This window comes from Morone saxatilis, unplaced genomic scaffold (genome assembly GCF_004916995.1).
Source record: "Morone saxatilis isolate NCDOM2014 unplaced genomic scaffold, NCSU_SB_2.0 Contig11, whole genome shotgun sequence".
Classification (NCBI taxonomy): domain Eukaryota; kingdom Metazoa; phylum Chordata; class Actinopteri; family Moronidae; genus Morone; species Morone saxatilis.
The window spans coordinates 23082158-23154246 of NW_023339663.1; the positions used below are offsets into that span (position 1 = coordinate 23082158).

Here is a 72089-nt window from a genome sequence, read left to right on the forward strand (position 1 = left end):
GTGCATGCAGTTTTAATTGTTTCTTAACTACAAGGAGTTCCTGGTTTCACTGGTTGTGAAACAATCTAAATTTAATACCGATGTCTCTATATGACCTATATTAGCAAACAAGACCAACAGTGAGAAGATTGGCTATTTCTATGTAGTTATTAATGCCTGCCACAGGCTCAGATTCAATCATATTCCCATTAAAATCAACAAAACGAGGCTGTGGAAACAGTACCACTTTTGTTGCTACTGAAACTTAATTTTACTTTTGCTTTATTCTAGGGATACGTTGGCTACGGAAGATAAAATACTACACAATAACCCACGGTTCATACTAATCTGTACCTATATGTTTGTTGTTGTTTTTTGTTCATATCAGGCTACTTACTGATAAGTAAATGCATGTCACTGTCTCATTAAGTGTCTGCCCGTTAATTAAACACCACATTTAGCTGTAGCATGCATATTTTCTCCATGGGTGATGGTGATAGTAATCTTAATAGCTCTGAGCATAACAAGTACCTGAGCATCAAATGATCAAACATGATTTAAAATGACAAGAGTGAGATGGCAAATGTTCCACTTACAACACCTGTACAAAATCGTCTTCAGTGGCACTTCAGTGACAAATATCAGACTGCAGTTATTTGTGAGGGTATTGCACATTGACAGTATCAGACACTTAGTATGAAGGGGATTGTACAGTAAATAAAGATTATTAGGTTAATTAATTATTTTGCATTTATTACTCCTTTGTACCTCCATATAATTACTCTGCACTGCTTTTATTGAATCTGAGCAGGAGCCAGCAGAAGATAATTTGTTTTCACGTTACCAAATGGTTCCAGTGTTGCCAGGCTGAGAAGAAATGACATATGGTAGAAAAGCATAATTCATCTGGCTGAGACACTGATACCCAACCATCAGAAAAGAAATTAATTCCGTTCCTTGGCTGCACAGCCAAACAACATTAAAAACAGGAATAAATAACAACAGCAACCGATGTACACACACCACACTTGTGTCATATTGAAAACCAAACATCCAATAACCAGGCTGAATTGGGAATATAGAGGAGCTTGCCTATCTGATATATGTGGTGTGTGGGAGACTGTGTGGGGTTTTTATGTGTCTGTATGTGCAAGAGTGAAGGAGATTTGATTGGGTGGGCGTATCAGTGTGCATAGTATGTAAAGGCATTGCTTCGTTATGCATGCAAGAGCCACTATCAAACAGGAACATGACGAAAAATGGCTTGCATATGCATCAGTGTGTCTATAATTACAAAGTAGATTTCTTGGCGACTATCATGGATTGTTGACCATCTCTAAGCAAGCGCTGGAGAGCGTTCAAATGAGGATTATCTCCTCCAGCACAGCACAGCAGAGTTTAGCACTGTATGTCATTGATTAGGCTTGCGTATATTACATGCCAACACACATCCCACTTGCGCAGTGTTTTCTTCTGTCTCATCTCAAGTGCTTAAATGCATCCTCATCTTGGAGAGACAAACATTCAATGTAGTAAGTACTTTACGTTATTTTTTAGAGTGAAACAACAATTAACTAGTGAATGTGAACTTCATAAGAAGTAGAGTCGTGTCTGTATTTGATGAAGGACAAAGTACTCTTAATTGAACATACTTTAGCTGCAGGTATTGTATTTTTAATACCAGTCACATTAAAAAAAGCACATCAGGATACAAACAGAATTTTGAAACAGGTCCATTCAATCCATCTGATCCTACACTAAAATTGGCACCCAACAGGCCAAGCCTATTTACACATAAATACATCAAATCGTTCAGGTGGGTGACGGTCACCAATATTGTTTAACACATTCAACTCAGGCTTAAAATCAATAATTGTTAATGCAAAAAGTCTTTGAGACATTTATGAGGTACGTTAAATATACTTAAAAAGAAAACAGACTGAAGACAAGTGGACATCAACATACTTGAAAAGGTTTAACAACATACTTGAAAAAGTTTAACAACCTTAACATTTAACATAAACAATATTTTTATGATGTTCTATTATTGCACATTTAAACTTTCATAGAACAGTGTAATTCTATTACAGTGCAGGGGGTACAATTTAAATAATATCAAAAGCAGTGTGATTGCCCCCAACTGTATCCAATTAAAAATAACTTGTTATTTTACCCTGGTACTCCCTGCTGACAATAAATAGGAGATCACACTGAAGCTGTAACATCACAGATTATTGAATGGGAGAGGTTATGAGTAAACAGTAACGGATGTTCACTTAATAGATATAACAGGAAATAAAGAAAATATGACATTTGCAAACAAACAGGACATCACAGCAGAGCTATGCTTATGTATCGACCGACAGCATCGATTTTCATGTTTATTCTGACCTGATCTTTTCACTCTGGAGAGCTGAATGTGACATACTTTTTTTGTGTGCTTACCACCCAACCATGAGTAAAGTTAGCATTATTTATTCAGCTCTTTATTTGTGAAGGTCTGGTTTCTGACCATTTTTGAATTGATGTGACAATTTGTGTTAGAAATTCATAGTGTACATGGTAATAATAATAGGTCTTTTTCAGTACACCCATTTTGACATGTCGTAGCAAGAAAAGCACAGGTGTAATTAATAGCAATAATTATGGCTGTGTTCCATTCAGGTGTGCATGTTCCAAGACACTGGTACTGTGCTGCTGTCTCACTGACATGGCTTACTGGGACACTTTAATGTAACACAGCCATCATTAATGTTATTAATTATACCTGTGCTTTTCCTGCTATGTCAAGTCAAAATGTCTGCAGTGAAAAGGGCTATGCTATATATAGAATTTGAGTGGATTATCACTTTAATATTCAACTAATGAACTATTCATCTTGTCTAATAATATAGCAAATGTCTTAGTTACATTACAATACAAACAGGTGTATTATTAAATTTCAATACAATTTCCAGTGATGGCCAACTTCCTGTTTCTTGGTTCTGTTCCTTAAAACTCTACAGTAAGCAGTAACATCTTTAACATATCACTATGTTTTACTGAACCCGGTTTTACTTACAGGGCTTTGCTTTCTATTTCTTTCTACGCAAACCTTTCAACGGTTTCAGCAGTAAACAATAAACTTTTTTATTCTATTTTTATTTTTCTTTCCACACATACAGTGCAGCTATGTATAAACCTGATCAGACAGTCTTACAGGTGGGCTTCTATGGATCCCTGGTGTACAACTATTTTCTCCCAATGTGGTGAAATACTACTACTCAAAAAATAATATATCTGATCTGGTTGTCTGGAAATAACAGTTTCCAGCAGCCACCTAAAGGTAACACAATCTTTTCTTGTTTCTGACTCAGAAACTGAGAAGACCACTGAGACAAGTGTTAGGAAAATTGTACACAAACTGCATGTACACAGAAAGCATTTATAGAAATCAATGACTAGTTTATTTTTGTTCAACAAGGTGACATTGTAAGGATGGCATCCCTTATTTAATCCAATTGGGACTGCCTATGTTGTAGATGGCAGTTAAGTTAAGCTATAGTATATATATAGCTCTAGTCAAAAGCCTCCACCGATACATGATGTCTCTTTAAAAAGGTGGATAATAAAAAACTTTATATTGGCACTGTATGTTTCCCATATGTCCAAGTAAATTTGTTAACCTAAACTTCATAATACATTAATAATAAGGCTGTCAGATCAGAAAACTCATACATGTCCATTTTGGAAATATATTAGGTTATTTTGAAAGACACTGTCAACCTGACATTGTGTCATTTTGTTATGTGGAAAACACGTATTCATCTCATGAACGCTCAAAAAGTTTTAAATACTACAGTTAGGATAAAAACAGGGTGTATTGTTTTCTCAGTAGCCACCACAACCTCCACCCATTCTCATTAGCCGAGGTACTTTCTCATATTTTTCTTTTTTCTTCATTTTTTTATAATTACTAAATGGGCTGTTTTTATTGCGTCTGACCATTATTTTTATATGGGGTCTGGAACAGTGCTGTAGCAAGGGCAAATTTCTGGTTTGCAGTCAGTGAGGAGTCTCTACAATCTGTACAAGCTCTCCATAACTTGAAGAGATTAATCATGTGAATCTGAATGATTACGTTGCGCACTGTAGAAGCAATTATTTAACAATATTAGCAAGCCAAATGATAAAAACACAGACGACTCATAGTAATGATTACTAGTGTTACTTGGCAACAGAGATATATGAAGCCAGAGGCAGCAGAAAGCAGTCATTGTTTGATCTTGTAGATCTAAACCCAGTTTGTTTCCCCTCACAGTTTACAAATTGATAGTATTTTTGGAGTTGGTTGCCATGAAATTGCTAGGCTATGTAGACCTGGACATAAAGAAATATAGTGATATATAGTGGCTGCTGAAGTTACAGATGCCTTGACTTTGAGAACCTCATCTATGGTGGTGGTGTGAAACTAAAGGCGAGTTCAGACAGAACATGAAATGAATTTTAGATATGGTGCAAAAGTCAAGACAAAGATGTTTGAAAAATGTTTCAACTTGAGTGAAAATATTTGCCCTTATCTAGGGATTTATGACTCCAATTCATGAATGTACGGCAACAGGAGACTGGAGGAAAACTATAGAAATAACTGGAGTCTGTGGTCAATTCTGGGTCAGAGTCTGTCCCTTAAACACAACTGGACTGTACACTGCTGGTTAGTTACAGCTAACTAGCTAGCTATATGTGAAATAAATGTGAAAATTCCAAAATTCTACAGCTGGCAGGCATTCTCCCAGTTAGCATGGGAGGATGCAAGTGAAAATGGGATGAAATGTAAAGTAACCTGGCTAGAATCTGCCACTGAATATATAATAATGCAAAGGACAGAAGAGAATCCACTGCATGAGCCTTTTAAAGGCTCGCTGCCATTCCCCATTGACACAGACAAACACTGTTGGTGCTCAGACAAAACAGAAAAGAAGGATGTGGCAATAAACATGGAAGGGGGGGAAAAAAGCCTCCTGTAATTGTAATTAATTATCATATGCCAACATGTCACATGGACTTAAATGCAGTGTTTTCATGGGAGTGGCTTAGCGTGTTTGGGGAGTGGCTGGCTTGTTCACACATTTTGCCTTGTTCATCACCACGACAGGCAGAGCCGAAGGCTGGACTCGTATACCCAGTGTACTACATCACATTCACTAATTGCACCATCTGTGGAGAGTGTAGTTCCGCTGCTTTTACAAACCCTCCAATCGCTGCGGCCAGCTAGCTTACTCCTTACTCAAACTGCTCCACCAACTAGTTTCCTACAAACAAAAAAAGTTGGGAGAAATTAAAACTTCCGAGAGCCGCAGCGGAGGATACGGACACATTTCTGAGTACGCTTGCTGTTGTGGCGTGCGGACTTACTTCGCGGTTATCAGTAGCACTTTGTTACAGTCTCGCTGGTCGTTTTGCTGCGTCTGAAGGGGGAGGAAGAGGAGGTGGACCCACGCTCAGTCGCCGGTCTCGTGGCTTCTTTGTATACAGCAGCAGCTGTGTGTAAATGCATGGGCACACCGCGTCTACCGCTCCTTGAGGGACTCGGCTCAGTCCAACCTTCATGTGGGCTTCCTCAGAAATGAAGCGGCTCCACCAGGTGTAGAAGAGGAATATCAAAAGTTTATCCGAACCTTTTCCCACCCCACTCCCCCCCCCCTCCCCACCGCAGTATCTCACTCAACCCAACAAAGCTTGGGTCACTTTCACCGCCTCTGTGTCTCCGTCTCTCTCTGTGTGTGTGCGCGCTGCTTGGATTGTAAACGGCAGAAACAAATTGATCTCCGTGCAGAGTAGGCTACAGCTACAGCTGCGCGGCTCCCTCACGCACCATGGATGTAAGGTTTTATCCGTCTGCTGGTGGGAATTCTATTCCAGGAGATCCACCAAACCTGGATTTTGCCCACTGTTTGGGCTACTACAACTTCAATAAGGTAAAGAGAAGCCCCTCTGTTTTGTGTTGTAGCCTAGTTTTTGTGTTGTGTGACCACGCTGGTGCTGAAACCGTGAGTGCGCCGTAACTCCGGGCTGATCCAGCTTTTAATGACTGAAAATCTGCCCAAAATGAATTTGAGTTCAATCTAATTGCATGCCCATGTTCGTAGTTGCCTCCACTTGTTTGCCCCTGGCTTAAGCCAATACTGTCTTTCTAGAGTTGCTTAATTAATACTTCCTTCTCCTGTCACAAACTTTGTTGTTGTGTATTAGTAATGGGAATTAGAGCACAAGACAGGTGTCGTGGCACAGTTACTTTAGTCCAGCTCAGCCCAGCCACACTGCACTGCTAAACTCTCACCAGAGTGATGTGATCCACAGTCATGGGCGCTGTTGGGTATACAGTTACATATTCCTAAACATCAGGGATGGATCATTGCATCAGCACCCTACATTACAGTATGTGCATTAGAATGTGATGATAGTTAGATACAGCGTATCAAGTGTCTAATAAACCGCTCTGCTGGACTATGATCCTGTTTCATGACCCTCCACATGATGCAGTTAAACATCATGTTGCTTACATTTAGTAGATTTGTTGCTTTAATCTAAATTGTATTACTCATTACAGCTTCATTTAGAGTATTTAACTACGTTCAGCACGTTGGGGTTGCTGTTGATATGCTGAAAATGACTTTTCTGATTGTCAAAAATTTAACTTCACACGTACACAGAAAGAGCACACTTTTTATGTGTTCAGTATGAATGCATTCATTGTCAGCATTGCGCTGTGTTGTGCATTTATCATAAACATGGCATCAGTAAACCCTCACACTGTCACACTAATAGAAGCGGCCGCATAATGCACAACAGTTTTATCTGCTCTCTCCCGGGAAAGATAGTCTATTTCTGCATTGTTTACAAGTTGTTTTGTTCACTTCCCTACATCTGTGTACTGTTTCTGAGTTGTGAATAAGAACATTGCTAAGGTATGACAAGTTTATTAACTCTCAAACAAGAGGCAGAGGTTATGTAAAACACAGATGATAGTTTATGATATTTTGTCAGTGATGTAACACTGGAACTATTCAGCCCGTTATCCATCAGGAGCTCGACTCGCTTGTACCCCAGCAAGAGGGAACATCACTGTGACAGACTAATGACACAACTGCAGTGTGCTGTTTTTATAAAGTTTAAACAATGGTGCCCCTCACATCCCCCACACACACAGACAGACAGACAGACACACACCACCCCCTCCCACATTATTCAGCCCTATAGTGCAGCTCTGTTTGCCCTTGCAATCTGATGCTGCTCAAAACAGTTACCAGGTTTGTCTCACTGTTTCATCAGCTCTTTGTCATGTGGCCAAGTTGTCATATGTGCCCAGTTTCATCATGTCTTCATCAGCCTTGAGAATTTTTAACTGCATTGCTTTGAATTGGTGTAAGAGTTTGAGTGCGATTTTATTCCTGCTCATAAATTCCCCAGGTCAAGTGAAATTTTCCATCTGTAACAGTAATTGGCCACAATGCAAAAGGAGGCAGAGAGCGAGAGGGAGGGTGGTGAGAAGGTGCTTATCCAGTATCTCCACCAGTTACATTGGAGAGAGAGAGATAGAGAGAGAGAGAGAGAGAGTGAGAGAAGGGGAGAGTACAAAGCTTGCGTTTCATGCTAATTACAATGCCTTTCCTTGGTGAACAAATAGGCTCTTTTGCATGCTTCTTTCAAATAATCCTCCAATTTATTTGAATCAGCTCGCTGAAAGGTAGCACAATGCGGAGTGGTTTGTCATCCAAAAGATGTGGCATGCTCACAAGTCACACGGAACTGAAGCATCACTTCTTTAATCTATTTATAAGCTGTCACAGCACCTTTTGCAAACAGCAAAACTTTCACTAGATTCACAGTTTTGATTTGAAAACAGGCAATACCCTCTCAAATGCTCTCGCCGGCACAGAAAATGTTCAATTTTAATGACAACAGAGACAGAATGGCCCAGAGGCACTTTGACACATCAGAGATTCTTTTAAATTTACAGAAAAATCCAAACGAATGGCACAAACTTAATTAGGTGCTGCAGTCATGACTAATGAAGCTGCCTGTTTTTTGGCACTGAGATGAAGGAGAAACAGAGGTGCTGAGGAGAAACTTGTCACAACTTCAAACAGCCGAATAATGCACATAAAATACATTTAGCAAGAAAGATCACTTACTGTTATCTGGTAGAACACAGATCCTTTTATTAAAACTGTACTTAAAGCAAATGTGGTTTATCTCTGAGTTTTAAACATTAAATGCAGAGTGTTCAGGTGGGTGACGGAGCTGTCACAGCAGGGTCCATTTCTCTTAAACTACCTTGACTTAGGGTTGAACACGGATCAGCTATGCTCAAGGGCCTACCCGCCAAGGCCCTACTTTTACTGATTGGTTGTTACTTCAAGTTGCATTGTTTTCAATTTATCTTTGATAATGGCTTAGTTTTACTGGGTCTTTGGCTTATGTTAAGAACACCTGGTTGTAGTCAGTAAAATTTATAAGAGCTCTCTTTTAAAGTTTGGAAACTTTAAATGAATTGGGTTTATATATATATTTAAGCATCTAGTTCTCATTTGTCCAGTTTCTTATTTTGGTGATGCCAGTGATGCAAGACAGTTAAAGTTCTGTGGTTTTTCTGGGCAAGCTCTTCAGTCATGCACAGCATCAACCAAAGACAAGGAGCAGTTTGGATTTGACTGGTTTTGGTATTTGTAAAAGTCAAATGTGATAGACTTTAATGGTTTCATGAAAGGGACCCAGTGTTATTCCCATATTTATGGCCATCTGGTCTATTTTTTCTTAAGGTTTAATAATGTTTCAGATACAGTATCCATTTAGTGTGGGCTTTCATTACCTCCAGGCGCAGAGACTGAAATTACAAACAGATGTTCATACAAACTCTTCACCTGCACTGGTGCTAACACTTGAGGTTTATTTGCAAGACTAATCCCAGCACCACTGAGACATCATAACTCTTTGTAGTTAGGAATTAACCATACATCAGAGTATTTTAACGGCAGTGTTGCAAAAGCATAGACAAACATATGACAAATTGCAATCCTAGCACATTGTGGATTGAAATGTGCAAACTAAAATCACCCTGTGTGACATGCTGTATTGTTGTTGGTGTTGATTGCTGTCAAGGGAGATACATCCTTCGTGCTTAGTAAAACATTTCAACCGGCAAGAATGAGATATCATCACATTCTTAATCTAATAATAATAAGTGAAAGCTTCTAAGTTAGAATCCCTCTGATTTTCATTAAATCAAACCCCATTTTTTGTTACTATTTGTAGTCAGCATTTTTTTCTACAGTTGCCATTCAGCGTATTTTGTTTTTATTGGAAGTGGTGGAGTCCGCCATTCCTGAACTGGATTCAAAATTTGTATATCAAAAATGCATCTACAAGAAAATCCAGAAAGCAAACAGTGAGCAAGCTGCAGGCGACAGGCTGCACACCACAAACTCCTCAGCGAGGTAACCAACATTGCTGTGCCGTGCTGTTGTGGAAAACTACTTCCACCATTCGCAGCATGAAATCAGATTGCAGTTGTAATTATTATTGACTGACTTCTGTATTAAAACAACATTTAATAGTTTGATTGATTGTGTTGCATGCATACATACATACACACATACATACATACACCAGTTACGTTACTGTTGTATTTCTGATAAGGTGTCTGCTCAAAGTGTGTTTGGTGTAGTATAAAACCGCACTTGCTGTTGTCACATTAACCACAGTGGCCACCAAATCAACCAGATCTAAGTATTCTAAGTGAACTGAATGTAGATGAAGAAACTTATTAACCATTTACTTTGTATTTTATCATCCATGATATGAAAGACTAACAATAATTGGGAAGTTATTCAGACTGTAAGACTTGACATGATGATGTTGGGCTGCAATTATCAGAGGATTTTATTGATCCTGTAAAATGTCGCATACGTGAAACAGAAGCCTGCTCATGGCTCATCTGGGCCCTACTGAGCCATGCATATGTAACTAAAAACAACAAAGATTTAAAGAACCGAGGGAAGGATCTTAGTGAAACACTGTACTTCTACAGCAACAAACCCCTGGGCAATAACCTCTTACTGTGTCCAAACCATAGTGGGCCAGACCTCTTTTGTCTTTGCTGTCCTTTCTGCTTCATCAGGAGGGAAGGGGTTAACACTCTGCTCAACCAGGGGGCCTTGTGCATCTCTCCAGTGTACACAGCTGGTGCCATTTCATCACACACATTCTAAACATATCCAAACACAGCTTTAAATGTGTGTGTGTGTGTTGGGGCGGGAGACCGCAGAGGTTGTCTGCTTTGTCAAACTCGGCAGTTGATGGATATGACTTCAAGGTGCATGTTAAATGTTTAAATGTCCAAGAAGTGAATAGCTGATGTGTTTTGCTGAGTCTTTTAATTGTAGCTTGTCAGGAGATGTAGTTCAACAGATTTATTAAACACCTAATTTTCCCACTGAGATTAGAGAGTGTTATTTTTAGTCTGCCTGCTTGAAGACACACTGTACTTGGAGTTCCTGCCTCTAAGAATGACTGCTCTGTCTGACAGGATGCACTACACATAATGTCTGCACAGGGCAGATGTTAACATTTTGTTAATGCACATCTCTCCACTTCCTGCATGATGTCTTAGCACTTATTTTTGCCAAACAAAACTGATGACAGTTGCTATGATTCTAGAACGATGCTGTAGCAATAGAGACATATTGGTAGAAACTATAAATGTTTATGAAAACTGACTTTTAATGGGTTCAGTGATTGCCTCTGAAGAAACTTGAGCTGTAACAGCCTTGCATTAAACTATGTGCCTGATAGGTCTTGATTTCTGTGGCACCAAATTATCACAGCTGTCACTCTCTTGATTTTGTTGATCACGTTGAGATGTTGACATATGGCATGTATGCGTGCGCACACACACTAACTAGGTCCTGTTGAATTTGTTTCTGTTCAATTTCAACTTGTTTTAGCAGTATAATCTTATGATCTGAACCAACAGTCTGACCCTGTGAGAAACATAAGACCAGGATGTGTGCTTTGTTTATGAGGTGGGTATGACAAAGGCTCTGAAATCGTAGACAGACATAGACCATTACCCAGATCAGCACTCGTAAAGACCTTCTGTAATGCTGCCATCACTGATCATAAATCCACTTCATTACATCTCGGCGTACATTACTCAGCATGGTTCATTTAAGCAGACCTTACAATCTAAAGTTCCTAGTGGGGTGTGGACCCACCGGGCATCAGGGGTCCTTCACGGCTATAGACAAAGAACATGTCGCTGCTCTGAGTTGGCCTTAGGTTGAGATCTCATAACCAGGGACATATTGTAACTCCAATGTAAAACCTGTCTACAGTCCATGCTTACATGTTGAAAGTCTTTACACAGTAGGCAGTGTTAGTCCCCACTGATGTAAAACAACCGTCTCAACATGGCTCTTTCAGAAACATCTCTTTTAGTGATACAAAAAGGATGAATCCGCAAGAGAGTCACATTTGTTATTGGATTTTGATCGTCTACACAACATCACTACACCATCAACCACGGATGTGCCTGAGGAAAAATAATTGTTTTGACATCCAGAGTCTTGACAGAGGAGCGTTTTTTCCTATTATAGTGCTTAACGTTTTAGTCAAATGTTATGTAAATGAACTTGAGTTCTCTTTTTGATTGCTTTAATATCAATTTATGATCATCAGATACAGTGCAATCTGTTACTGAAATGAAAATTGCTCCTCGCCTTGTCATTACTTTTCTAAAATATGTAATTATTTGATGCATCATTGCAGTGCAAATGGAACATGACACATTGATAATTCCAATGTTTAATTTATCTTGATGGTGATTAAACCATATAGCGTAAAAGAGAAATCCATACTACCTTCAGTTGCAAAAGTGTGACACAACGCAAACCTTTTCAAACTGAAGTGTTTATTTGTAAGTAGATGCACAAAGCTACAAAAGCTGAGCCCACTCCAAAAACATCCACAAGTCATAGTCTGAACTCCTCTTTGAGAAAGTTGTTAACCTTATCTGCGGCGGCCTGTAAAGGAGGAGTAGATGACACTGTCAAGGTCAGTAAGGGGGTTGAGTTTTAGTTTTAGGATTTGATGATCTTAAGATAAGACTGAGATACAACTTGAGTCAAGTACCAAAAACACTTCAGTTACTAGAGTCTTGCTAAGTTGTGTATATATATCACTGACACAAACAATAGTTAGTCTACAGTTTGGGTTAGTTTATCTTGTATGGTCAAAGGTAAAATTAACCTCCTGTGGATGTTTGAAGGAGTATTTTTGTGCCCCAAGCAGGGCCCCACAAGAGATATTTTTCCACCATGATAAACTGTTTTAATCTGGTTTTGGCTCACTACATCTTTGACAGCCTCAACCTTGCTGACTTATTAAAAGGAAGGGAAAAACTCCCTGTGCCCCAGAAAACTGCTTTTACCATGAATTAAGCAGTTTTCAAAAGGACCAGTCAATCATTTCTGGTTGGCTGATTCAATAAGTGTTGTGTCCCTTTAGTGGTTAGCCTCGCTGTTAAGACACATTCATTTTTAAAGCTTTCCAGAGAGGCAGCCATTCCATGTTTCATAGATCTAATGTCCAATTCTCTTAATGGGCTCACAGACTGTATCAAAACATTCAGCTGTTTTCCTTTTAACTTGACTTGCTTGACTTAAACCCTTCTCCTAAGCTCTTTTCAAGGAGTATAGGCCACTGACGAATTTTCTCCGTCTCACAGAGTTATGGGTAATATTTTCTAGGCTGGACTAGTCATTGCTGCTATCTCTATATTAGACTTCTTTCCTCCAGCTGTCCCTGGTATTTACTTTTAAGTCAGCTTCCAATTGGGTATATGCAGATTATCACATTTGAAAAAATTATATATTATTCCTGTAACACATGAATTGGCCCTGTCAACCAAACAAGAATCATTGTCTCGGCATAGGATTTCTTTCTATACTACAATTTACCTGTGACCATTCTAAGTAAAGTAGCTTACTCATAGAAATATTAGTCACTGTTCCACATTGTTCATGTATCAGGTTGAATGTGGATTTATTTCTCATTAGAGGTCCATGGGCTGCAGGTGTGTGTAGTATTACATGTTACGCAGTGTTATTAATCCACCCCTTTTCAACCCCCCCCCCCTTCTACATCACACATTCCCATAATGCAGCATGTTACCAGGTTGCACTAAAAGGCTTGACAATAGTAGCAGGTGTGCAAATATCCCTCAGACCCGTTGGGCAAAGAGCTTAAACAATGCGGGTAAATAAAAGTTTTATTTGAATGGTCTAATATCTATGGCATGTTGGAGCAAACCGATGCAAAGTTCAAGAAGAACTAACTTTAAATATAACTTGTTTGTTGTACAACAAAGAATGTTACGTCACTTAAAAATATATTTTTTTTAATAGACTGATGTAATTGCTGCTTGAAGGTAAAATAACCATCAGTCAAAATCAGTCACGGTTTTGTCCCCTTTTTTGTGTGATTCTGTTCATGCTGGTAGATACTTGGTGACTATATATTTCAAATAAATGTGATTGTCAAACACTGCTCAAACATAAAGGCTGTTTGTGGCATTTGGATAATACTAATGTCTTATCTGAGCGGTTACTGCCATAGCAATAATACCACAGACTATAGTCTAAAGTAGGTTTACTTTACCCCCTAAATGAGCTTTAATAGCCTCATAGAATTCACCCTCCCGCAGTCTGATTGGATCTTTTATATACATGCATTAGACTGATAAGAATATTCTCTGGCATGAATACTTTGTTTTTGCCATAATTCATGTTCAGTTTGAATGATATCAAAATCTCAATACAGTGCACTGATGGAGGTTTGTCTCTCTGTAATAATAATGAATGAAACAGCTGTTCTTAGAAGAATATGTTCCCTGTTTATGTGTTCCCTATACTTGGTTTGCCAGTGATGTCTTTGTATCCATTTTAGAGTAACAGTTCATGTAAAAAAGGCCTTCTGCACAGCAATTAAACAACAATCACTCTATTAATTTATGTTTTTCTTTATATTTCTGCCCTCACTCTTATTTACAACTTTTACAATTTGACAATTTCTCACCATAAAGAACCTTTCAATTTATGTGGACTTCACAAACCTGACTTGAAGAATGAGACAGGATACACTGACCTTTTTCAATATTGATCTAAGATCATAATCTTTACCTAACCCTCAACCAAGAGCTTTAAGTTGCCTAAACATAACCATCAAAATGTTATTTGTGCTTTAGTTGCCAGGACTGTCTGACACTACTGTAGGGAAGGCAAATCAAACATGTTCTGCAGAGAACACATTTTATGGAAAAGACTGTTGACTCATTACATCACTGTTACATCATTCTTTTGACTATAATTGCCCAGCAGTGTCTTCATTTGAATGAGCAAAGCTCTGAACATGTTACTGAAATATCACTGCTTTGAGGATTCTTTATTCCACTTAGATGAAAATCATGCAGTATTCATGAATCTGTCTAGTTTATTCAGTTACATGATCAAAAGGAACAATGGACATGGCCTCAGTAAAAGCTCCAGCCACATAATAAAGGTCCAGTCCCTGAAACCTCAACTGGGATCATGAATGGGGTCCGTGAAATTCTTGAGCCGACTTCTGATATTTTCGGGAGTTGAAGTCGAGGCTCATTCACAGCATGTTCTTGTTTATTGTGATGTGTGTGTTTCTGCTGGCTCGTGGACTCACATGCGGTCATAGTATGGTATGGCAGAAGTAGAAACAAGATCAAGGTCTGTGAGGCCTCAGCATTGGCATGGTTTCCCTCCCTGGACTGCCACTGACTGACGATTCTTTCAAATTACATTCCTTCCAAGGAAACTGATCTAGTTCCTCATCTTTGGAGGTTCTGACTCACGGTGTAACTTTTCAAATACCTGCGCAGCCTTGGGAAATGGATCTCTCTCTTTTTTTTTTTAATAGGCTCCACTACATTTGTGTCTCTCCTGCTGATAAACAAGAAGAGAAGCTGAATGATTACACTGTTTCAAAGGCATTACAGGCAGCTGATTAAAGTGTTAGGTCGGAGTTAGCCAAGGTTAACCGTCCATAATGAAACACTTTGAAAATAATGATACGCTGCATGGTTTTATGAGGGCTTGTGGCCGCTCAGCTCAGCAGTGGTGACCTTCACCGGTTCCACGAGCTAACCGTTGCGATCCCGCAGCACCCCTGTGGTTTTGAGACTCCATTAGCTTTTGATATGCATCTAGTAGAGCAGACCCCATACAAAGTCTGTCTCCGTAACCATTCTTGTGTCACTGAAGTGGCTGACCATCTTCACTTTCAGCTCTCATCATGAGATATGTTTTCAGCTACTCCTTTGATTTGTCAGTGTGGATATGTGGCACAGCAGGCCAAGATGAAGTTGTCAAAAAAGAGTAATTTTACCTCCAAAAACTGAATAAAAAGTGAAATAAACTTCTGTTCTGGGATTGACACCATAACACAATCAAAAGCTGAAACATAAAGGATTATTGTCTGAACTATATTACATCACTTGTGACTATTTGTCATCTGTTATTGCCGAGCATGTGGCCTGTTATTAAAAACAGCTGCATATTGTACACCTGGGTAGTCTGGATTATACTCTTGCCAGCACTTTACGTTTTATATTGAAAACTGGCTGCTGTCCACACTATACGATTACTGAATAAATAACACCAGTCTAAAAAGATAAACAACAAAATTATTCTTATTATTTCACTGGCAAGTATAATACTTTTTGGATTTTATAGTTCATGTGAACACTGTGTGGAATATGCTGTATGTTTATCTGTCTGAAATGTGTTCTCTTATTATCTTATTTTTTTGGGGCTGTAATGTTCAGTGTTTTCTCACCAATCACTTCAATCACTGAGAGGCATATTGATAATAAACTAATATGTACACTTCTGCTTTCGGAATTGTGTTAAACTGCCACAATGTTTGCTGATAATTACTCATTTAACAGCCGGTAAATTATCTTTGAATACAGTTGCGTATGTAATCGCACAACACAATCACATTCTGCAAATGAGTAGTGTATTTTAAGTAATTTTTGCTATTTGCTGCTGTATTGGGGACGGGTATGGGGGATTCATGTAAATGCATAAATAGATGTAATACACACAAGGGCAATACACAAAGGCAAAATTCACATAGTCACTGGTTCATGTTTGATTATTGTGAGGTGTTAAGATGGCATGTTAAGAGACAGCTCTATGTTCAGCCTCTCTATTAGCTGGTATCGATATTTTCCGAAGAATTAATTCTTAACAGAAACTAATTAACAAATAAGAATAATTGCCTTTCTTTCATTCATCACCACAACCTCTCATAACAGGCAAGCTTCAAGCAGGAACAACAAAGTAGTACATAAATCAAAGTAGTTTCCTTTGCCAAGCCAGAACCCCCTGGGAGGTACCTTGGTGCTTAATTAAAATCCAGAAGGATCATGTTTTAAGTGTAGGTGAGCGAGCACTGAATAACAATGACAAATCATGCCCCAGAGCATTAGTGGTGTGTTTTGGAAAAGAATAACAGCATCTCTCTTTTTTTCTGTACAATATAAATGAGATTTAATGTGAAAGAAAGTGGTTTTCAGTGCATTGTGGGACAAAGACTGTGGTAAATATAGCCCTGCATGGCTGCAGAACCTGCCAAAAGCAGCATTGACATATTAATCTCTTAATTACCCATACAGGATTATAATAAAACAGCTCATTATTAAACATTGTTTGATGGCTTAGTGCTCTGTTTATCATCCTTTTTAAGCCACACAATCCCTCACATGCATGTGCCAGCTATTGAGTATAACCATACTTCTGTCAAAATGTCATAAGTCATCAATTATCAGTACATATTTGATAAATCTCACAGGTCCAACAGGATGGGACTTGTGAAAGGAAGGCAGTGAATATTATCATTCATGAGAGATTTCCATTGAAATGTTACAGCTAATTATAGTGGCCCTATATAGAGTTGAGAGTGGCAACATTGGCAACACATCACCACCAGCTACTGGTCATACCAGACCAGGCTGACAGAGTGTATTAAATTGTGCAACTGTGTTGTTTAACTTTTGCTTAATTAGAGGGAGAATGTGTTCCTTCTTATTTGACTCATGGCATAGTCTCATTGATCTTTGAGTTTCCAGATCTGACAGTTCTGCAATGACCAGGCCAACAGGACAGCCAGAGATACTTTGGTAAATCATCAGACGAACCACAGCATGGAATCACATTTTCTAGGGACAGCAATAGGAATATAAACTGTCCTACATACTGCTGTTTCTGCAAGCGTCATAATTCTGATGTGCAGTGGCTCTTATGAGAGGCTAAAAAAAGACAAGTACATTAAAAAGGGGAACGTGTGTAGTTATCAGCAGAAAAAAACCTCTCCCAAGTCAAATCCGCTCAATTACGGAGCTCTGGAGAGCTATCCCCAAGCAACCCTTCCATTGGCTAATCAGTCACAGCAAATTGCAGTGGTGAATATTTCAGACTCGACAGATATGAATAAAGACATCATGATTATTTCACTGTTGTACAGTACCCTCGAATAATTTTAGAGGCCTTCAGCCGGAGCCAGCATAAACTGCATAACTCCTGATTTAAGAAGGGGAAAAAGTCGAGGGAGAAAAGCAAACACAGGCGCTGTCAGTCAATGTGGCAAGCTAATTGGGTCGATCTCTTTAGTGAAGATGAATGAAGAGATTAACTCTCCCTATGTGTCCAGTGAATATCCCCCTCTGGCTCCAGGTAAATTAGCTGATGACAAGTTGACAGTGGGAATTCTCTTTCTCACTCTGACTTAAACATGCAGTCAGTATTTCCCCTGTTGAAATTTCAGATTTTTCCATTACAGGGTTTGTTTATTATTGATTCATTGGATTAGTGACATTTGTCTTTCGGGGTTTGTTAACTAAATGCACCTGAGTGACATGGGTATGGGTAAACCTTTTACATGTATCTTATAAAAGGTTTGGATGTTACAAATTATGTACATTTACTTGTTCCTCATGTCTGAATATAAACAACAGTTCTACAGTATCATAAGGTTCTGATGTTCTCTGCAAACTATATATACTGGCAAAGAATTGGAGAACCGGGTTAAACATGAGCCTAATGAAGACAAATGAAGAGTGATGGGAGAACATGTGCACGGGAAGGTGTGACTGCAGAGCAGACTGTGCCCTGCTCTCATTTATTTTAGTGGAGAACTCACAGCATGGTCCTAAAATAGAGGTCAAGGCTCAAATACAGAAAATGTCAGTGACCCCTTTTTTTAGCTGCCTGCACTGGAGAAATGGAATAAAAGTGCTTGGAGGACGCTGCAGTCAAAGAAGGAAATCAATAGAGCTGTAAAGGGGTTGTACAACATACAACATATACAATTATTTTCAATTGTAAAAAGAGACTGATTCAGGGTTATTTACTTGTACAGTTCAATGTGCAGTAATTTTGGTACAACAAGGCAAGCCATTGTAGTGTGTATATAATGTACATGCAAGTGTAATATTTCAACTGAATTTTCACTAGTTTGCTTAATGATACAAGTAGGGAAATTCAGTCTAGAGAAAATGATTGCATTTGAGTGGCCACACACTGACAAATGTCATCAACAGGAAGGATTTTTGCATAGAGCTTTTTCCTTTTTTTTTCCATTTGTAAACTCTTTGCTAACTTACCTTGTTCTCTTTAAAAAGCGCTGCTTCAATACACAACAGACCTCCAGGTTTCCGTGTGCCTTTGATCCCCGACCTGTCATTTTACACAGAGGAAAGGAATCATTTTTTCATTATAACTAAAAGATGTGTAGCGAGTCTTTGTTCCAAATCTCTTGAAATGTCAGTGCAATGATATGGAATCAAAGTTGAAGCTCAGTGTTTGTAATTATTCAAAGCTGGTATCTTAATCTCGCAATGCTTTTGAAGTAGGAAATGTTAAAGTGACATTTTGAGTTTAAATACTGTTAAAAACATTAGTGAAGCACTTAGCCTGATGGTTGCTGTCACAAGAAAAACAATGTCTGCGACTCAACAGCCGTCAGGTTTGCTAATGATGTCCTGGTGTGCTGTCAATCTACAAGATGAACGGACAATAGTACGCCAAGGAGAAAATGCTTGAAATAGCTAATTGCTTCCAAGAGCCCGCTCAACCATTCTTTAACTACTATGTGTTCACAGATGTCTTTTCCAGCTGCTATTTCATTATGGAACTCAAAGACATTACAGACCCAATGCACTGGCTTTCTTTATGAGCCTTTGTTGTTGCACATCAAGTCGTAATGATTATAGATACATTATTGCAACCACAGGGGGAGGGGGGTTGGGAGAATGGCACGTGCAGGAACAGCACAAAGCACAACATCTACATGTGTGCATTTTCATTATTTAACCTAATATGCCCCAGTCATTCCGTTAATCTCTGCCAACTTGTTGATTGTCAGTTTGGAGACACATTTCTGGAGAGGAGCCCGAGAGTATTTGCAGCCGGACCTCTGTCAGTAGCGCCAAGCAACACAGCCACAAATTGGAATGTGGTACAGCTCTGGGAAAGCAGCCAAGATTTAAATTAGACAATAACCTCTGCTCTCTCTATATTGCCTCTCTTTTCCAGCTGCAGGCCTAGCCATTTGTTTAATACAGTCAGCCCTGTAGTATATAATAGACTGATATATGAGTCACCGCTCAGCAGTTTGTGTTTTTCAGATTTATAGAGATTGAACAACTGGTCGGTTTGTGCTTACTGTGGGCTTATAGTAAGAATAACAGAAAAGACACAGGTTGCACAGCAACTTGGAAAGTATAGCACAGTACACACAGCAAGGTTTTACAATCTATAACTGGAGTCAAGAAATTTGATCAGCAAGTACCTGGAAGAGACAAAGAAACAAAGTTAATTTAACATTTTTTCCAAGGGTTTCTTGAGGATAGTTTTGTGTTTTTTCAATGTTACATCCCCTAGAAAGAGTATCTGTCATTTTGCAGTCCTTTTACTTTTATTAGCATCAGATATCATTGAACTTGAAAATAAGTACAACTAACCAAGTTAAATAGCCACTAGGCTAAGTTGTCCATAACTATTAATTAATGCCTTTACTGATCTGAATACATGTTATTTTCCCCATTGTAGTCCAGGTATAAAATCAACATATTCCCATTTCTGCCATTACTAGATAAAGAACAGAGAATTGTGTTGAGTCCATCACTAAAACCTCTTGACTGTGTACATTCCCAAAGCCGGTTATAATGAGTGTATTAGCCAGAAACGCCACACAGGGAATAGAAAAATGCATCTGTGCTGCTAGAGCAATAAGAGAGGAATCTACTCCCAGCAGCTTTCAATGGAGCTTTATGTGAATTCAAGTACCAGGGCTCATAGCCATCTGACAAACCAAGACAAGTAGCACAAGCATCACCATTAACACCACCAAAAACAAACCCATTGCCAGTGGCAGAAAGTTTTTATTTTCCTGTATGACATTTAACCATGTCATTTTTAGTTATTAGCTTCCTTAACTCCACTGCAACCTCTTGCTCTGTAGTGGAAGAATGGCTAGCAGAGCAGAATAAGCTTGGTTAAAATCCACACCTCTGATACCATCTTGAGTTGGAGTTGCTTCAAAGCTGCTGAGAGTAAACAGCCTTGAGACATGGCTTAGCAGTAAAAGCAAGACAACACCACCAAGCCAGGCCTTTCTCATGTTGCTTCCTCAAGAGCTGTGTGTCCATGCAACAGCAGCCATTGTGAGAAAGCTACACCATGTTTCTGAGGCCCTCTCCATCGCCTAAGCTCCTTTGTGGCTGTGGGCCAATGGCTTTGCACCCCGCCAGATCAAAGATGGAACCCCATTTAGCTTGCGCTTTCTTTTAGGATTTGCTCTTGAGAGTACAGAGCAGACTCAACAGCTAGGAAAAAAAAAAACGGGTTGTTGGATGTTGACCTACACAGTATTGAGACTCCACGACTCAGGCTGTGGGTCCATTATGACGAATGCTGAGACCATCTTTGTTTTGGCAGCATTTGCAAGTCTTAGGCCTTAGAGAAAACATAGCCATGTTGAACCTCAGTGTATTTCAGTTCCATTGTGTAACGTAGTATTGGCTGCGGCCATGCTGCAAAATGATGATAAGTTAAAGTGTTCCTGTATTGTCAATAGTTCTCTTAAAATCAACATTTACACATACAACCTGATGACTGAGAAGCCCTAGGATGCTAGCATTATTTAAAAAATATACAGATAACTAAAAACTACTTTTAGCCACACTCGCGGTGTGGCTCTAGGGATGGCTGTGAAATTCATGGCGTCCAGAGGATGAATCCTGTTTGGTGATCCACTGACTTTTTTATCTAACTCCACAATGAGACATTTGTGATTTTGAGTAAAATGTCTCTACAACTAATGGATAGATTTCACATTTGATACAGACATTCGTGGTCCCCTCCAGTTAAACTATAATAACTTTACTTATCCCTTTATCTTTAATTTAGCATCATCAGGTCCAGGTTTTAAATATTTGTCCAATAATTGTGTTTAATACCAAAATGACATTGCCATCAACCTCAGCTGTGCTTTGTGTTTAGTGCTAATTAGCAAATGTTGTTCACATTGCTAATTTCATGAACATGGTAAACATTACTTAGTAAACACCAAATGTTTATGATGAGCATGTTAGTGTGCTGATTTCATCATTCAGCTCACAGCACTCTCTGGTAGCATGGCTGTAATTGTGCTTTTAAATTGGGAGACCCATTATTAAGTTCCAACATATAGATAGATAAGATCCCAAAATGACTGGTATTCTTCTTCAAATACCCAAAGTTGCATAACACCACTGTGATCAAACATGGGTGAAACAGTGTTTTTAAAATGTATTACATGTGTTTTAACTTCAAAAGATTACAATGTGCTAGGACTTTGCTTTTTGTGACTGACTGTCTTGAACTAATGTACTGATGCAGTACACTCAACTAATCTCCTTCTCCAATACTTAAAAAAAAAAGATATTGCGAATGCTTTTTCACCCTGGTCTGTTTATGTCTCCATGTTATCGCTCTTGTACATCGCGTCTGTGCTGAATATAAATTTAGCCCCAAGGAATATGCTGAACGCACCAGCTATAGCTCGCCTTTTACTGTCTTTCAACACTGCCATAATGACTGGGAAGCTTGAAAAAACATAATACATATTTGCTGAGCTGTGAAATCGCTTAAAGTTTTTTCCTTTATTTTGATAGTTAAGCTTGTCATTTTGGTTGGATATGCAAACCTAGTTTCATGCCCTGTGAAAGAATTTGAAGAACAGGGGCTCTGCTTTTGGGTTTGCTCATGACAACCTCGATCTGTAATGTCTTGTTCACATATTTTAGAGAGTTTAGACATTACATCTTCCAAAAGACAAAGGTCCAAATTTCACTCTGAATGTCATACAATACATGTTTTAAGATTCTAAGATCAAACACTAAAGCGAGGTAGCATTCTGTCAGAGCTGATTCCCCATCATTCTTGTAACACATACCAGGAAACATGTTTTTTTGTGGCAGGTGTGATATCTCCGCAAGGGTTTTAACTGTTCCTCCAGGTCTTTGTTTCCTAAAGCAAAGCAAACTGTGATGACACTAGTTCAGGCCACAGTGGTCAGTGTGGTGTGAGAGAGTAGATAATCAGCACACAGCCTGAACAAAACTGTCATCAGCTTGATTCAGATCCCGGATAAGACCTAGACTTTTTCTCACGGTAGATCCCCTGTACTACTGTGGTGGTACTCAGAGAGGCAGAGGAAGAGTGAGATGCTTACAATGAACTTCCCCTCAATTCTACCTTATGTAGTTGAGGACTAGCAGCCCTAATGGTGGAAGACAGTGCTGGGCTGGGGGAGTAATGATTTTAGCTTTAAACTGAATTACCAATCGATTCGGCCTGCAGATCAGAACACAGGTTGCGAGCCGACTGTGCAGACATGCTGTGTTGTGGAGTCGCTTTACAAATTGACTGCTGCACACATAGGAGGAAATATATCTATATATGTCAGCTCGGTGCTGCTTGCGTGGAGGCCTGCTGGGCGTGAATAGGCCTTGTGATAACCAGAAAGGCAGCTGCAGAGTGTTTATGCTGAATTGGGTTGTAAATGAGCATACATTTGGTGAGGAGGACCTCGAAAATCAAAAGATAACTTTTCCAGAGGATACAACAGGGCCTGACCAGGATTGCAGGAAAGGAAACAGTGCTGCTGCAGTCGGAGTCTCCAATCCCCTTCACTGAATAAGAGGCTCAAACCTGGTGGTAGGCCGAGCTTTAAAGGAAATTGCATAAAATAATACATCGCAAATTACCACGGGTTTCTCTGGATTGGAGGTTGAGTTTTAGCTGTGGTGTTTCTGCTGTCTTTTGTGGAGACCACTGGAGAACATATTAGCACAAGTGTCATGTTCCAGAGAACACATGCTAGGCTGTGATTACTGAGCTGAAGCTGAACTGTAAAATCGCTTGTCAGCAGTTGATATGTTTCTGGAAAAAGCCCGGCCTCTTGATTGAATTAGTTTGGTGGTTTTCAGTGGGGAGGAAGAATGTGTCCAATTTGGTTACCTGCTGACAGACAGCACCGATATTGTGACTTTTTGATCGTACTGTAAAACCAAGGAACAGTCTGCTGAAGGTGATTTAAAAATGCAGATCTTATTTTCATTCTTTTTTATGGTAAAAGGCATCTTTCCCAGTCATTCTTTATCCTTTAAGTACCATTGACAAAGCAGTATTTAATGCTCAGATGAGAAGGTATAGTTTGTTTATTTTCCATTTGTATGCATGCAGAGAGGGCAGCTGTGCTATCAGAGGCTCTTCAGGCGTGTATTCTGTGGATCTTGGTTGTCCAGTTCATGTTTACTGATAGGATCTGTGTGGTTACTCCATCCTATGGGGGGTGAGATGGGGTCATGTTGGTGCAATATTGTGTTCGCCCTCAGGTTGAAATAATTTTGTTTGCTATAATAGCTGTAAAACACCTTATTTCCCACTGGACATTCTTTCATACACATATTCCTGCACTGGGATTTAAAAGGTGGAGGGGGGAAAAAAATCAAGCATCAAAATTACACTGGCTTCAGTCATAAAAATAAAAAATATGCAGAAGTATGCATGCTGATGTTTGTTGTTTAAAATCTGATTGTAACCGTTTTGTCTGATAATGAATAACTGAAACATTCACAATAATTCCGATAATATCCTTGACTTGGAATAAAAAGAAAGGCACAATGTGCATTTACAGAAAAGCCTAGAAATTCATATTCATCGCATTCATTGCGAGGGTGCTTGGTTTTCCGTCTGCCTGCGATCATGCAGACAGTGGAGTCTTTTCACGTTAGGATCAGGGTCCATGTAAGCTCTTAATTCTCTCCTGTTAAACAGTTATTGAAGAAATGTGCTGCTGGTGCAGAAGGAGAAATAAAAACACTGAGTGCCCAGTGTTTGCTCTGCCATGTAGCCATGTCTGGCTCTTAGAGCAACTCATATTACAGAGCACCTTTAACCGTGAATCCACTCTGTTAATAAAAGCCTCCTACCCACAGCTATTTTAAATCACTCTTTTCTATGGCTTCCCGTTGGGTCCCTTCTAGAAGTACATGACTGTTTTTTTGGAAATGTGAAGAAGTGAGATGCTGGTTTCTTAAATGCCTGAGCTGCTGCCATAGTACTTTATTAGACATTTAGGGCAACGTTTCCTTCATGTTACATCTCTGATTTCTAAATGTTTTTCCGTGCATGATCATCACATGATCATTTGGCCCCTCACATGGCCGCCACAGCTCTCAACTAGCTCGTCACATCATTTTAATTACAGAGCCTTCATTGTCTGCACTGACCCATTTTAGCGCGATCCCTTACCGTCAGCTGCGTGGCCTCTCCAATCACACTTAATTTCATCTGGCATTTGACTCAATCGGCACTGCCGCGAACATGAGCGCCAAATGGCCCCCCCTCCAAAAAAAAAAAAAAAATGAATTGGGAATAACAATAATAATCTCCACTCCCTGCTCTGTTCATCCTCCGAGGCCTCCGGCCTAGGCTGCACCGCGGCATGGTACAGCTTTTAATGGTGAAGATTGATACCGGTGGCTGGGGACATTTCTTGGGATGTTAGTCACAGTTCTCGGAGGAGATGTGGAACTGCTCTTAAAGGGCCCTGGAAACCCAATAAAACATGACACACAGAGACAGAGCCCAGGGAGTTTCAACACCACTAATTAGCACTTGGACTTAACTTGATTGTGTTTTCACTAATGAAGCTAATGTCTGTGCTTACAGTATGTAATTCAACCATACCTCTCAGTGTGGTGTTTGTTTTAATGACACACTTCCTGGTTTATAAGCACTTACATGCTCATGAAGTTGTCATCCACATTAACCAGTGGTGTGTAACATGGCAAGTAATTGAGTTGAAACTGTGTGACTATTAGTGCCACCACGAAGTTTGCAGGAACGTGAGACAAAGCCACTCCGCTTACAGAAGCACTTATCAGGTTGTTTTCTTCCACGCAACAGGCAGGAAAGTATACACACATCTATAATAAAGATTTGAGAGCTGTCTGTATTCCTCTGGGATCCTCAGTGAACTATTGTCTACTCACTCTTTAAAACCTTATTCACATCCAGAGAGACACAGGGATAGAAGAAACAGAGACAGCACTGCGCGAAACCCTATCTCCCCCCACAATCAGAACAATGTTCCTAGTGCTTGAATAGAGAAGGATATCTCTGAGACTTCAATTTGTTATCTAAAAGAAGAAGGGGGACAGAGTAACACTTCCGAGATAAGCCCAGCATAAGGTTAATTACCAGCCGAGTGGCTGACGTAACCCAGCCATGTCATGTCTCAAAGTTACACACAGCCGGGAAATGAAGGGGTGCTAGCTATTGACAGATGTTTTGCACTTGAGGTGTGCGTGTGTCTTTACACATTTGTGTGCGCAATTGTGCAAACATATAAACCCCCAGTGCTTGAGTCAGATATAGTTTAGTGGGGCAGCTTCAGGTAAGACGGCACCGGAGGCCTAGACAGAGCAAACCACCTGCTTCAGCAACTGCTAGCAGAGCTCGTGGCTCCCTTTCTCATTGGTGCGTAACACTGTTAACATTGCTGCTGATTCCCCACTCTCTCTCCAGGGCATAGACTAATTAATGGATACCATTCGCAGTTGATTAGCAGCAGTTCTTTCGGTAATTACATTCGCATACTAACCACTCAGAAGAAAAGGAGAAGGGAGAAAAACACAAAGGCCTAGAAAATATATTAATGCACTTCTCAGTTCGCTCTGATCTTAATTTGTTTCCACTATTGTTTGGCTTCTGCTTAGATAAGCCATTTTTTCCTCTTTCTCTCTCCATCTATTGGAGTTCTTCATCTCTCATAATGCTTTAAGAGAGTGACTTTGTAATAAACACACAAAAGAGATTACTGCAGAGCTTTGTTGAAAATGTGTTCTCAGTGGAACCTCATGAAGACGCAAACGCACTGTCATTCCTTCTGCTCCATGCAGTGTAGGCTGGGTTTTGCACTCCTCACTCACAGAGAGGTGCATTGTGCTCCTGGGCCCAGCTGCTAGCCTATAATTCTTCATTCTGTGTCCCATTGTTCCTACCTGTCAGCATGGTTGTGTCTCCAAAGAAAGGAAGTGGCTGCCATTTTGCCAGCAGGCTGTGTGTGGGTTGGGGGAGGCGGGGTATGTTGTGAAAACATGTTATTTCTTACCAAAGTACAGGGTTTTAATAGCTCATCAACTGTCTTAAACACTAATGTGTCTATACAGTGTGGCACTCACAAGTTTATCACAGCCTCTGATGTCAGCTCTGATATTAACAGCTAAATGCTTAAATGGAATACACTTTTATTTGTTTTTCTAAAATAGAATGGGTCCAAAATACCTTTATGTTGCATTTAGATTCTTTATGAGAATACATCAAAATCATGTTGGTAAAATAGACTGTAAAACCCAGCTCCCATTAACCAAAAATATACTCCACCCATATTAAAAACACTCTCCACCTCCTTATTTCCCCTCAGTATCTCTCCTCTCCCTTTAGTTTATTTGAAGTTAATAACCTGCCAATGCATCTTGATACTTGGCTTTGTGATGCAAACATATCCTTAATTGCCATCCCATAAGAGCTGAATAGCCAGACCAGATTCTCATTACCCTGGTTTGAATTGGCCTGGGCCTCTCACATGCCTCTCGTCATGTCACAGTAAATGACAGAGTGGCAGAATGTGCTCGTGCTCGTAGTGAAAGGGGTTAACTCAGTGTGTAAACATTGAGAGCCAAGTGTGACAATCTATTTGAGTGACAGGTGTCCATTATGAAAGGGAGAGCTCGAGTAGCACTGGATGTTATCTGGACACTAGTAAGCTCATTGTGTGTTTTGTTTTCATTTGCAGTTCCAGAATAACAACAACTACATGAACATGGCGGAGGCGAACGGTGCCCTGCTCGCTGCTGGTGATGTGAGTATACTTTTTTCCATATTAAAATTCCCCTTTGAACATAAATTCAAGCTAATTCAAACTCTCCAATACAAATGCAGCCAAGTACAGTGGAGTAAATGTGTCTAATACCTGAATATATATGATATATATATATATATAAAGATGGATATATATATATTTTTTATATTATTATTATTATTTAATTAGCCTTTTGTGTCATGTATATAAATGATACTGGTGTTTTTTAATATCTCTCTGTAGCTCATGATTCTATTTAAAGAAATGTAGATGTGCAAAGTTGGCAACAGTAAAAGCCAATATCATAAAGCATGAGTCCTATATTTCACACAGTCAAGCCCTCTAAAACATCCATAATGAGTCATTCCTGTTTGTCCTAGGCAACATTATTTTATTGCCTGCTCAAATGCTGTCTGTCTGAGATCCACACAAGACAATAAGCTTACAGAAAGATGAACCAGGCTCACTCTATATTGCCGTATAGTAACTTCTGGGAACTGATGCTGATGTGATCTGACTGTCTTGACTGCACTCTGTAAGATAAAGTGATATCCCAGAAAGCTAAGGATATAAACACCTGTTTTCTTCCTCTTTTCAAAGATGTAATGAAGGAGCCCAGAGAGATTGTACAGCTCTGTCACTTTCAGAGCCACTCTATCTGCTGGCACTTACAAAAAGTGAAATGTCACCAACAATCTTAGTCTGTGGAGCTGCTGGAATAACTCTGTGTACTGTACTGTTGCATTAAAAGAAAGAAGGGAATAGTTGTTTCTCTGGAGGTATATAACCACCACTCTGAGCCATAGTTGTCCTAACAGTGTGCTAAATTTACCCGTTCTATTCCCCCTCCACCCACTCTGCTGCCCTGTCATTAGAGACAAGTGCACCAAAAATACCCATCATCCTCTGTAGTTCAAACGGGCCAATTCAGTTTTGCAGGGGAGACTGATCTGGATTCAGAACCCACAGCAAAGCAACATTACACAACTATAAAATACTCTGATAGATGTCATTGTTAACCTCATTGTTTTCATTCACGTCACTTGGGCAGTTGGGATGTAACTGTAACATTCAAGCTCAGGCGGCTACACAGAAGTGTTTTGAAGCATGTGACCTCATGTTCATAAAGTGGCGGCTTCACAGAGTGTTTTGGAAGAAGTTTAATTTTCCCCTACATTTACGCTGAGTGGGCGCATCCTCTGTATCCACTGGCTGCTGAGGCCCACTGCAGCGGGGACCACGCCGACACAAGCTGCTTGGAGAGCGTTCAGCCCCCAGCTGTGAGGGCCCACTGTGGCAGTCAGGGAAATGGGGGATGGGCTGGAGAGGGGGTGCTCCTTGAAAAAAAAACAGCCGAGCTCATTTACATTTTATCAAAAGGAACAACTGTTTCCAGTGTTAGGGCACAGATGGTATTGTGCTTAGGAGACAGAGAAGAAGAAATCTTGAGCATAGATTTTTCTTTTCAACCAATGGAAAGTATTGTTTGTTGCAACCTGAGCTAAAGTAAGATTAATGTGACTTCCACTTTGAGCTGTGAGGTTTCACACTTTCTCCACTTTAATGCTATATTAATCTACTTAATGTGTCTGGCTTGGGCTGAGGGTACAGTGCGAAGGAAGTCTCCACCATGATGAACAGCTAACGTTGACAGCAAGGCAAAATTTATGCCACCACATTTGGTTAGCTATTGTTTTCAGATCAAACCATAGGGTTATTGTATAAAAATATACACCCTTTATGTATTCTAAGAAGATCCCCTCCTACTTTTTCAAATTTGATCTAGGATTAGAATTCAGTTGTAACGGTAGCTTGCATTTGCATCATCACACATGAATTCTCCAAAATGTATCTCTTAGAAACGCATCACTTACTCTATCAAGTTTTCTTGTTTCCCCGCACTAGCATTGTAACTTCCATGTTGTTCCTAAGGCAGTATGTAGGTTAGCATCAGTGCTTAGCTTTAGCCTAGTGAAATTTTACTGCTTGAACAATGAAAACAATTGACCTGTTGTCTTACGTGAAGAAACTGCAATGATTTAAAGTGAGACTATGTAACTGTTGTTAACAGCTGCCACTGTGGCCACACATTTTGGGATAATGGTAAATGCTAAAATAGAGTGTGCATTTTTTTTTTTATACCACTTGTCACGGCTGTTGTCTCACTCTTAAAACAAAGTACCGATAGATGGTTGTTCACATTGTTAGTGCTATGAGAATTACCGCAAGTGCCTTAAAGCTAAATATAAACCTGTTTACACTCGGCTACTATTTGTCAGCACAACACATAAAGTACTGTATATTCAAAATTGCATACAGTATGTATTGTGCGTGAGGCAGATTGCTTCTACATCACAACAGCAGACCCGTGTTTGCTTTTTAGATGGCCAATGTATCATTTACCTTATGCACTTAGGGGATGAGATAAGATGACCTTGGTGTGCCTGGTAAAGCATACATCCTAGCAGGAAAAGCTTGACTGCTTCCCTCAGGGAAAAGGATACTGTACACTGAGATTGTGTTGCACTCAGATGTATCACTTTACTTTCCCAATCAAATTAGAGACGTGTAATGAACTATAAATATGTAGAAATGGACTACAAATGATCCAAATTTGAAATAATGTTGATTAGGGGTGCCATGGTTGATGTTGTCATTTGAGTAGCTGCACTCTGCCTGTCTAGATATTTGAAACTGAATCCTCAATCCCGCCTCTATTGATTCTGAGGCCTATTATATTCAGTAATTGCATGCTGCTGCCTTTAACAAGTCTTGGTTATTGCGTCTGTGAATTGCATTACTACATTTATTGAAGGACTGGGAATACTGCCTGAAAAGCTTTTTCTTGCTCTTTGTCCTGATATCGAAAGAGCACCATGGCAGCACAGGGATAAAAAATTGGAAGGAAAAATTTACTGATACACATCTCCTAGTCTCCTCCCTGTATGTTTCTATCATTGTACATTTTTTCATTTGTTATATAGGTTTATATTTGTTATAAACAATGTGCAAATACATAAAGCTTACTGCACTAAAGTCACTTAGCCATTCTAGTGGCATCACTCAAGGGATGGCAATGTTGGTTGGCTGGATTGGTCGAAGTATCTCAACTACTGGATGGAAATGTTTTTCAGACATTCTTGTTCCTCAGAGTATGAACCTATCACTTTGGTGATCTCCTGACTATTCCTCTAGCGCCACAATGAGGTTGATATTTTTGGCATTTAGTGACATGTCTTGACAATTATGGAGGAATTAAGGATGGGTTGCGTGAAATTTGGTACAGATATTCATGGTGCCCAAGATGAATATGCATTACTTAATGGATACGCTGATTTTTATGCAGTGCATTATCAAATTCTAAAATGCTAACTAAAATGGTAAACAAGGTAAGGATTATACCCGCTAAACATCAGCATGTTAGCATTGTCTTGACCATGTTAGCATTCTGACTTTAACATTTGGCTCAAAGCACTGCGGTGCCTAGGTACAGTGTCACCGAACTGCTAGTGTGGCTGTAGACTTAGTCTTTAGTCCTTGTTAGTTTTAGTTTTGTCTAATTTTGTCATTTTGTCTTGTCAGCACCAATAACAAAGCACAACATAACAAAACCTTTTATGGTGCATTTACTGTACTCAATTTACTACTGTGCATAGTTAAGTGATGCAGATTATTATGAATTATTAGGTACTAATTGTTTATTACTACATGCCAGATAAACCCCATTCTTTGATTTTCTCAGGCAGAGTATAATAACTGTTGAGAATAATTGCAGTACAGTATAGTTTGGTCCAGGTTTACCACCTCCTATAGGCACTGAGCACTGGAGATTTCCCACACAACTGCCCAGGATGCTCATGCTGGGTACATCAGGCCTCTCTGTTACAAGCCCTGCTCTGCCCTCATACCACTGGACCCTGTGGCTGCCAACGGAAAGACACACACACACACACTCACTCTCTATCTCTCTATCTTGCCCACCCTTTAACATGTACATGCCTGCACATCCCAAGCCAGCATCTGGCTTGGCACTTAGCTCTGCTGAGCCTTTCAGAACAATTTAAATGGATAATCAGGCTGGTGATGCAAAGAAAGTGGATTGTGCATCTCTTAATCTCCGATCAGAGCCCCTTAAGCTGCTCCTGGTGCAGAATTAGAATGGCTTTATGTGAAATGACACTAGACAGTGTGCAACACTGTAACACTCTGTGGGTTCCAGTAGAATCTGGCACCTCCTCCCCAGGGAGAGGGCCTTTTCTTCGCAGACAGCTGACATCTTCCATACCCCCCCAAATGAGACACAAACGCCATGTCTCCATTATAAGTGCCCCTGGTGCAGATGTTAATTTGGATCATCATTAACAAAGAGAGGCAATGTACACAAGCACAGTCTTTGATACTGATCCTGCCCTATCTTCCCTCCCCCACAGATTTTTTTTCTTTTTCTATCCTCTACTTCCATTCTGTTTAGCAGACATTAAACACTAGCATTCCTCCTCTCCAAGTCTGTGTTTTGCTTAAAGGTCACAGTCATGCTTGTGCTACTCTCCTACAAAAGTGGAGCTCACCTCAGCCAACCTTCTTCTTTGACATCTCAAATCTCTAGGTTGGCTCTGTAATTCAGGCCACAATGCAGCAGCCTATAGGATCCACTGGCCTATATAGTTCTGCCCTGATTTGCCTTACACAGTATAACGCCAGGGGAAACCTACTTACATCAGCAAATTGTATCCATAGTAGAGCAACAGCAAAAGAAAAATGTAAGTGATATGTTTCTAGCCTCAAAAACATTCCAGCAAGGGCTTATGTGGATAAATGTGGCCAAAGTATCACAGCCTGTGTATCTGACTGTACTGGACAAGGCGAGACCAAGACAGGCCTGATACTTTTCTGTCAGAGAGATTATAGTAGTGTGCCAGTGCTTTCAGATTGCTACATGATATGATACAGATGAGACAGGTACCATAGATCTCAAGGCTGGTGTGGAGGTTGACCCAGCTCCAAGATATGTTGAAGAAAATTAATGAAGGCCGTGATGTTGAACAATATCCAATCTTTTCTGTGTACTACTGGAACTTTTTGTTAATGTCTCATGACAGTTTTCTGTTATATTTTTTATAAACACTCACTTCCCATGCCGCTGAACAGGCATTATTGTGAGCTAAGTTCCAGTGGTTTTTGAGTGGACTGAAGCATAATATGACAGCAGAGGACTCAGAGTAAATGGTTCCTTCTGAAGGTGCTTGTGATTTATTCTGCACTCTGCGAGCCAGAGGCCAGGGCTGTGATGAATATGACCTTAGCTCCCTCTGAAAGGAGAACTGATTCTCTAGCTGTGAAACAAGCGCTGAAAAGTGAAACAGTGGTAGGGAGCAGGAAGAGAGAAAGAAAAGGGTGGAATGAAAACTCTATTAGCTGCCTCTGCCGCTGGAATTCATCAGTGCTTGTCAAGACAGCTGCCCTGAGTAGGCAATGAATTAGCTTCAAGTGTCTGTGTGCTAAAGCAAGCAAGGGGAACATTAATACTCCCTAATCAAGGGCTGTGTTGGCATATTCCCTCCGTTGTCTCCCTTCTGTTATTTTATCCACTACCAGAGACAGAAAGACAGCCTGGTTAGCTTTGTTGTAGACTAGTTAGCTCTCCTGGCAGGTCATGCAAGTCTTACTATCAGGTTTATAGGTTTAAGGTTAGCAAAACTTCACCTCTGTTGAGATAAGAGTTTAATTCATATCGTGGAAGCCATGTGATGATGCTTTACATGTGACTAAATGCTGTAATGTTGTCACATTTTGTTAAGCATGAGCCAGCAGTCAGTGTAAGAACATCCAGCTCCCCTTTTAAAGGAAATAGGTTTATCTCAAAAAGTGAGGCATGATCATCTCCAGGACTCAAAATCCTGTTGAAAATGAAATGCAGGTGTGTGAAAGGTGAAATCGGCCTGCAGGAGATTCATCTGTGCCTGTTTGAATTGGTATAAATGCCTGTTTACTCCTGTTTTTGGCCCCTAAGCCAATTATTTTCATGCCAGGATTGTCTGAAATTTCAAATAGTTGATGAGGTCACCAGAGGCAGGTTTTAAACAGTGACCCAAGGCCAAAGAAGGTGGTGTTTGAGATCAGCATGAAGCACTTAGTTTTTTGTGTTTCCCAGTAGTGTCTTGATGCAGAGCCGGCCTCTTTTTTGTTTCATTTCACATGCTGTTCAACACATCCAATCATACTGGGAGTTTAACCTGATGTTAGCATCACGCCACTATGATTTCAAACAGTATGCCAAGTAGTAGGATACCCATGCTTTGAAGGGGTTTTCAGTAGCTTAGCAGCTCAGATAGCATGCTGTTTGGCCCTGTGTTCCAGCTGCATATATGTGGACCTGCAGTGTGGTCATTGTGAGGATATGAATATATTGACTCTCCAGAGAGTAGCTTAATGCAATGTGCAGATGAAAACAAGACCCAAGTAGGTGAACAGTCCCATCTCCAAGAAGGCACATAAGCAAATTAAGTGTGACCAAAAGCTTTAATTCGAAAGGCAGAAGGATTAGGCTGTTTGATGAGCAGATTTAAGGGTGCAGGCAAGGGGAACAAAAAGAAACACTTCTGGCCAAGCGTAATAATCTTTGAAAATGTTCTTTAAACCCATCTCCCTGTGACGTGTATTTTCACTGCACTTCAACCCAACATCTTCCATCCTCAAGATTAAGAGCTTTTATCATGTATCCTCTCTCTACTGTGATTGCTGCTTGATATTTTTGCTTTTGACGTATTCTTCCGCACTCCCTTTTTTCCTTCTTTTTCCTCAAAGTGGACTTTAATAGGTTTAGGAAATGTTACATCTTAGTGCACTTACAGACAAGTGTATTACCACTCTACTAAAACACTCCCTCTCTTAAACAAAGTTGTCTGATTTAATCCCTGAAGGTTTCCTTACGGCATGTTAGATAAGGCCCTCCTCAGCGAATGCTTGCTGGCAGTTTTTTTGTGTTGCAGGATTTCATGATTTTCTTCTTCCTTCCTCCTCCTTTCAGACTTTTCATACACCGAGCTTGGGAGACGAGGAGTTTGAGATTCCTCCCATTACACCTCCACCTGAGACGGAGTCTGGTATGGGTCTATCAGAAGTGGACTCACCTTTCCCAGCAATGCCAGAGCCTCCAGTTCTGCACAGGGGTCCCTTAATCCCTCAGTTCCCCCCTCAGAGCCTGGATCTGCCCTCTATTACCATCTCACGCAACATGATGGACCAGGAAGGGATGTCTGTCAACAACGGCCAACCTATGGTGAGCACTGCTATGCATATACACTGCTAGTAAATCAAAAGGGTTTATTTATTTTCTGTGACTAGAGAAATGTTATCCTCATTTGTCAACACACAGAAATCCTGCACTAGCACTGCTCCAGTATATGTCCTACTTGTAGTAGCCACTCCAGATGTGGTTTTTGACGGTGTATCCAAACTAAAAAACATGATCTATAAGTATATACAACTGGAGACCACTGATATCAGAAACACAGTCCATAAATGAGCCCTTTTACTGAACCGTAATGTCACCTTCACAGTTTCCGTACGCCTCCTGTTGTCAGTGCATCTGGCACAGCATCTGGCCTTGTTTACAACACAGGAGGTATATGATCACATTGAGTAAATGTCATGATATTATGTTACTTACTGTGAGGATTTTTTTTTTTTTAAAAGCACACAGAACATGGATGATCCCCCTCTGTAAGGTGAGCAGATGTGAATAGATCACAGGTGTTAGAGTACAAAGCATATTCAGCCCCAGAAGGACAGTGAAAATGGGACCCAAAAGTGCCACAGTTTCACATGCTCATATTTTATTCATGTAGCCTCCAGAAGCCTTTTTTTGTGCTGTAAATGCTGAGGCATGCTTCTGTCCAATGTCACACGAGGTCCTCAGAAAAGACACATCCATTGTTTAGAGTATAGGATCAGCTTTGTCTTTGTGTTGTAGAGAATTACCGTCAAAGAAAAAACTGGATGGATATATTTTTAGCTTAATCCTCCTTTCCTCTGATACGATGGTCAAACACAAAACAGCACACAAAGTAATCACTTTCTTTATGTTGATACTATTATGTTCTATAGATTGTAAGATTGTTGTCTTGGGATGTAAAGGCATTTTCAAATGCCACAATCATAGAAGCATTGAGGAGGAAAAATGGAAATGTCACTGGCTGACTAGTTGTCTTACAGACCTATTACAGAAATGGAAGATTCATTTAGGAGAAAAGAAATGAAAGGACAAAGGCATGAGCGGAGAGATGATGATGATGATATTGATGCTGAATTTGCTTTGTGAACCACAAAACACATTGTATTGGGAAGAGGTGCCATGATCATTATAACTGTGTGAATAAATGAAATGTGTTTTAGACACATCTCTCCAACACATTTGTTGAATCACACTGATATTAAGATATTTATTTACATTCCATATGGGAAGGAGTCTATAACATTTTACAGCTCTTTTTCCTGCTTCCATGCTCCTGGCATGTAAAATAATTGCGGCTTTTAAAATATCTTCTCTGCATACAGTAAGTGAGCCCCAGAAGGCTTTTGCCTAAAGAATTTTCATTTCATGGTCAGTTAAGCTTTCTACATCTGGAAGAAACGGAACCTTGACACAATTACTTTCCTGACTGTTCTCACGACTTGCTGGAGGATTAGATTTGATTCTCAAACATTATTCCTCTTTAACACCATTTGCATGGCTCATGTCTCTGATTGTGCGGAGACTCTATTAAAAACTGAAGGGAGAATGTGGGTTTCTGCTCCTTGCCTCGTGGCATTGTCGTCGGCACACTACTCACTCGTTATCAGTCATCGCACATTGTACCGCAGGAAGGCTAGTGGTGGCCCTTCATTTCTCCTGTAAATGGGATTGATCCCCAAAAGTCTTGTGCCTATAGAAATTCTATTCATCTGTGGTTTTAGATGAACACAACTTTTAAATGAGATAAGTAACAGTGTTGTTCGCAGTGCTTTCTATATACAGAGACAATGATTTACGAAGGCCCTAAGAGGGGTGTTTTGTCATTTTGTCAGCACACTGATAAAGGAATGACAACCTTATATACATGATTACATTCTGTGTTATTTGTTATGGCTGCAGGGGCAAACAAATAAACCGTGCACTATTGCAATTACATTTTTCATCAAGCCACCATGCTCATATTTCCCAAACACTTGTCTTGGTTTTCTTTTCTGTATACAAGCTTACTGGTGGAGAATATTTAGTGTGTGTGAAAGCCTGTCTCTTATCAGAACTTAATGAGAAACCCAACCAGTGAATATACCTGGGCTTTTTTCAAAAGCTTCTTCCATGTCATTGCATTGCCAAGTGTTCTGCTAATTCCTCTCCCCATAATGTTCAGCGTATGTCTTTCAAATTGGCCACAGATGCCGGGCTTCTACAAAGAGAAATACATTTTCTCAGCTGCAATGTGCCTGGCAAGCCCTGAATCTGAAGTCATTATTTATTTAATCTGCTCTCCTAACAAGCTTCTGACTCTCATTTTTGTCTCCCAGCATGTGTCCTCCTGATTTGTGATTGAATCTCAATAGTGCCAAATAGTACTGGAGTTAGAGCTGCCAGTATTGCTTTATTCACAATTTCTTCTCGATTTTCTCCCTGCTGCACAGCAAGGGTCTCTGGGTTCTATTTCAAAAAACACCTGGTGCCTTCACCACATTTTAGGTTTTTCTTGACACATGTAAGCATGTACTGAAATGTCCTTGATGATTGGATTCGAAACCTACAGTACTCAACTAGTTGTATTAAATGTTAAAATCAATATTTAGGAGATATGAGCCCTGCTGTCCTATTACATTTACCACTATGTGGTGATGCATTATATATTTTTCATTACCAACTAGCTGTTTCATGTGCCATTATCTTTACAGCCGCAAAGACATGCTAATATCTCATACAAAATAGTGTGTATGGAGAACATGCATCATGCAAGATGAAAGTGAGGCTGAAAAAGCCATTTGTAGTTTTTTGTTCACATGATTTGATATGCCTTGATATTGTGTAGATTGTCAGGGAGTATAATACCCTCAGTTTTGACTGGTCAAAAACCACTATATCCTGAATTAAATGGAAAATGTGAGCACTGTTGCAGAAAGCATGTTTTTCTACACTTCCCTCTTATCTCCCTTCCAAGCCACGAAGCACTGACATGAGTTGTACATCAATTTAAGAGAGTGGATCTTTTTTTTCGCTGTTTCTTTTTTCTTTTCTCCCTCGACAGACAGCTATTGTGACATATTGGGTCAGTCAGAAATGAAAGATATTCATGCAGGCATGCAATACTTGTAATGAAGTCTCAGCTTGACCTTCTGCATGATTGATTCTGTAATTTACTTTTCTCAGGCAGCTCTCAAAATGAAATGATGTCATGTTGGACAGGTTTTAAATACCCATAATGCATCAGGAGAAATGGTGGAAAGAGGTATGGGTCAGTGGCTGTACTGGACCAAGGGGAGGGAACCTACTGGCCTCACAGTCTGAGGGGGGCGGGAGGAGACTGGGGAAGACCAGGGGAGAACGGGGCAGAGGGAGAGAGATTTGTTTTTAAGTGAGGGTTAGAGGTTGGGGAGATAGATAGACTGAGTTTGCACACCACAGAGAGAGAAAGACAGAGAAGTGTGTTTGACTGAGACAGGGCAGGGGAAAGAAAAACAATTTATCTTCATGCTATTATAGCCTTTACCGGCATTCAAAATTCCATTTTTCTCATTTGGCTTAAGCACAGACTTCAGCAGGTTGCTGAAAATGGAGGAAAAAAAATAAAATGATGTACCCGTTTAGAAGGCGAGTAAAGGAATATGTGCAGAGCACTGATAAACTATCTTTAATAGGACTGACCTTTCATGCTGGCGAAAGTTACTGGGGGATTCATCCTTATAATTACCATATAGATGATTTTACCCCTCTCCTGCCATGGAACATTTCCAAGAGCTCTGGCATTGATTGAATGGAAATTGAACTTGTTAACATTCTTTTCAGCCTGTTACAGCTCAGTACATGGTGCCACTGTTCATACATTCTCCCCAAATTCTGATTTTCAATATCTTTAAGAACAGACTGGAGCCTGCTTTCATTGACATCAGTGTTGAGATTTTTATCACTTGGTGAATGCATAATGTTGCGTTCTGGCTGCTGTGTTTATTGGCCCGCATTTATTGTGGAAAGGGTTTCACAACATTGTCAATAGTGTTTTTTTCTCATCTGTTAGTTTCCAGGAGGCGTTACGTGGCTCTATGTGGAGTGTTTGCTGTGTTAAGTGTGGATAAGGCCAACAATAATGCACAAAACCAGCTATTTTTTCCTTTTCTGCAGCATATTGTTGACAGAATTATGTTGTTGCCAGCTTTTTCATCTTTCACATTAAAAAACAACACAATGGAGAATATTACAAAATAAATTTACATAAAAAACCTTTATCGATTTGGAAGTAGATTCCCGCTTGTTAGTGTTTGAGGTGCACACACACTGACAGACAGCATACCTAGCACATCTGGCCACTGTTTGCTCAAGATAAGGACTTATTTGCTGATTTACGATGACTATCAAAATATCTAGTTAGATGTCTGGTGTGACTGCTGACAATACTGCAATCAAAATGCAAATGCGAAGGCAGAGGGACATAAATAAACACCCTAGCACCAGATTCATATTCATAATCAAGGCAACTGTTACTTAAGATGATTTATTTCCTTAGTGTGTTATTAGCTGTTATATTTTTATTCAAATCAGACATAATGCTGGCGTTTCACTGACATAACTGTCATTGCTCTTTTGTTACATGGAGTGAAAAGCATAATTGCTGCTGCTCCAGTTATTGCTATAATATGTGATAAAATAAGACATTTAGCAGGCTGTTGAATGTGATATGATCAAGTGTTTAACTGTGGTCATCAGTGCATTTTTTTTTTAATGCACAACATCCAAAGGCCATTTAGAAGAAATCACCATATTCCAAACAAATGGCAGAATGGGCCATTGCTCTAAGTCAAAACTGCATCATTGGGATTGGGCGAAAGTGTTATTATACAGATGGCCACGACTAATGAGCTCAGTGTGTGCGTCTTTGATGTTCGCAGCGAGCGGAGAGCAAACTGCGAGCCATCGTGTTCTCAGTAATGAAGATGACAATAGCTCTTGGAACATGGCGGGTTGCAGATATGTAAATCAAAGTAATTTGGTCACAGGCTTGTTTATTGCAGCTTTTATTTGCGAGAAAACTGAAAGCTACCATATTTGAAGAATCACAACAATATGTCTTCAATTTCTTCCCCACCTTTGCAGAATCTTCCTCTCACATGTAAATATAAATCTGCTCTCACTTCATAGATTGTATTTATGATAAGCAGTAGACATGGCATATGAGAAAGAAATGGATTGTAGATCCAATATGTTTCTGTCTGAAATGGTGTTACAATATTGTTTTTGAAGACAGGCATTCATAAGGTTTTTTCAATAAAGCCAGGTGTGTGGGTTTATGATGTGTTGATGTTGGGAGAGATTGGGTTTGTGCTGCTGAATACCAGATGGATGTACCCAGGGAGAACAAATCACCTTTTCTGTTGTGTTCACGTCCCCTCCTCTGTTCCATGTCAGCTCTGCTGGCTCTCTGATCAGTCTTCCCTCTGGGGAGCTGGCAGTCCTTGTAATTTCATCCTCACCACAATCAATGCAAACATGTTGCCTACACCTTCTCTGAGACTCTTTCAAGAACCAAATGTTATACCAGGAAAATGTGAAGGAGATTTTCAAAATGTTATTACATTATACCCTGGATGGTAGATGGGAGGGGACCTGTCCAAAGCTCTTAAGCTTCATACCTTCAGCTAGTTGATTTATGGAGTTGATTATATAGAAGTTGTTTTCCACTATTTGGCAGTCAAACATGATCTATGAAAGGTGCCTCTTTCACAGAGTTATAACCTTAAAGTAACATTACTCCAAAGCATATAGGCTTGTGGCCCCCACAAACTAAACTGACATGTAGGTGCATGCATACAAACTGCTACTCAAACAGTCTTTTTATTGTGGCATTTGAAGTTATGTACCACTGCACAGGGAACTGAGTCCACTGTTCCCCTCTAGGGACTGGGCAGTCAAAAGCTGTGTCACAGATTTCCATACAATAGAGTTTTGAAATGAATCAACTGAGCTGTGTAGCCATCTATTACTGGCTTATACAGTTGGCTCCTCTGGTGTCAAGATAATTTATCATGGCCTGTAATAGAGACATTTAAGACTCAGGACATTGTGACATGCGATCTGCCACAAAACAATTCACAGAATCCAATGACCCGATTTCCTCTAAAGAGATACAGCTTCTTGAGCTTTGTACACTGGGCAGCAGGGTCTCAAAGTAAGTACAGAGATATCTTTGAGCTGGAGAAATGAAGTGTAAGTCTGCAGCCAGAACCTCAAGAGTTGTGTGAAAGCAGAGGATCAATGAAATACTACACATGATTATTGTTTTCCTAACAAGCCCCCTTTTCTTTTGTATTAATTTCTTTACAGAATGTTGGACCAGGCCATCTTCGCCAGTACCCACCTAACCCAGCCATGGTGATGAAATCCATCATCAGCATGAACAGCCCCAATGGGATGATCTCACGAAATCAGCTGACCACCATTAACCAATCCCAACTCAACGCACAGCTGAGCCTAAACATGGGAGGACCCAACATCACCCATACTTCCCCATCACCGCCTGCCAGCAAGTCCGCCACACCGTCTCCCTCCAGCTCCATCAACGAAGACGACCAGGATGAAGGCAACAGGGTGAGCAAAGTTAGACATCATTTGGATGACTGCATTAAATGGTAATTGTAGGACATTTACCTGTGGATGTAAAAGACAATTTGTAAATGACTTTATCTCAATCATTGTGGTAATTGCAGGTAATTGGGGAAAAGCGACCAGCCCCCATAGATCCCACAAAGAAGCCCAAGACTCCAAAGAAGAAGAAGAAGAAGGATCCCAATGAGCCTCAGAAGCCAGTGTCAGCTTATGCCCTGTTCTTCAGAGACACCCAGGCCGCTATTAAGGGTCAGAATCCCAATGCCACCTTTGGAGAAGTGTCCAAGATTGTGGCCTCCATGTGGGACGGCCTTGGAGAGGAACAGAAGCAGGTACTACAAAGTTGAATTATTCAGTCAAAAATGTCATTGGAGTAATGAACAGGAGTGAAGTATAGCTAGATCATCAGAGGTGCAGGCAAATGCTTATACAATATGTGATCTGTGGAATTCACTCTGTATTGCCTAGGTAATAGGAATGATATCTAATTAAAAAGAAGCTGTATTTGTCCATTCACACGTACATTTGTGTCATCACAGGTTTACAAAAGCAAAACAGAAGCTGCCAAGAAAGAATATTTAAAAGCCCTCGCCGCATACCGTGCTAGCCTGGTTTCTAAGGTGAGACACTTTTTCTTCTTTTCACCTGAAAAATGTGTGAATTTGACTGAGAAGTGAATAATATGTCCTTGTATTACATTGTGCACTGTGAAGTTGTAGACAGTATACCTAAAGATAGAAGTGGCATCAGAGGTGAAAATTTTGATATTATTTTCTCCATCCAGGCTGCAGCAGAGTCAGCTGAGGCCCAGACTATCCGTTCAGTACAGCAGACCCTGGCCTCCACCAGTCTGTCCCCAGGCCTGGTGCTGCCATCACCCCTCAACCAGCACCCCTCCATGTCATCAGCTGCCCAGGCCCTCCAACAAGCTATACCAAGGGCCATTGCCCCAAAACCGCTGCAGATGAGACTAGGGGGCAGTCAGATCGTAACCTCTGTTACAGTCTCCCACCAGAACATGTCTTCTGGGATGCCACCACAGATGCTCGGCCAGATGGGTGGCGGAGGGGCCATGGTGGCGGGTGCCCAGTCCACGGTGTCTCAGATGAGTCCACCCATGCAACCGGTGCAACAGCATGCAATGCAGCAGCTCCAGCAGCAGCAGCAGATGCAACAGCACCTCCAGCACCATCAGATGCAGCAGCAGCAGATGCATCACCAGCAGATCCAGCAGCAGATGCAGCATCAGCATTTCCAACACCACCTGCAGCAACAGCTGCAGCAGCACCACATGCAGCAGCAGCAGCAACAGCAACAGCAACAGCAGCAGCAGCAACAGCAACAGCAGCAACAGCAACAGCAACAGCAGCAGCAGCAGCAACAGCACATGCAACTGCAGCACATGCAGCTGCAGCATCAGCTGCATCAGCAGCAGATTCAACATCTCCAGCAGCAGCAGCAACAACAACAGCAGCACCAGTCCCAGTGTTCCCCACCCCAGCACTCTCCTGGTACACCCCATTCAGTGGGAGGCTCTGCATCACTCGGCAGCCCCCAGCCGGCCCCACAGCAGCAGCCACACCCGTCCCAAATCCAGGCCCACGCCCAGGTCCTGTCCCAGGTCAGCATTTACTGAGCCAAATGGAAATCTTATCTCAAAGAACAGGAATAGAATAAAAGCATCGTTCCATGTTGCTTTTCTAAGTTGCACTTAAGAAGTGTGTAAGATTTAGAATGTTATACAAAGAACTTGTCCATTGTTATAGACGGATATGCACACGTGTGTACAGGGGTAAACATGTTAACTGGGATATTTCTGTCATTGGCTTAGCTATGACAGAAGCCTGTTACGGCGAGCACCCAGTGATTGTTTATTTGTTTGTTTGTGAGGTCTTTCAGTCGTCAATTTAAACTGACTGGGCACACAATATGTTGAAGGACGTGTGTCTTTCACTGTTTTATTTAACAATAAAGCTTTATTTATGAGACCTGAGTTGTCAGTTTAGCGCAGCAAAAGGACATTTTGAAAGCGTTTCAACAAAAGGATTTCTATCAGCTCTTGCCTGAACTGATTGACTCACTGGATCCTTGCTGGAAACCAGTAACCCACACATCAGTCTTTGTTCCCACACTGGCCAGTATATAGTGAGACTTTCATTACTCCAACCTTTCACCCATCATTCGCACAGATGTAACTGTTCAACAATGGCGTGGAGGAAATGGTTGATCAAATCATCACACGTTGGAGGCCCAGTGATATATGAACACATTAAAACCATGTCACAAATGCAGACAATGTCTTGAGGAATAAGGGGAACTGAAAATAAAAGGTCTTTGGACACTCTGGATGAATGACTGAACAGACTGAGACAGAAACTGCCATCAATCATTTATGTCATCACATCATCAAACTGTTGCTGTAATCTGCTGTACATGTTTTGTAGAGTGGGGAGATGAGACCTCCTTTATCCAGTAATCAACCCCGCAGATGATTTGCCCAAAAGCGTGTAACTGGCACCCCCCCAAAAATTCTTCTTTAATCTATTTGTTCTTACTTCAGATGTTTAACAATTAAATTATGTTTTTATTTTGTGTAACAAAGGGGATATTTTATGGTAAATACAAATTTCCGGATCAAGGCAGGTGGTTTGGGGATTGATGTATTTTTACTCTGCTCCTTGATACCGTCATTGTTTTAAAAAAGGAAAAAAAAACTAGCAGAGCCAGTTTGTTGCACTGCCAAAGCCAACTGAAAAGGCACCGGAGGTATTTTTGCCAGCTGTACAGAAGTCCCTGGAAAAAAAAGAAAATGTTGTACATTTTTCATATCACCTGTTGTAAAGTTTTAATATGTGAGGCTTTAATTAAAACATTGTTAAACGACCTGTGGATTGCTATATCACATAGTGCATTTCTGCTCTTTTATACTTTTTTATGAGTTACAATAGCAGCGATTAATTTTGTTTGTATTTTGCTTACAAATCAACTGCTTTTGAAAACTGTCCATAGAATAAATGCATATCGGTATGGAGTTCTTGAAACGTTGTTTTCAGCTCACGATAGGAAAACTAATTTAATGTTTGAGTTTTTGCTCGGCCATGAAGACAAATCCAGAGACATTCCATCACTAATATGATAGTAGCCATAATTTTGTATGAAGTATTATATATTTCTTTGTGTCTCTGTTCAAAATTAAACTATCAATCACAAATATTTATTTGAAGCAATTGGTTTATTTCAAAAGTTACATTCATGTCTCCTTGTTAGCTACTGAAATTAAATACACTGATAAATATCCATAGCACTTGGTTCTTTATGAGATATTGAAAAATAAATTTGTATGTTTTCTATGGAGTAATTCTATAAGAGAAAAACACTTTGCAGGGGTATATGAGCATTCATGTTGGCATTATTATAGTGTGTGCTGTTTCTCAGTAATTTGAATGGAAGTCCATTGTAACTGTGTGTAAAAACAGTGTTGATACTGGACAAGGTCAACATGTAACTGGTACTTGTCTCAATAACAGTCCCCTTCTCACACACCAGTGCATTGGATTCTGCCTCTTTCTTACTCCCTTCAAAATCGCTTCATTTCCAAGACATCCCCAGGGGTTTGCTGAGCTCCCTTGAATAATATGGTGAGCGGGGGAGGGAAGGCAGGCAAACAATAATTATCATATCTGCACAATAGCCGGTGAATCCACTGGCCCAGAGAAGGGGCCTTTTTTATTCCAAAGGCAGCTGAGACATTTTAAACATGAGTTAATGTTTGTTACAAATTAGGAGAGAGAATCTGCTCCTGTGCTTCTGTGATAGCAGCTTGATAGAATTTTCAAATTTTGGTTTGTTTTCAATTAGTTCGTTTCAGGAAAGCATTTGTAATTTGGGCCGAGGCCCTACCGTTGCTGCTGCTGCTGTGATCGGCAACTCGGCTCGCAATGGAAGCGATGCCCATTTCTCTGCTGTGATTAATTGCAGCATCTGTCCTGTCAGAAGCCTGAGTGAAGAGGTCTGCAGCAAAACTGCAAATAAGCGCTGGCAACAGTCTTAAAGTGCTTATGATGAAATGAAAATTAAAAACAGCAAGTGCCGTGCATGACCTGAATCTTAACACAGGGGGAGAAGAGGAGAATGTGAGAGCGGGTGTCCATGGATACCAAACACATGCTTTAAAAACACACAGTAATGAGGCTCTGGGAAATCGCCGTTATTATTCTGAACAGATTCACAGCAGAGCCCATTAATAATGCATGGAGCTCCTTGTTATTCCATAACCCCTCAGTACTGCGGTCACTGTGTGTACAAATATCTCACAGCCAGGGTTGGAGTTATGGGACTCCGCAATAAAAAGGTTACAGATATTTTCAAAACACTGCTATACACACACACACACACACACACACATAATTTAAAAGGATAATACACTGCTCCTCCTATTATGGGGATTGGTTTAAATTAAATAGGCACATAAATAATGTTCACCTGCTTCTTGCTGTAGATTTAGTTATATCTAAAGGATCCGTTTTTTTTCCAGAGTGCAATATGATGCGATCATAGAAGCATAAAGCAATCAATATCACCAATGCTCTTCTGTCTTTCTGTCCTCATCATTAACTAACGCTGATGAAAGGTACTATGACATTAATATGTCATTTGAGTAATGCAATCATGAGGTGACCTAATTGTCCTCCTCCTCCCCACTGAGGTCAGTTGCTCGGCACTGTGCCGAGGATGACTAAGGAGTCAGATGTGGAAGCTAAGGGCTTCTGTAATTTTAATTATTTATTTGGCCCTTTTGTTGTTTTCCCGTTCATCGCACAGATACAATGTGAGCATAACAAAGGCCCTGCTGACACTGACCATCTGACCATCAGACCCACGCTGCAGCCAATCTCACAGTCTGGACTGTCACAGATGTAGGACCTGCCTCTCTGCTCTGACACTAAACTTGTCTCCTTAAATAAAAATAAAACAGGCCTTTTTTTCTGATAAGACCTGGTCCAGGGAAGTGCAGAGACTGTTGACCCTACAAGTGCAATGCCAAGCTTTGTTTACAGGGAGGAACTAGGCCTCCAGTCAAATGTCTGACTACGTTAAAGGAATTCTTGACCTTGTGATGAGGAGCTTCGTGGAGAGAACTATTGACCTCTGAGATGAATAGTGACCTTTGTTTTGGGGGCTGTTGGCTGCTCTGTTGGCTGGCTGGACTGTTGACATCCCTGACCAATGGTAAGGTTTGTTTAGAGAACTTTTGACCTGCCAGACTAACGGAGCGCCATAGACGATGCCTCAGAGCAAAGTTAATAGTATATTCAGGGGGGCTAGTATAAATATTATGATACCCTTAAACAACCTTTCTGATAATCTTTTCTAAATCTAAATGTTTGAATTTAAGTCAATATATAACTGATTGGGTTGGGTGATTTAGCACATTAATTATACATTAAATCTAATTGAACAAAAAAATGAAGAGTGCTATTTTTTATCAATTGTCAGGAAAAAATATCTAGAACACATACAAATACGTGCCTAAGCACCAATAATCACATTCGCACTCTCTTGTTCCCTCTCCACGTTTTTTGTCTTTCACAGCCACATGCATGCACACGCAACATGCAAACTCACACATGCACACCATTTTCCATCCTTGGATTTCTGAGTAATGATGTTGCCGTAGTGACGCAGTGATTCAGCCATTAGGCCTCTCCCCCTCTTTTGTTGAATTCTGTTGTGGTAAGTCTGATCTGCCTGTCTTTTGACCTCCATCAGATTGTGAACCGCCATGCTAACACAACTCTGATACCTCTCCGACATACAGAAAACCATATACTGCAAGGATTCACACTCCAGTTACATGTTTAATATTGCCAGAGGATAAGGTGCGGCTGTTAATTTCTATAAATAACCCCATTTCCTGTAAATGAAACAGTACGCAATCATAATCAGAGGATTGAAACGGATCTGCTGTTAGGTTATGTTAAAACACATCTGGAATTTGCAATATACTCAATGAAGGAAAAAATAATTAGTTTTGTTGTTAGTAAAGATGAGATAAAACTACCTGCCTAATGATTGTTCTGAAATGCCTCAATAGTCATTAAAAGCTCAAATAACACGATTGTTTATGCTAATGCCAATGCCTTTTATAATGTATATATATATATATTTGCTTATTATTGTGCAGTTGAGCACAAGGTAGCATGAGTGCAGATAAGCTAACCATCATTATCCTGCTGTCAACGTCATAAAGGTCACTGAATAAGCATCTAAAGTCCAAAGAGAAACTGTTTATTGGAAGCAGTTGTCACCATAACAGTAACAGCAGTGAGCATATGATAGGCTGGTTTGCTTCAGATTATTACGGTTCACTCAGTATGTTATTTTGCATTGTCAGTATTAAGCGGACCAAATGCATCCAGAGCATTTATTCTCTGTTGAGTTATACAGTCTTTCTAAAAAAAACAAAAACAGCAAGCTGTCAGTGATTTGAGGAAGCTTTCTTTATTGTGACAGATCATTATGCCCCAGAGGTTGACAGATGTCCCTGCATTGCATGGAAACGATAGCAGTCTCTTTTTATTTGGACTTGTTTGGTTTAAGAATGTAAAATCCAGCTTGCTCTCCCCCCACTGCCACTTTCCGATTTATTTCATCAGTATTTTATAGGCTTTGTGTTCAGCAGAGGATCCCAACTCTGAAATTGCCTTTTATTGCAACTTACTTAGCCTGTTAATATAGGCTATTACAGAGCCAACATGTTTCTATGGCAACAAAACTGATAAAGTGTACCAGGAGACTAGAGTGATAGATTACACATGCATGCTGTGTCACATCCAATTAACTCAAACTGACTGTACACCACATTATGCCTCGACTTGCAGGAAAATCAATAAATATGGACGGTACCCAACAAGGTTCCCCCTCTGTTTCTTTTCTTTCATCCCTTACGATGGCAGCAAAGCCAAGACAGATCATGCCACTAGGATGTCCCTGCTGCTACAAGAGGCAGGTGCTGTGTAGACACCATTCAAAACTTGGCCTATTCAGTCCAACTCCTCTAACGCTCCATTCATGCATAGCAAAACACCATCTGCTCCTGTTTTGCCCGGAGCAATCACAGCTGACCAGAAAAAAAAAGAAAAAAAAAAAAAAGAAATCCATGATAACAGCTGTTGCCAAACAAAAGCCAAACAAAAGGGGTAGGGAAAGGTTAGAGACAAGTTAGATACCAAAAATTACTCATTGGAGAGGGCGAAGGAAAACATTTACTCATGGTAATAGTCAGGGAAATGGGATGCCATCCAGCAGAGAGACGGGGAAAGGGTTAAATGAGAGGTGTTCAATCTGCGGGCCTGGCAGACTTGAAACAGTACAGGATTGGGTGATAATAGATTCAAGCTGAGGATGATTCTTTTACACAGTCAATTCTCAGGGTGCAGGAGCAGAGGCAAATGAGCCGTAGAGTCTCCTCACAGTATATGACTGCTGCCTGCATGTAGATCCAGGTATAGATACACACAGTGCATACTTACTATTCCGTATACAGTACATATCTGTTGGCCTTAAAAAGTAACTATATCATTTTAGGGCTGCAACTAACTAATACTTTTATTATCAATTAATCTGCCGACTATAATTGTGATTAATAGTTTGGTCTTTGGTCTCAGAGCCTAATTTAACTTGTTTAAAATCCTTGTTTTGTCCAAATTATATCCAGTTTCCTACAGTGGTACAAGAAGTTCAGTCCCTTTGCTTAAGTGCTCTCTATGTATACTCCACAAGAAAAACTCCAGCATTAAGATTTACAGTACAGACGTAAAGTGTAGTTTCAAAAGTAAAACTATGTCATTATGCTGAAAAATTACCCCTGTCAGATTATCGTATTACATTATATAATTGGGTTATTATTATTATTGATGCATTACATATATACAGTGTTTTATTGTAATTGTAAGAATAAAAATGCATCATATTTTATGAACTGATCATAATGACTTGTATGGAAAATGTTAATCAGCAGCTGTGAAATAAAGTAACATAAAACTGAAGTACTCAAGAGAAGTACCTCAGTGTAATACTTCAGTACGGAACTGTCGAGCAAATTGAAAAACTATTGTTACTTCAGCTATAATGCTTTTTTTCCTTTGCCAGCAAAACTACAAATGTAAGACTAGGTTTCCCATCCAAAACTGCACAGAATAGTAATATGTTCTTTATCTTACTAATTATAACTTTTTAAGTGCTTGTACATAATTAAATTAAAGCAGATTACACAGAAATTCTCAAATCATTCAAAAACAGGAACACTAGGACTTGTATGTATGAATATGACTTGTAAGACAATAATAGTGGATCATTGTAGTATTAGGGAAAAATAATAACAATTAACAGCAGCCAGTAATAAAAACAAACATGGACTGGAAGAAAGGATAGAAATACATTTGCCATTGCTTCAGCAAGGCATATAGTTTCCGCCCACCCGTGCTCCATGCTGCATTGTGGTGTGATTGGCACTGGTTCCTCGACCCTGTGAGGCCTGGCTTGATCTAATGTATGGCCGCTGACCTGGGGGAGGGGCCACGAGCGAAGGTGAAAGACCGAACAGCTTGCATGCCTCCAGACCTCAGCTGCCCATGCAGACGGCGAGCTGTAAAACCACCGTTTGAGCCACATAGAAAATGTCACGGCAGCCGTATACAAAGCCGGCAGGAAATATACAATATGGCGATTAAAAAGCGGCCTGAGAAGGAACAAAGTTAAAGTGGAGGAAGAAGAAGAGGTGGGAGGGATCAGTAAATGATGATGATCTTACCCATTGTCCCCATGGGGATAATTAAGTTTTATCTTATCGCACCTTATGCTGACTATGAACAGACCTGGATCTAATTGCATTTTGGCATAATTCATAACATTAAAATAATTCCTTAACCTCACAATACCAGATGGTGCGTTTTTGCAGCTATAAAGTAACAGAATTTGTACAAGAAGCCTCAGAAAATCACAGGAAAGCAGCGGAAAATACATTCGTCATGTCCCTGTGATGTGATTTATATAACCAAGTGACATTACCTGCATTTCCAGATGCTATGAAACACCAGGAAGGAGTCATATAATAATAGCTAGGGTTGATTTGCAAATGTATTTTTAACCAATTTGACTATGAAACATGCAAATCTCTGGGTTGGACCTTGATGCTGTGAAAGATTTCATAGGCAGTGCTTTTATTTATAAACAGAAGCGCCTGTGGCAGTTGATCAGTCAATTTGCCTAACAAATAAGTCTCAGACACATTTTCAGTTGGCTGCACACGGTGGCCTCTTTGTTTGCGACACCAATTCAAGCAACCTTGAACCGAAACAAAAAAAATGAAATACAGTAAATGTGAAAATGAGCGATGCTTGGAGGAAGGGACAGCTGCTCTTTAAGGTCACGTCCTGAGCTATGAACTCTGCTGAGCAGCTTAACATGGCTGTGTGGATGCCTGGACAGTGTACTGTAGACTTGTAATGAAGAGGGGAAAGACAGGACAGAAGACAGGCTCCAGCCTCACGCCATTAGAGGTGATTTGTCTGCCAAACTGATTCCAGTCCCAGTAGTTTTATCAGTTTAATGCCCAGGCAGCGTTCATTATTTCTTTTGCCGGGAGGGTCAGCCTCTCTTCAGCAGAACAAGTGTGGGTTGTGTTTCTGTCAAAGAGGGAGGGGGGTTAGTGCTTGACCCGCAAAGCCATTCAGCTCTCAGAGTGATCCATTGTTTGGGTCCTCTCTTTGTTCAGTGCCTGCAGAGAGAGAGAAGGGGCCAGCTAAAGGGGAGGGATGGAGCAGAGCTGGGGTCTTACTGGGTGCCAGGGGTCTGCACTTACCCTCAACACATTTTCACCTACAGCCCTTTTAGTCCTAAAAGACCATGCAACCTAATGTTTATTATGTGTAGCAGTGTTTTGGCACACACACACACATACACACACACACTCAAGACAATGCACTTCAGACTTACACTACAGGTCAGAATTCTCTATATGCAGCTGAAATATTTAAAATACTGACACTTTCTGAGCAACCAGACAGGCAAGATAGAAAAGAGCAGGTCAGCTATGTGTTGTTTTTTTAAAGGGTATACAAGTTTTTGAAGAGCAGACTGGTCTCACTGATGTAAAAGCTGCATATAAACAGCCAGAAAGTAACACAGAGTTACGACTATAAAAATCTGCTTGCAGACAAATTGCAATGATATTAACATGAGCAGTGGAAGGTAGAGGGAGGTTTAGCCCTGCAAAACTGGTCTTGGAGAGTAAAAGTGATCTGACAGTGTGATTCAGTATTTTAATGTCATGTTTGCACTTGTAGGGTTGATTGGAATTTGACCCCTTGCAGCTTTTGATATGGATGCAAAAGATCAGAAGAACTCCTCAGCCAACAATGTGATATTTGCAGTCTAAAATGATGAGATTTTTTCAGGTTTTGGGGAATTTTCAGCTCATCCGCTACTGGCTGCTGTGTAGTCCATATACAATATGAATAACTGAGAGGCATATGGTTTAGTGGAGATGGCATGGTCTCCTGGTGTTCATGGTTTGTTCCCACATACAGTATCAAACCACTTTAACTACCTTATTGGGTAAGTTAGTATCTCTCCAGTCTAGTATCCAGCTTCATTGTGATTTTAACCTGTTTTTAAGTGTACTTTTAATCAAATAAAATTAAATGGAAAAAAATGAAACCCGGAGTGGTAACGCTGGAAATTCACAAAAAACACTTGGTTGAAATGGCAAAGTTGGTGCATCAATAGAAACTAAACATGACAAAGTGCAGTGGAAACTGTAAAGTTCCTCAAATTAATACATAAATAAAAATATATGACATATTTCCATAATTTGTTCTACATTGTTTTTGCTTGTTTGAGGTTTAACTGACATCAAATCATTGTGCCCTCTTCTTCTGCAATGGTTTAATTGAACACAACAGCAGAATGAATGCCATTAATCCCAATAAATAATATCCCAACACCTAACTTCTAATATAACAGTGGATGGAAGATTTCTCAAAATGTGGTACAAATTTGTGCAAAATGTAGGTAGAGTTTAGAGTTTTGAATGTCAAAATCAATTCACATCTACAGTTATTTCATCCAAGATTAAAGAAACGGGTCACAAATGGCTCATGCCAGTCAGCAATTTAAAAAGTTTCCCATTTCCAGACTTATCTCAGCCAGTGTCTGATGTGGGTGTGCAGCCAATTATCCTCATTTTGCACACTGAAGTAGTACTATCTCCTCTCATAAAATCCTTTCAGCTTCAAGGCACTGTGAGTCTTGGGCAAGTTTACTGCAGCAATACTGTCGACAACAGACCACACAGCCTACTGAGGTTCATTCCATCTTGTCAGACAGACTTCAGTTGTTGTGGCTTATTAACTCAAGGAAGTTAATAGTAGTTTCAGCTACACAAAGGTGACATCACGATGCAGCAAAGAACTGCAGTGAACAAAAAAAAGTTGAATTGTTGATTGAGAGATGTTTGAAATATCCGCAGGTTCAGCTCTATCTGTTAAAAGTCAATACCCAACAAATACTTTTATATACTTTTTAAATAAGAGCGAAGGTTAAAGACCATTTACCGTCACACAGGTTTTTTTCAATTATCCTGGCTGATTGGACATGTATTGGGGTTGATGTTGAATAGAGCAGTGCTGAAAATTACACGAGGTCGCTGAACTCTATGCAGCAATTAGAGGGATAAAGGTGTAGCTGTCCTGCACTAACAGGTACAACAAAAGTAACAAACTAGTGAGGGAGATGTCAATCAAACCAATTAGGTATACACCCACAGAGCCCTGAGAAGAGGTTGGACCAGGAAGATAAGAGAAAACACCTGTGTGCCTTCCATAGCTATGAGTTAAATTAACAGCAAGTTTGTTAAAATTAAAGTGTAAGTCAACTAGACAATTAACACAGTTTTCCCACCACCTCAACAGTGATCATTAACCTGAAGGCCTGGTCACACTAGGTGGCCCACTAACTGCTAAAAAGCTAGTAAACTAACATCCTCCATTTTTAGCAAAGGTCAGCTTTATATGGTTTGGCTTGCTATTGATCAACAGCTCAATGGCTTCAGTGTTGCCTAACTTGACACTGTGGACAGTTGGGTTACCCTGAAGAGCTAAGCTAGAGGTTCTATGCAAACTCACGCTGGCTGGTTGAAATCGGGTATAGAGTCAAATTGCTCTTTGAGGTGTTTTGGGGACTGGCTGGTGGTTGGTCTATTCATCATACAAGTCCTAATGTGCTAATTCTGTGTTCATAATCTCAGGCAGCATCATCGATCAACATGGCTTTGACAGGCCCCACCCCCGCCTCCTCTCACAGAGGCTGTTCTCATGCATAAAGGGGTCATTTCTTCACAATGTCCTAAATTCAGAATTTCACTCTGTAACAATACAAATGAGCTTGCTCTGCCATTGTTGATTAATGGAAAATCACAGCCCCTCATTCTTTTTTGGCTATTAGGAACATCTGTGTTTGGGATAAATGGAGTTTGTACAAGAGATGCACCTCTCTGCAGTTCTTTTATGTCTATTTTCACAATGGAGAGTGATACACAATGAGTATTTTTGATGATCACTCAGTGCAAGGATACAAATGTCTTAATATTTGTGAGGTTTTATTTATTCATCACAGCTCAAGCTGGGAGGAATACCCTCATTAAATTAAGATAGTTTAGTTTATTATTGCCATCATACTTTCATATTCATATATACAGCACAATCACTACGCTTAATACAGCATGAATACTGAACACACACTATAATCAAATGAGACCTGGCAGAGTGGTGAGGTCTGAGTCTGAAGAAATTAAAGGTGACACAGCTAATTCAGCAGGCAGACATCAGACATGAGTGCTTGCTTTGACCTTTTCTATGACTATGAGAACAGAGTAACTCACAAGGGGAACTGTATTAGAAAATAAATGAAAGGTCTCAGTGGAAAGGTCAGGACACATGTTTCTGTGATGTGGAATAAAGTCTGTTTATAGCAAAGGTTTGGCTGACTGCACCTCAATACAAAGAATCCTCAACAACTCAAGTCTTAAACAGTCTCAGCAAAATACTTTCTGCATCCACTGCATGATCATGCCTTAGGAATTTGTAAAACATCCTGTGGTTAACGATTTAAGGCTGAAAATAATTACCTACATAGCTGAAATATTTTAAGCATGGACTCTTGACTTGAGTTTATTTGATATTTTCCTCCAACATCAGTTTATTTATAATAATCAAAGTTGGCAGAAAGACTTTGATCCTGCATTTGTTTATACCTGTACGGTTTACATTTCAGTTACTAATGTATGTTAAGTTGATGAGATGAGAAAAAAAATCAAGCTTCGAAGTATCCCCATAGACAACAATTAGAGCAGACCAGCAAAGACCAGATGTTAGCCTAATGTGAGCAGAACTTGTGCTTTGCTTCAGTAAGGCTATAACACTGCATAGAGAAAACATTATGAGGCAACTGCCAATACAGACGGACCAGTAAGTCTTTGCAGTCTGCAAAACACATTCCACACAGTCAGTGCACAGTAACATGACAAATAAGAACCGTTTAAGCGACTATTCTGGACATGCATCACAACAATTACGGTATATAATGCTAATGCTAACATTACACATACAAAAACAACAACAATGCATTGTTAAAGGTTATATTTATGCAATAATATCAGGGTTGGGCTACTTCAAGCACTGTTCAACTTACAGCAGGGAGGATTTGTTGAAAATTGGCCTAATAACTGCAGCCATTTTAATAGACTAGAAGTATGCGACTGACCTGAGTTTGCATAAGGAAACTGAACTATAACTAATGACCACAGTATATTCAGGGGAGGACAGTGCAGACACGTCCCTCAGTGGAGACAACTCTAATTCTTTTAACTACTGTAGCTCAGACAGAACTAAATTGATTCAGGACTGGTTTATTTGATTCATCTTTGTATAAATGTCAATTCTGCAGCCTACAGCTTACACTATGAACAATATCACCACCAAATAAGACAAACTAGGGTATAGTTCAAATGTTTTGTTATATTTCTATTACAGTAAAACAGAATAAGCTACATAATTTTCTGATTTTCCTTGTAAAATAATTATTTAGCTGTAGATAATGTAAAATCGTTATGGGAGCTTTAAAAAGTATACATGTACAGTCTGTGTGTTTTGGTGCATGAGGTCAGGTAAACCTAATTACTATGTATAATTAACCCCCACGGGAGGAACACATGGTCTGATCTTTATTTAATCATATGAAAATTATTTGGGAAAGTTGATGTGCCCAGAGTAAAACCTTGCATCAGCATTACTGTATCAAAAAAAAGAAGTTCCATAAAAGAAGACACCACATGACTGTCAAAGTGGGTCTATGTTGTAAAGACACTCGGGCACAAATTGAAATTGGAGCCTGTCTTATACTGATATCCAAGGAGTGAGAACGAAAACACCAGCCAAGGTTTGCCATATTTGGTGAATGCATGACAAACAGAGAGATGTACCATTTTTAAAAAGGTGACACCTACTTTTACACTCGCTAATTTACTTTAGTAGACACAAAGAAACATTTGTATCAACTGAAGCTGTTTTTCTGGCCATCTGATACATTTAAGTCCAATATTCTCTCTCTTTTAGCTCTGTTTTGGTCTCCACCAACTCCTGAGACAGGTAGCATACAATGGGTTCATCAGAAAACTTTCACTGAAAACAGTTGCTAGCAATCACGCTGATTAGAGCAATGCGGCTGTCAAAACAAAACAATGAGCTGAAAGAGGCTAAACGTAGAACTGAAGGGAAATGCTGCCGGATGATAATTCTCTGTGGGTTTGTCACTTTGAGAGATTAATACACATTACATGTAATTATTTGATCTATTGTTAATCTAAAAATATTAATTAGAGCAGCTTTAAGCACATCTCTGATCACAAACAAATCAAACACTCAGTGATTACATCAAGGATGTATCTTCCTTGAAAATTGTTGAGCTAAATTTTGTTAATATGCTAAAAATTTGTATTTGCTTCCTGTTATTGATCATAGTTTGATATTTGTTGGGATTTATAAACTAGTGTTTTTTTTCTGCAATCTGTCTGATCCCCTAACAATATATTACAGTGACACAGAAGTGGTTTGGTTGTGTTTTTAATGACTGAAGCTAAAGTGTGTGTTACGATGAGTTATGATGATGTAAAAACACATACATTTAGTCAGTCTTTAAGAACACAAATGCAAATATTTTAGCTGGTCACAAAAATGGCCATACTCTGTTATCATTTCTTCATTAAAACCCCATTTATTAAGATGCCAAAATGTACTCAATAACTTTATGGAAACTATTCACTAACCTACTGTACCTTATGCCAAATTAGAAACATGATGAATGACTGCACAGCAACAAATCTCTGGAGAAGGAAAGGTCATGTGGGCAATAAATCCACTGCCTCAGTAAAATGAGATGGGTTCCTTCAATTGTTGTCCAGTCTTTAATTTTTTTTCTCTCTCTCTTTCCCTCTCTTTTTCTCCCTCAGTCGTAAATAGTGATTCACAGCTCTGATTCTGACCAAGCTGATGATTTTAATTTTCTGTTTTCAGAGTAATAAACACTGACATGAGAATGAGCCTCAGGCAGAGACTTCTAATGAGAAAATGAAATTAGTTTTTCAGCTGACTGATCAGAAACATTTCATACATTATAATCAAGCATTTATTTGACGTGATTTGTTTTGTGTGTACACGCATGCATGCGCGTATTATACTTTATGTGTGTGTGAGGGGGCATATGTGTGCACATGTAAATACATTATTCATGCTTCTGTTTGTGCTATGCTACTGCTTGTTATTGCTACACCAAGACACAGCTTATGACATTTTCCAACCTTTTGTACCAGAACTAGCTGCCTGGCTGTCTCAGTATATGTAATTTTATGCCTCATCTTCCACTGTTGCATCCATCACAGTCCATCTCAGATAAACTACGCTGGTCAAATAACCAATTACACCTGGCTCTCCTGTTACAGGGACTGGGGTGGGAGGCAGGGACAGTCAATTCTCTTTAATAATGGACAAAACTCTGACACTTGACATCATGGTGGATAAATAAGAAACAGTCTTTCCTTGTGCTTTTCACTGATTAGACATCCTTTTACTCATCCACAATTTACATGATGAATCTACAGATAAATATTTTCTATTTATTTCTCAAGGCTAGAGATAAAAGACCACACAGTGATCATTTGAAACCCATTAGATTATGTCCTTGATGGAAATTCACTGGAAAAGGGGTAATTGACAGAGTGCTTGAAAGTTGGAGAGACCTTAAACCCAAACCTTAATTTTAATTTAGTCAGTATTCGCTTGACCTCGAAAAACAAATTGCTTGCAGGCCGTATTTACTGAAATTCAAATTATGGAAGAAAAAAAAGAAACCCTCTAAAAATAACATTCGAATTGGATCATTGTAATATTAAAATGGCTCCACTCTTCATGAAAACAGTTATTAAGGAAATTCATTTTCTTGTTAATACTAACCAGGCCAAGTATGAATCATCATCAGTACAGTATTTTCAGTTCATCCTTGCTCATGTGGATATCTTCTCTTCCTTACTTCACTTTAAATTGTGTTAATCCTGTTGCCAGAGGCCTGTACTAGAACATCATGTTCATTAGCATCTGTTTGCTGTTCCTGCTGAGTTCAAAGTGTTTCCTTTCCCCCTCCTTATATGTGGATAAGAGCTTGAATTACTGCAACACTACTTCTAGTCTCCCTCGGTACCATTTGACAAAAGTAGGGCAGCAAGAAAAACAAAGGGTGGGCAATGTCTTTATTGTCATGTTACATCACTCATTTGATCCTTTGCAAGAAATTTCTTTTGTGATCTGGTTAGTTTGATAAAGGCGGAGCTTGGCTCTGCAGGCCCGTAAAGAGGCGTTCAATTAACAAAGACAAACAAGATGCCAGCTTACACATAGACAGTACTGCAGGACTTCCTGGCATGTTGATTTTATTAGATAACCCCTGGTGGTTAGTTTTGTTACCCACAGATGCTCACATGACAACGGTGATTACTGCTTCAACTTGTTGATGGCAAATTTAAAGTTATAACCCTTATAATATGATTTTTTTTTTGTAAGTGGCACGGTACGCCATTCCTACGCTGGGTCCAAATTGTCTACCTATGCACAAGGGAATCACAGGAACAATGCATCTATGTAATCATTACTGTTTTGAATGTAATCTCATTGATATCATCATCACTGCATCACTGCTTACTTTTCACTCTCATAGCGCTATATCAGATTCAGCAGCACCAGAGATTGCCTTTTCTTTTCCAAATATTTTTCTTCCTTGTCAAAACCTAGCACCTATTGGACTGTACAGACAGGTGTTACTGCCTGCTGGACATTTCTGCCTATAGCACCTCCAATGGTGCCAGCTCCAGGGTCATCAGCCGGGGACCACCTCTGATTGTTGTTTTGCCCCTCTAACCCTGGTGCATCTTTGGTGGCGGAGCGGTGGCAAGGACATCCCCCACAATGCAACTCAATTGTCAACAGAATCAGGTGTCTTATGCTAGTAGTGGCCATTGTAGCCCGAGGCGATAGCTTCAAGCAGAGATGAGGAGCAGGCTACAGAGGTCTGATAACCTCACTTCTTTCTAACTCCACCCCAACAGATTTTCTTAATTTTCAACTGATGCTGACTCAAGTGACATCACAAACAAACAAATTTCCCTTTAATGCCAGTAACTGCGGAAGTCACCAGATCAACCAAGACTGAATTCTTCCAGAGCCTTCTCATAGGGATCGCTTGATTACTCTAATCTCAATGAATTTTACATGATTTCATCCTATCTAATCTTCCTTCATATCTTGCAGAGCAATGCTCTGTAACATTCTGCATGTACAAGCTCAGGATTTTTTCTATAATTACAGAACAACATGCTGTAACGTGCAAAGGTTGGCACAGGACTTAAGGAAAGCTAAAGGTCTCAAGGGTAGTTTTGCATAGTAAAAGAACACACTCCAGAAGTACAGGCAATGCAAGCTTATCCCAAAAGAGAAAATGGACAAAAAAGAAAATGTAAACAGTCAAAAATGCAGTAATAATTGCATGAATAGTTGACTCATGAGCCGAGCTTCCATTATAAGCTGAACTGTGGTGATAAACAGACTCTTTTTGTGTTGAGAACAAATGGAAGCCTTGTTATTTTAACACAGAGGCTTTAGGTAAAATGCTGAAAGAGCAAGACTACACATCTGGAGCAGAGAATAGCAGAACACGTGCTGAACCTGAGCCCTCTCTGTTCGCTCTCTGCACCTCTTTCTCACTGCTGCATGTTGTACTGTATCATGAGGCCTGCCTCCTGCGTGCTTCACTGGCTCTCTGTGGTCTCACTGTCCATCTGCTGAGGGGAAATGGCAGAATTTAGGCGAAAAGACAGGTTACTGTTGATTTCAGGGAACAGCAGAGTGCTAGCTGATTATTCCTTGATATTGATGAATTTATGAAATAACTTTATACAGCAAATGTAGCACTTTTAACAGCTTTCAACAGTTGAAGCTGTAGTAGCTGCCAGATAAGGATGATAAATCTGTGATTTTTGATTGATGTGTCCTTCTGGGTCTAACATGTAAAAACATGACGTGAGCATGTCATTACATTGTTAGTTGTTTCAGTTCACAGCTGCACAACTCGGGTAAATGACATGGTGTTTGTAGGACTTGGATTTCACAGTGTACACCTCTAAACACCATACTCATACCTTCCTCCTCAGCCACTTACATAGCTGTCTGTAATTAGAGTTTAGAGAAAGGGTTATTTTCATTGTTTTACTGGCCCCTGCTTTTCCTCTGCACTGTACTGTAGATAAACAGATACTTTTCTGTAAAAAAATAGAAATTGAAGGAATAAAAGTGAATGAATATGTACTGTACAGGATTGTATGACTGCAGTGTTCTTTTTTAATGGAGGGCTATAGCTGTAGCTTAGTCAACAAGGAACAACTTAACAAATTAAAATTAACTTATTATGAAAATGAAATGTTTAGTCTGGAGACTGCTGTCTAAATGTGGCAGATCAATTGTTCTGAAAAGCAATTTGGTTTCACTCACCCTGTCTGCAAAGATTATATTTCTATATGGCTAATTTGCGAACAGCAATTGTAACGTTGGATTACTTTTTAATCAGTCTAATAGGGAAATATCTGCCAAGTTACAAAATATGTATACTAAATATCTGCCACACAATCAACTTCAACATGTTTATTTTCCCCTCCCTTTTAAATAAATCCTTTAGCGACTAAATCGTGGTTAACATTTTTAATATGGTTATGTTTAGACAGTCCAAGCACTTACGGTTAGGTAAAGATCATGATCTTGGTTAAACATTGAAAAAGTCAACAGTGGCTTGAAACACGACACGTGTTTACTTTTTCAACATTGAAGTGAAATCACAGTCTTTCCCTTATCTTAAACGAAGTGCATCTTAAACAACTGAACCTAAAGTGCACGCCACCAGCACACACTCGGGTGGAATTACTTGTAAAGCATCGCACTCCTGCTTATCTTTACATATGAAAATCTTTAAGAATGTTGCTTTGACTTTTTATATATACAATGACATTTACAATGATAGTGCCTTGTAGGTATATATATATATATATATATATGGTTGTATACTGTACATTTTCTTGTACGGCAAGGAATTCTTTTGGAATTGCATATCACACCTGTTTCAGGTAACTTATAATTTTGGTTTCCAATCTTGACTTGAATTCATCCACATAGCAATTATTTAGCTTCATGTAATTGATGTTTAGCAGCCATATGTGGTGGTCACAATAGATGTATAATAGATTATAACTCATGACTTTATCCAGTTTTCCCCTTGTATGGAGGTATGTGCACAAATTACACTCTGAAACGGGATGTTTCTCCTGGCTTTGGTTATTTTTGGCTGTAGTTCTTATGCAATTATGTAAAATTCTGGTGAATTATAACTTGATCCAATCTGACAACAGAAGCCCAAAATATAGCAGTAATATAGCAGTCTTATTATGTTGATAATGTATTGACTGTGTGTATATTACTACAATTATTCCAGATAAGATTTTTGTGGAATATAAGGCAACATAATATTAGATTCTCATCATATCTGATAGAAAAACAATGTGTGTGCCTTTCTGTTTATATGAGAAATACCTTTTTGGGTCCAGAAAGTAACTCATTCATTCATTCAGCCTCTCTGCCCTTAATGGCTTTCTGCAATATAGTTAAACTGCACAGGGCGTTATAAGGTTATATATACAAAATTCACTTGCCCCTAGGTTTTCGCACTACAGCACCCCCATCTCAGACCAAAACAATGGGCACGGCCAGACGCTATTGACAAAGGCAGTCATTTTACCCAGGAAATAATCATAAAACACACTTAACACTGGACAGACACAAAATAAAATAAATATAATGGTTGAAATAAATTCTTAATTCATCGACATAGATGCTGTTTCAGTTGCTCTCCTCATGGAGGGACTTACATGCATTAACATGCATGCGTGTCTGGACGAGAATCACAAAGGGAGTGTGACGTCATTCTATGCTCGGGACCGTTGCTTGACTATATCCTTAGAGAGGAAATAGTTCATTGCTGCTATATTCACGTTTAAAATCAGAAATAAATAACCAGACTTGGCCAGACATTTGCTGAGGACACCTAACTAAAAGGTTCCACTGCATGAAAGGCAGAATGAACTCGAACTTGTACTTTTTTGTACAGAGTGTATCAGTGTGTTATTTAGATGTTAAATTGTGTCTGGAGTGGGAAATGCCATTACAAATCATTTTCATTGGGTCCTGACCCTGTCTCTGACTTTTTCATGAGTCTCTGTAACAATCACAGCTGGTCAAATTAGATTTACTGGGACAAGTGAAGAAAGGAACAGAAGCACTTAATGAAAGCATAGTACATAACTTCAGAGGACAAAAGTGTTCTGACCATTCTTCTGCATAGGTCACTGAGTTGCTAGACGCGTACCCGCACGCTCAAATTATTCCAGTTCCTTATGTTAACTTATACGTCTATTAATGTGTTTAGGACTGAGCGAGTGAACATGTTTACTGCAGTAGCACACTAAAAGCAAATGTTGTGTTGCCTGAGGTGTAAACAGAGAGATGAGCGCACTACATAACACCCTATTTGCAATACATTTTGCTCTGCCTGCTCTGCTTAAGGAAAGAACTTAAAGATATAGCACTGGGAACCGTCGTGACTGAGCTGATGTCATGCCAAACAAGTCCCTCCATTTATAATAGTGTGTCTGGGTATGCCTAAATCCATTGATACATTTGTCTGTTGCCTGGCAACACAGACCATGTTTGTTAAAATTTTAGGAGCAGAGTTGATACTCTTTAACAGTTAAAAACAGCTTAAAGCTGCAGCAACCCCATCATTAGATAGCATAGTAATAATACAGTAACTGCTAAATAATTAGATAGTTTACATCCTTACTGTATCACATCATTAATATGTAGGATGAGGTCAAATATGTGTTCTACAAGCATTAAAAGTCTGGAAGCATTATTAAGTGGTAGACCAAGAGTCTGCTATACCATTACAGTGAGTGAAAAATTAAAAGGTTTCAACCTTTGGGGAATTAATGGGCTTAGAAATTATTAAAACAACCTGCCCATTACATTTGGTCAAGTAAAACCTTTGGCCCATGGTCTTACTATAGAAAAAGTCTAAGGGTCACTACAATCATTAGGATTTGGTCCCTTGACCATGGATATCCACAACAATTTTTAAATGGAAAGCCAGCCTTTAGTTTTCTTACTGTTAGCCAAACAGGATGTTTTACCTGAAAGTGGTTCTTAAGGTTAGAGTAGTTACAGAAAAGATGCAAAATTATCCCCTGGATGACATGAATATCCACACTGATTTGGTGAATATTCTGACCAGCAATCCCAGGACATCTTGCTTTGACCATCAGATCAACCGATTGCTTGTCTCTTAACTGTGCACAGTCCCGAAGATATGTTGAGTAAATAAAATGAAATGCTTTAGTTATAACATCGTTCTACACCAAGCAACCACTACAACCAAGTTCAAACACTGCAAAAGATAAAGGGCAGATTAATAAGCCTCTATGGTAACAGCACTGCCACAGAGGTTTATCAATCTGTACTTTATCTTTTGTTTCAGCCAGAACAATAATTGTGTGGCGCAGAATTGTATTTTATCTTTAGCCTGTCGAAAGGCATAACCTCAAAAGCCATTTCTTGACATTTAGTGCCAAGCACAGAAACTATACAGTATATCTCAGCTGGGATCGAAGCTCCAACATACCAGTTTTAGAGAAGATAAACTGAAGGCCACTGAACCCTCTGCTCACTGGTAATTCTGTTCTACACAGAGATAGTGTACATGTACAGAGATGCATTATATTTGTACTGTATGTGTTTGTTGCAGGGTTTTAGTCAACCAGCCCATTTTTTGCACATGTTAAAGACAGAGCCATGAAACAAAATCCCCTATGTTGTATTGGGTGTTGGGCAAAAGTGAACCTGTGACCCTACCCAAGACAAAACTAGGTTTCAACATGCACACTCAGGGTTTCCTTGCCACACAATTTCCAGCAGAAAAGAACTAACTAGTTACACTAGTAATTATGTTACCCCGAGACATTTTCTCAAAACATGATCGCTAATGAAAAATAGTAGCAAATGAATGTACAGTAATTTGCAGCATATGTGCTTGTGTGGAGATACAAGTCTTACAATTAGTAACTCTACTAATTTACAGTAGCAGAGCTGTTATATTGGAGACCATTATTTATTGTGTGAGAAAGTGCTGTAGGGCAAGTTGACAAAAGGAAACTGTGTGCTATGGGAGAACAGTAAGGGAGAAAGCTTTATATAATTTATCATTGCAAAAATGCAATAGGATCCTACAAAGCAAGCACTGCTTCACATTTGACATCTTTCAGATACATCCAAAACAGACAATAACATGTCTCATTATAAATTCTCATTACAAATACCAAAAATGAGAACTGATAACTCTACTGAAGGCAAAGCTACCCAAAGAGCATTCTGTTTCCACATTTCTTAATGCCTTTAAACCCTTTCAAATGCCAGAATTCACCTGCTTTCAAAACACAGCCGTGTTGTTTCTAGCCTGTCTCCTTCACTAGTGAGGGGAAAGTGATTGAATTTTGTCTTCTTAACAGAGGCAGCTTGGACTGAATAAAGATCTGCAGTGCTCGAGGTTATAGCAGTGGTGAATGACGCCCCATAATGGCACTTAAAAGAGAAACTTGCATCATTAATCATCCCTTCCTTTCATACCCTTGACACGTGAGACAAGGAAATCCATGTCTATCTGAGCACAGACAATAAATATGAATGCTTCTCAGATTAGTCCCCAAAGAACAGAATGGATACTCTTTAAGGGCAAATTTTCCAGTCATCACTCAACTGACTAAAATGAGCCAATTATTTCTTTTACAACAGCATGCCAATTAGAGAAATGTCTGCTCTGCTCCATTCATAATATTGCCATGTGGCTTGTTTAAGGTGGTGCCAAAAAACATCTTTTTCAGTCCAAAGCTATTTACACAAGATTTGGAGATCAGGAGCATTGTCTGTCATTGTTTGACACCAGTGTCATGAATGGGAGGGTTTAAGACCATTTGAACCTATCTTTGTGTTTGAACTGAGCTGTAGCTGTGCACAGTAGGATTTTGTGAAATAATATATTAGTTTGCAAAAGGAAAGGCCAACCAAGTGTTACTGTTGAGGATGATTCAGTCTGAGATAAAATAAAGCATTTAACTTTTGAATTAATAATAAGAAGCACTGATTTCGTCAGGATTTGTTTTCATGTTTTACCTCTGATGTCTTTGCCTGTATATTTTTCTGAATATGCTGTTGGACATTTCAAAGGGTTTTTACAGTAGCTTACCAGTGCACTTTATATGAATCAAAATGAGTCACTTGCTGTTTTGTTTTTGCTTTTTGGATACAAACACAAACCACATCAACACAGATCAGGGTAGTTGCTCCAGCTAAAGTCAAGCCTCTTATTTAAACTAATCATCGTCTGTTCAGTGATAATATGACATTTTTATGTGCCTTTGCTATGTTCTGAACTTTCAGTAGCCAAAAAGGTGCCTAATTCAGCACAACTCTAACCCTAACCACAACATAATCATAACTCTTTGGCAATTTTCTATCCTATTTAACATTTTCAGCACTGTTTTCTCAGCGTCAAGCAGTGGTGGAGTGGTGCCTGGAGAAGTGGGTATACTCTTAATTTATGCCCCATTTGTTTTTTAAAGCGGCCTGTCCAGAAAAGGATAAACGCCCTGTGTTATACACAGTGACATATAAGACAACGCTTGCATATTTAGTTCATCCAAAAGTGGGCCAGTAGTATGTGCATATTCTCACTTAACGTCTGCAGCTTGACTTTAGCGAGTAAGGATCATTATTAAATTAGCATTAGCCACAGAAGAGGTGCAGATTTGGTGTCGTGCCTTTGCCATCCTCGAGCTTGCAGAACACTACTGAATGGTCATCAGAGGGGATTTAGAAGTAGTCTTACAATACCAGACGATGGGAGATCTCAGCACCTTCCAATCATTTGGGGATTTCTAAATGCAAAATAGTTCTTGACGGCAGCAACAATGCCTTTCCTTCAGTTCTCCTAGGTAGGGAAACAAACTGGAGTTACAGCAAATCCCTTTGGAACAAAGAGAGAGCTTTTTAAAGCATTAAAAATTGATGTCCCAGGCAGCATTATATGATACGACAGTGTTTACAAGCAGACAACTTCTGTAAGTCACCACCGTGTGACCACCCTAAAGACTTTGGATTGGTTCAGCAATACAGGTTTTTTTTTTTAACTCTCTAATTGTTTCCACACAGTTTTAGGAACAAAAGCGAGGAGAAAGTCCTCTTGAGCAAAGTATTTTGTGAGTCTGTGTGTACTACAGATGCAGTTAGGTGTTTTTTTTCCCACCAGTTTATGGGAAGACCCACCCGATATCTGCCTCTGATTGGCTCTGACCCTGACATTGTTTTCAAACCCTCACCACTTCACTCGTCATGGCTAAACCTAACCAACCAAACCAACAAAGGCAACAAACACTAGCCAATCAGATGCAGAATAGGGGAGAATGCCAGTGGTAAAAACACAAACAATCGACCGTGAGAGCTTGTTTACCTAGACTTACCAGTAGGTGGCAGTATCCAAACGAGGGTATTCGTGGTACTCAGTACTGGCGAGTACCGACACATTTTAGGCACGGATGTAGACTTTATCACCAACTAATATTCGATCATTATCATTAGAGGGTTTGAAAGCATTTTTACCTGTTTTCAAAAATATGAATATACCTGTAGACGAGACCTACAACAATACTAGCCATGTTTTGCTTGGGCCTATTTTGTTCTGAACTAAGCAGGGTACTAAAAAAGCAGCTCAGCTGAATTGGCAACATTTTGTTAGAGGGGTTCCATTGTTTCATTTCATATGAAACGCTGCTCAGTTATGAACATGTGGGTTAAGATAGAATTATGTAAATACAGTATATTGTCTTCATATGTAGGTTCTGATTTAGATGAGTGCAAAGAGTCAGATCACTATAGTGTTATTTAGAAACATGGCCCGATGGTATCTAGGAGAATAAATGTGTGTGTGACTACTGTATATATGGCCAAGAGCCTAAAACATTTCTGTGGTTCTCATTTTACCAGTCCCCATTTTTAGAGTTATGCCAGACAATATGTTTTCCATTTCTGCAGCTTTTTATGAGATTTGGAGATTAAAGCCAGGGGAGAGAGTGCTTTTGCGCCGTCTGACACCCATGGCTAGAGAGGAAGGACCTAAGAGTGTCTGTTTTATTTTAACTGAATGTATTTTGGAGATTTCCATTCACTACAATGAATGTACTTATGCAATGCCCCAACTGGCCCCCAGGTTGTGCACACTGGCCACCTGAGAATCTTTTCTTACTCTATAGAGACTGTTTTAAAAATGGTAACGACAACAGGTCAGGATGGTCAGTTACTTGAAACAACTTTAGCCTGTACATAGCGCACATAGAGCAGCACAACCTCTAGAGGCCACTAGTGAGGAGTTTAGTTTCTTGGTCTTGTTTTTTGCCAGTTTTTTGCTGTAAAAATCAAGCAAATGGCTGGTGTCAATCCATCTAAAAGAACACATTTAAAATTTACAGTCCATTCTAAACCCATAATGTAGAATTTAAAAAGTCCTCACTTTGGCGTTGTGCGCCAGTAGTATGACAGCAATGTTACTTGCACTTAGGACATTTAATGGCCAGATGTGCATGGACAAGACCGTCCTCAGCAGAAAACACAACAGCACTGGTAGTTTGTTCACTTGTCTCAGCCATAATGTTTTTCTGTTTCTCAACCTCTTGTTTCCACACATGACAGGCTTGATCACATATGTTTGCATTAAGTTACAAAGGTCATACCTGTCATGTCTTGAGGACGGTCAAACCAGTTATTAAAATTGTTAAATTTTGCAGCAAAATCTGTCTATTTCAATTTAATTGCCAGGATCACTGGAGTGAGAAATTCACTGCATTGAGTTCAACTTTTACATGTGAAATGGCACCATTGACCAATAGCATTTTGACAGTGAACTTGGAGGAAACGGACAACAGGAGTCTGAAATCGTGGAAGTCATTTTATTTAAGTATAAACTATATAAACTGTTCCACAAAAGAGGCATGGCTTGACATGTGTCTATGGAAAGGATACATCTTATAAACTGTGTGAGCTTATTGTCCTGTTAGTGACTAAGCTAATAATATACCATTAACCGTACCTTCAGATTTTGTATGATTACACATTACAATATGATCATCTTGTGCTAAGGAGCAGTGAAACTGTTCTTTCCCCTTTAAATGACAACATTGAATTGACATGTGTTTCTCAGCATGTTTAGAGTGAACAGAAGTAGCGGATTCATTCCTACCCTGATGAGGAACAGTCTGAGCTCGAGGCTGTAGCTGCACTCTTAGGGTATTTTCAACATCACTTAGGCAGCTGTTTGTGAACCAGCAGATCTCTGTTCAGTGTGATAAACAGGTTTTCTCTCTCTGTTTTCTCTCTGCTTTTAAAAAGACACTGTGATTTTTTACCTTTTCATAGACCGAACATTATGGACTCAGTGTTTATCATTATGAGTCTCCCTTTGGAACAGTAATCCATGGTTCTGAGAACATGACAGCTCAAAAATTACACATGGATTTTTTTCAGTCCTTGTTTAACAAAACACTAAAACATCTGGATTTTACAGATAAAGATAGATACACAGAACAGATTAGTTGTTTTACAAAACAGTATGTTATAATTAAGCATTAGTGTTAACCATTTGACCCTGATGTAAGGATAAGGTCTGTTAACCAGCACGCCACAAAACAAACCATCAAAAGACAAGAAACCCATTGCCACTTTGACAATGCAGTTGACTAATGGCGTCTGTGAAGAATGGGATTCTAATGATTTGATCTCTGAAAAGCGTTGGGCGAAAGGCAAACAAAAGGATGAAAGCTTTTCCCTGTAAGACCTGTAACTGATGCCATGTTAAGAACCATCTGCCTCATACTTGTCCTGGCTGTCATCTCTGATTCTAATCCAACGTAACTCAACACAACTGGAGCCAGCTCTGGGACACACTGCTGCAGGCTGTCCACTGCTGACTGGTCAGACCTGCAAACTACTTAAGAGAGATAAAAATTACAGAAACTGAACGGTGATGCCAGTTGTTGTGTTTATGTTTGTTATTGCTTTTATTTTGTATCCTGATTTTGTTTCTGTCACGGTTAAGCCCCCTGCCTATTATTTACAATCCCTTTATATAATGGGACTATGTTTCCATTATTGTATAATCACCTGAAAATAAGAATAGTTTTGTTTTTATTACCTTAGAATGAGCCTGTTCTATCTACAGAGGCCAGGGGTGGCCTTCCTTTGAGTCTGCCATGTCCAACCAACATGTTTCTACAGTTACCCAGAAGGGACAAAGCAAACACTGGCTTTGTTTGTTTTTCACAAGTTTCGCAGCCATCATAGTTTTTACTTCGTACTGAAGAGAGGAGGGTGAAGCGAAGGATGCAACTACACCGCTAGAGGTCATTAAATCCTCCACACTGGAACATTAATGACAGTTTAAGGTGTGAGAGAGTTTGTTACCCAAACATTCACTCTGGTTAAAACATCAGAAGAGCAGATTTCATTAAGTACTGTGTCCACGAGAAAAACAATTTGTATGAGCTGGAAGCTGCAAAAATGCCCTTGTATGTAACTTTTATAAAAATAGCCCTCAGCTCATTTGTGTTAATAAACACATGCCTTGAGTAAAACCCAGCTAAGCATGATCATTTCACCCACCGCAAACCCACTGCGCTCTAATTTAGGCAAGGTAAGCTGGGTAATTAGGTTATAATTGGTTTGCTTACAATCAAATTAGTTCCTTTGGCACATGCCTGTTCCTTGCAGCTTCTATTAGGCAGTAATTAGTCCGAAACGTTGTATTTTTCAAATAAGTTTTATTTCGTCAGACCATCTTTTCACCTGCCCTGGAACAATGTAACAGGCGTCATACATTGTAAATAATTCAATAGACGTTTATCTGCCACAATCAGTTTTCTTTGCTGTCTTGATGGCAGCTGTTAGTGAAGCCAAACAAGATGAGGTTGCTTACATGACTGAGCTCAGTACCCTGGAGACAAAGAGGCAGTGGTGATTCAAAACTCTTTTGCTTTTCTTTTTTTCTTACTCCGTATGTGTCCGTGCATGTCAGTGCACAAGACTACAACAACTACAATAACTTTTTTTTTTAAGAACTGAGGACCTTTGTTTTCAATGTCCAGAGAGAATGTGGGTCATGATGTGACTTTTTCAAAAATGAGGACACAACTGTTGGAGAACTCTCAATTAAAACTAAAATCTAACTCTATGCTAGAGCTGCATTAACTGAACAAGAGAATCAGAGGAAATTTTCATAATAAAGTAAAAAGAAAATCCTGCTTTCCACTGTGTTACTTTTTGCAGAAACAGATTAAAAATTAGAAACTACATTTCCATCATCAGTCCAAGATGAATGCTGAGAAGGAGTTTCACAAGTTTGAAATGCCTTTTTCTTGGTGCATTTGGACATTTACAAGCAATTAATGTATTTATTTTCTTTTCACACCACGCCATCTGCACAGTTAAAAAAAACGTGAAAGCTGATTATCAGCAACATTGCTACAACTTCATCTGTTATTATTCACCATCTCATTGACAACCTGGACTTTTGAATATATAAAAGGTTTTTTAAAAAGTATTCAAGGGGTCGAGGAAACTCTCATTAAAACTTGCAGTCACATTTTTGTACTGCACTTCTGTTTGACCTTGTTCACCACAGAGCCACAGCCATACCACTGTGCAGCAACTCAGCGGACTAACAGTAACAATACAGCATTGTCTCCATGCCAAATTGCTCATTAGCAGTAAAAATATCATTTGGTGATATATAAAATGCAGGATTATTTTCCCTCGTGCATTAATTTTCTCCAGAAAAGTATGCAACCGCAATTCCTAAAGTGTAATTGTATTGTTATACCAATGTAAATCAAAAATATTTAATGAAACAAAGACTTAAACTAATAAAATGAGCAAACCCACTCTGGAAACTAACCCAAACTAAACTAAATTGTAAATAAAAACTAAAATATATAAAATACAAAACTATAATAACTTTGCTCTGCATCTGAGCAGCATGAGTCCCCCCCTAGTTTTTTATCAGGAGCCTAAAAGAGTTTCTATTCTCCAGATTCAGATAAACACACACCTGGGGTTCACTAAAAACATATTTCTCATTGCAATGCTTGTGACTGTATTAGCACAAAACATTGTACCCCTGCAATTTACAATGTAAACAACATCCTCCTGTGGGCATGCAATTTCAAATCCGCATTACTCGAATATGAGAGAGATAAGTAAATACTAAAACATTTCTTTCACTGATCACACTGTGGTCATGGCCACAGTGAAAGTCTGTGAACCATCTAAGCAGTTTGCCATTCGTCACTAATGCTTTCAATCACTGAGTGCAGCTGAAAACAATCCCCTCTGTGAGGAGTATTGGGTAAGTGGATGCATTGTTGATTACCTGTAACCACTCACAATACAAAGGCACAGCTGTTTACTCTTGCTTCTGCCCATGGAGACATTATTCTCTCCCCAGGAAAAAGAGATGGGTGATCAAAATGAATAGAAAATCTGCAGCATTAAAAAATTCTGCATGCAGCACATCAAAATTGTATTTTAGACGTTTGTTCAGAAATTGCTTATTGAAGTCTAACTCAAAAGCAAAAGTTAAATTGGAAAATGTAACACTTTTTTGTTTTTTATTTGAATTGTCGTTTCTCTTCATTTTCTCCACAATGGTATATTTTTCATGTGTGTTAAACAACTGGCTCAGGATAAGCCAAACACAGTTCCTGTGTAGCCTGAAGCCTCAGGTTAAGAATTAACTTTCCCAGAAGAGCCTATGAAAGTGTTCTTCATGGTTGTTTTGCTTGTGGAGAGATTCATTTTCCCTGTGCAGTATTCAAACATGAGTAACCGTTCTCTCTGGGGAGCTGATGTTTATCCTTGGATCTCAAATT

At 39.6% G+C, this 72089-nt stretch overlaps 1 protein-coding gene across 1 annotated transcript; it reads left to right on the forward strand.

Moving 5' to 3' along the window:
• The first annotated feature begins 5834 nt into the window (after positions 1-5834).
• tox3 (TOX high mobility group box family member 3) lies at positions 5835-44783 on the forward strand. The gene is made up of 7 exons (XM_035652580.1): positions 5835-5936; positions 27457-27522; positions 34550-34801; positions 41084-41347; positions 41467-41697; positions 41905-41985; positions 42150-44783. Exons 1-7 carry the CDS (start codon positions 5835-5837, stop codon positions 42999-43001), a joined length of 1848 nt encoding a protein of 615 aa, XP_035508473.1. The 3' UTR covers positions 43002-44783.
• The last annotated feature ends 27306 nt before the right edge of the window (positions 44784-72089 follow it).

Bases quoted from the DNA above. Each gene is read 5' to 3' on its own strand.
- tox3 (XM_035652580.1), top strand. From the start codon at position 5,835: ATGGATGTAAGGTTTTATCCGTCTGCTGGTGGGAATTCTATTCCAGGA. The intron at 5,937-27,456 runs GTAAAGAGAAGC...TTTCATTTGCAG, and splicing joins GCTACTACAACTTCAATAAG to TTCCAGAATAACAACAACTA. The intron at 27,523-34,549 runs GTGAGTATACTT...TCCTCCTTTCAG, and splicing joins CCCTGCTCGCTGCTGGTGAT to ACTTTTCATACACCGAGCTT.